The sequence below is a fragment of the Sorex fumeus genome, unplaced genomic scaffold (assembly GCF_029834395.1).
Source record: "Sorex fumeus unplaced genomic scaffold, SorFum_2.1 ptg000006l, whole genome shotgun sequence".
NCBI lineage: Eukaryota > Metazoa > Chordata > Mammalia > Eulipotyphla > Soricidae > Sorex > Sorex fumeus.
Genome location: NW_026606063.1, coordinates 12289831 through 12360849, shown reverse-complemented (window position 1 = coordinate 12360849; position 71019 = coordinate 12289831). Strand labels below are relative to the sequence as shown.

Here is a 71019-nt window from a genome sequence, read left to right as displayed (position 1 = left end):
AGAACACTCTATGCAGCTAGATTATCATTCATATTTGAAGACTAGACAGAGCTTCATGGAACAGGCAACAGCTTAGGAAATTCACAGCCTTGAAACCATTTTTGTAAGAAGTGTTAAAAGAACTTCTCTAACAGACAGGACAAACTTCCCAACATGTGGCACTGAATATGTCACTCATTAATGGCACATATGATTGTCCTCTACTAGTTTAAGTATCCTAGCTTGCTAAAGAATTGTATGCATTTTCAATAATGAATTAACGCCTCACATTGGTTAAAATCACTTAGCAATCAATGTTCACAAATTGACTTTATTTAATTATTTTCTGATAATTCCTTTAAGTTTTGTAGGAGCAAAATCAATGAAATCAATTTGCTATATGCCTGCCACAGAAGGGAACCTGGGGACATTGGTGGACAGAAAGGGTCACTGGTAACGAGACTGGTATTGGCACATTCAATGCCTGAACCAACTCTACTATGAAAAACTTTATAAACCACAGTGTCTTAATAAAATTTTAATTAAAAAAATAAAGATAAAATAAGCCACAGCCATGAATGAATAGAAAGAGCCCATTGGATGGGGTATACACCAAGAACAGGGCCCTTGGGGATAGCTGCCTTCTTCCCCCTGTTGGCATCTGGGGTCACACAGAGCCAGGGGTACCTGGCAAGGGGGGCTGGCAGAAGAGCAAAGTCGAGGCACTCTCCAGCTAGGTGCAGAGAGTCAGAGAGAAAGAGGGAAGGGCCGATGGAGCTCCCCGATGCCACCAGGCCATGTGGGTGCCAAACAAGGTCTGGGGAACCTTGCTGAGTGTCACAATTAAAAAGGCATAGAAATGCACAGTCTGGAGAAAGAAGAGGTTTCCAGAACTCCAGAAACGTGACCATCACGCATGTCTGGCCTATGAAAGCATGAGGAGAGACCAGAGACCACACCCACCCCACACGGTCTACACCCTTGTGCTTGCTGAACCTTTCAATCCATCTAGTTTGTGTTCCCAGGATCCCCTGCTCACCCTGGGAAACGGCTGCAAACCCTGAGGAGGAACTTCCTACAGACTCTCCTGCATCATCATGGCTTCCTCCTCGGGGATCCTCAGAACTTCCGGGGGTAGGGAGTGTGGGGGGAAGCACAGAAGGGAGGAGTCCCTCCTCCCCCAGACTCTGAGGTCCTACTCAGGACAGTAGGGTCACTTCCAGTCATGAGCTTCAACTCAACCCTTCAGGACTTACTCCTGAATTGCTAATTCCCCACCCCACCCCAGTTTGGGGTTTCTGAGCCAGGAATGTTAGCACTGCAGTAATGGGGGTACCCATTAATTAAAAGGAGCACCCTGCCTATGAGCTCCGGGAAGGTGCATCTCATCCACTCAATCTCGGCCCCAGGTTGGGGGATGAATGAATGAATGAGCCAAAGCCCAGCAAACCCAGACTTGCTGGATCAGTGGATTTCCACCTTTCACACCTGCACACTGGCACCTGGTCACAGGCCAAACCCCACTTCCAGTCATGAGTTCCAACTCCACCCTTCAGGACTTACTCCTGAGTTGCTAATCCCCCCCCCCACTAGTTTGGGGTTCTGAGCTGGGAATGTTAGCACTGCATACTCCATAAAAGTAGGAGCCATGACTTGCTGTAGAAAGCTGTTACTAGCACAATGGAAGAGACACACTGCACTAGGTCTGGAGAAAGGCCAATCAAGACACCAATCCCCTCCATCTCCGCCTGGTCACCTGCCCGGAAGCTTCCCAGAGCACTTCCTGTTGGGCTTGGATGGAGGCTTCCAGGCCCAGGTGTGGCTGATGGAATCACTGGGTCCTCTTCCTAGGCCTGGGGCCTATTTTCCTCTGTCCACTGATTCTCTGCCCTTTATCTTCTGATCCTTGTGTCACAATGCCTCCATGCCCTCCCTCCCTGAATGGGTTCCTAGACTCACAGGGTCACACCCATGGAGACAGTGAAGAACTGTTCATGCAGGTTTGTGCAATCTTCATTCAACCTGGTTACCTGGTTTTCAATTCAGATTTTGACGTCCAGGGTGTGGGTTCCATACCCCTGCTCTAGAACCCCTCCATCTGGATTATGCATCTAAGAGAACCTCGTCTCTCATCCAATTTCTCTCCTCCCCTTTCACCTGCCACCAGATCTGTCCAAAGAGCCAGCCAGGAAGACACAACTGCTCCAGATCTTCAGACAAAACCTGGCACAGCATCCAGCAGTCTCAGCCTCTGCCTTCCCGCTTGGCTTTGTGAAATGTAGGAATTGGGAACCACGGGGTACAGCCACATGGGCAAAGGGAGAAACTCAGCGTCATGCCCTGTGATGACCGGAAGCCAGGCCACCACACCTGCAGTGTCTCATCATTCAGTGCCAGCCCCTGCCAAGATTGGCCTCTCTGTATGGTATGAGAAGCTATTTTAAGAGGATGTTGATTTCAATTTCCAACTGTTGGTAGCACTGTAGCACTGTCTTCCCGTTGTTCATTGATTTGTTCAAGCAGGCCCAGTAACGTCTCCATTCTGAGACTTGTTGCTACTGTGTTTGGCATATCGAATACGTCATGGGTAACTTGCCAGGCTTTGCCATGCGGGCAAGATACTCTTGGTAGCTTGACGGGCTCTTCGAGAGGGGTGGAGGAATCGAACTTGGGTCAGCCATGTCAGCCACGAGCAAGGCAAATGCCCTACCCGCTGTGCTATCGCTCCAGTTGGTAATTTATAAAAAATTTTAAATCATGCAAATTGCAACTACCTCTAGTGACTTTTTTGTGGGTTCCTTAGATTTTTTTTACATAAATGATACTATGAGAATAAAGAGTTTTGTTCTCCATATTTATATGATATTTTTCTTGCTTTATTGCATATGTTAGGACTTCAAGTACTAAGGTGAAAGAATTGATGATAATGGACAAGACCAACCACATAATACAGTGGCCTAGGACAAAGTGAAAATGAAGGCCCCCTTATTCAAAAAGCTCTCCCCAGTATGATGGGAATTTTTATTTACTATTTAGCACTGCTCTAATAAAAGTTAAGCCTTTAAGTTACAACATGAACTTTTACCATCTATCCTTACATAAAATTGTGTTATATCAGCTTTAAAGTACATTAGCATTTAATTTACATGTAGAACACTTAAAATGAAATAATTAGCATTTCATGTCTCATATGTATATAGTCTGTTTATATATTTGACTCTTAGCCAAACAACAGGAATGAGTAACTGACTCAGCTGTTTATTCCACTTCTGAAGTCTGCACTCTCTACCTCAGCTTTCTAACACTGGAAAGAAAAGGTACTGTGGTTCCTCCAACATTTCCCTTTGCCTCTAGGTCACTGACATCGGAATTAATTCAACCAATAAGGGAAAATGACATGAGTGAGACATGATGGAGTTCCTTGGGTGCTCACATTTTGCCATTACCTTCATTTGGCATTGAGGCAAGTTCCAGTTTGCGCAGAAAGCATGGCCTCTTGGGGCTGAGAGGACTTTCCCTTGAGTCAGAGGTGCAACATATTTATTTTGTAACTGCTTTGCGTCTCACCAAATGTTCAGGCATCATGGGTTTTTCAGAATTTTGTGCTGAAGACAGAGGGGGTGGGGGGAACTGCAATACTACATGTATGGAAAATGGTGTAATCAAGAAAGGCAGGCTCCTTTACTGCTGGTGGGAATGCCGACTGGTTCAGCCCTTTTGGAATACAGTATGGACGATTCTCAAAAAATTAGAAATTGAGCTCCCATTTGACCCAGCAATACCACTCCTGGGAATATATCCCAGAGAGGCAAAAAAGCATAGTCGAAGTGACATCTGCACTTGTTTGTTCATTGCAGCACTCTTTACAATAGCCAGAATCTGGAAAAAACCTGAATGCCCGAGAGCAGATGACTGGTTAAAGAAACTTTGGTACATTTACACAATGGAGTACTAAGTAGCTGTTAGAAAAGATGAAGTCATGAAATTTACATGCAAGTGGTACTACATGGAAAGTATCATGTTAAGCGAAATGACTCAGAAAGAAAGGGATAGACATAGAAAGATTGCATTCATCTGGGGAACATAAAGTAACAAAATAGGAGACTAACACCCAAGAATGGCCGAGATTAGTACCAGGAATTTTACTCCATGGCTTGGAGGCCAGTCACACATGCTAGGGGAAAAGGGAGCTCAGATAGAGAAGGGAGCACCAAATAAAGGGTGTTGGGAGGATCCTCCCAGGATGGGAGAAGCATGCTGAAAGTAGACCATAAACCAAACCTGATTGTCACCCATTGCCTCTTTTGCAAACCACAACACCCAATAAGAGAGAGAGAACAAAAGGGAATGCCCTACCACAGAGGCATGGTGGAATGGGGGGGATGGGGGGTGGGAGGGATACTGGGATCCGTGGTGGTGGGAAATGGGCACTGGTGGAGGGATGGGTATTTGATCACTGTATAATTGAAACCCAAGCACAAAAATTTGTAAGTCTACAACTGTACCTCATGGTGTCTCACTAATAAAAAAAAAAAAGATGGGCAGGCAGGTGTCTTTACATATTTCCTCTGCACATGTGTACTCTACTGTCCCAGCAGACTTCAATTCTATATAACACAAGGTCCACAAGTCTAAACTATGTAGAATATCAAGTTGACACAAGTACCCCCAAAGCTAATCCTACTGGGGAAAATATTCTGATTTTCACCATTAAATAGCACTGTATAGCACTGTCCTCCTGCTGTTCATCAATTTGCTCAAGCGGGCCCAGTAACGTCTCCATCGTGAAACTTGTTACTGTTTTTGGCATATTGAATATGTCACAGTTAGCTTGCCAGGCTTTACCGTGCAGGCGCGATACTCTCAGTAGCTTGTCAGCTCTCCAAGAGGGGTGGAGGAATCAAACCGTGATCGACCTGGGTCAGCTGCGTGCAAGGCAAGCGCCCTACCCACTGTGCTATTGCTCTAGCCCTTCACCATTAAATACGAGTTTTCATTGACTCCCATATTTCCCATATTTGAGAGTGAAATACCAAGTTTCTATTCCCATTTTGCTGGGATTTTATCATAAACAAACACTGATTTTGTCAAATCCCTTTTCCTGCATTTGATCATTTATTGAAATGATATTATGGGTTTTCCTTTTTAATCTACTAATGAGCTGAATTACAATGAGTCTGACAACCCTGCAAAAATGTCTACCTAGCCATTTTTGTATTATTCTTTTTATATACTGCTGAGTATTACTTGCTAATATTTGTGCAGAAGAGATTTGCATATATAATGGGAATATTTGTTTGTAGTTTTTATGTATTTTTCTAGTTTTAATATTATGGCAATGCTGGTGTTATAAAATGATGTGGGAAAATATTCCCTCTACTATTTTTGAGCAATTTGTGTAGAATTTATATTATTTCATTCTTAAATATTTAGTGGAAATCAGCATTGAAGTCACTGGGTCTGCAGTTTTCTTTGGGGAAGTTTTTAAACTGCAGATTCAACTCCAGATTCATTTCTCAAATAATATGGCCAATTTACTCTTCACAACATTGTCTTATTCTGTTAATGTTGATACTCTTGCTTCCATTTTCATTCCTGGTATTTGTAATTTGAATCATCTCTCAAATTCCTCCCATCTACCTAGAGGTCTGTTAATTTTTTTGAGGTCTATATTTTAATAACCTTTTTCAAAGAAACAGTTTTGGATTTACAGATTTTGTTTTTTGGTCTATTATTTTTTCTTTTTTTTTTTAAATCATTTTCTACTCCTAGATTAAATTTTTCTAGTTAAGGTAGAAAAACAGATCACTGATTTTCAGACCTTTCTTCTTTTTCTTTGGTTTTTGGCCCACACTGACTCAATGGTGCTGAGTTTATTCCTGACTCTGTATTCAAGGTTTATTCCTAGTGGGGTTCAGGAATTATATTGGGTGCCCTGGATCAAACCTGGGCAGCCACCCACTTGCAAAGCAAGCACCCTACCTGCCGTACTAACACTCCAGGCCCTATCATTTCCCATCTTAATGCCACCTTATCTGTGCCCCACAAATATCACTACGCTGTATTTTCATTTAACCTGGCACATTGTCTAATGCCGCTGGTCATTTCTGTCTTGACACTGGGTGATCGCGGCACATATTTATTTTGTTCTTCCCACCCCTGAATATTTGGTGACTTTAAGATACGTGTATCTTGGGGCTGGAGCGATAGCACAGTGGGTAGGGCGTTTGCCATGCATGCAGCCGTGCCCAGGTTCGATTTCCAGCATCCCATATGGTCCCCCGAGCACTGCCAGGAGTAACTCCTGAGTGAAGAGCCAGGAGTAGCCCCTGTGCATCACCTGGTTTAACCCAAAAAGCAAAAAAAAAAAAAGATACATATATCTCTATTTTAATCTGTCAACTTTGTCAGAGAAAAATATGCTTTTTATGATTTTAATCCCTCATCATGCACTGACTCTTATATTAGGGTCCAGCAGACCGTCTTCATGAGAGTTTCAGGGCACTTGACGCAAAGAACACGGCTCGACAGGGATCAGCTCTGCAGCATCACTGTCCCGCTGCTGGGTTCTCTGGGTTCACACTAGCATGTGCTTCCTCATCTCCCCAATAACTGAGGAGGGAGTGTTCCAGTCTGCAAATACACGTGCCCGGAGGCTCGGGGCTCTATTTTTTTAATTCTGTTTTGCTTCAAATGCTTTGAAACGCCGTTACTAGGTGCATATGTATTCAGGATTATGATTTCTTTGACAATAGGCCCTCTGAGTCCTATCAGAAGTGATCCACGAGCACAGAGCCAGGAGTCAATCCTGAGCACCTCTGAGCATGGCCCAAACCCTCCCCACTAAAAGTCCGTATGGCACCTTTGCTCTTCAAGGGTGTTTTTGTTGGGTGTAGAATTCCAGGATGGGTCATGAAAAAATTGCTTTTGTTGTTTGTTTGTTTGGGGGCCACACCCAAAAATGCTCAGGGGTTACTCCTGGCTCTACACTCAGGAATTACTCCTGGTGATGCTCAGGACCATATGGGATGCCGGGGATCAAACTCTCAAGTCGGCTACATGCAAGGCAAGCACCTTCCCCGCTGGGCTATTGCTATGGCCCCCCAAAATTACATATTTCATTTCTCTTCTCCTTTGCCTTGAATAATTTCCAGTCCCTTGTACTGTCTTCCTTTGATCATCTCTGTGTGATGTGATGTGTCCAACTCTTCTTCTCGTTGTCTCTCTCCCACCTTCCCACCCGTCCCTCCTCTCATCGCTTTCATTAGTTTCTCTTTACTGCCAGTACTAAGCATCTTCATTGTGGTGTCCTGGGTATGGTTCTCTATATTTATTATTGACACCGGGGCCCTCCACTGCGGTGCTCGGGGGGCGATGCAGGGCCAGGATGTCTGCAGGGTCCTGTGCCCACAGTCCTCGAACTGTCTCCCCCACCACAGGCTCTTCATCTTTTTTTTTTTTGGCCTTTTGGGTCACACCCAGCAATGCACAGGGGTTACTCCTGGCTTTGCACTCAGGAATTACTTCTGATGGTGCTCAGGGAACCATGTGGCATGCTGGGAATCGAACTCGGGTTGGCCGCGTGCAAGGCAAACGCCCTACTCGCTGTGCTCTCGTTCCAGCCCCACTCTTCATCTTCTTATCCCAGTTACGTGAAGCTTCCGAAACTGCGGGCTTCAGGCTCTCATCCAATCTAACCCATCTTTCTAGCATCTTCTTTCTGTTTTTCTGGGACTCCACAGCATGCGACCAAAGCCATTTGTATAGCTCTCGGCCCTTCACTCACCTTCCCATCTTCTAGCTCAAAAGCCAATTCTCTGGGACTCCTCTCGCCACCCCCTCAGCAGCCAGTGCCCCAGACCTGCCCTAACCCAGAGCTGGAATCCCGTTTCTCTTCATGCCCAGCTCAGACGGCTCTGCCATGAGCCTGTCCTCCCGGAGCGGAGGGGTTGTTCTCTCTGTGCTCCCAAGAGTCTTGTTATCACAGAGGGTCCTTGAGACTCTGGGGTCAAGCTCAAAACATCTTGGTACATACCCCAGGATCAAAGCCCAGAAGAGGGAAGGAACTGGACTCCTTGATCTCTGCGAGGGAGGGAGAGGCTGATGACACAGCTTTAGCCCAAGTCAGCCTGTACTGGAGAGAAGTGAGCATGCGGTGTCTGAGGGGGTCAGGCAGGAGTCCCTTCTGCCACACAGCAGATTCAGTCGACGGATGCGGCCAGAGGAAATACTCCGGGAGGACCCACTTCACGCACGCCACTTCTTCAAGATGCTTCTTATGCGTTCTGGGGAAATCTTCCAGCCTTAAACTTCCCTTTTCATACTTAAGATTTTAGGCCACACTTGGTGGTGCTCAGGAGCTACTGACTTCATGTTCGGGGGGGTGGGGGGCACCCCGTGGTGCTCAAGGGACCAAGTGGTGTTGGGGATGAAACCTGGGCTCCCTCGTGCCACGCCCGCACACAGGCCCTGAGCTAGTTCCGTGTTACACGACCCAGGTCTTCCCATGGAGGAAACCCAGCTCAGGGGGAGCAACGGTTACCCCGACCCCGCACCCATCAGGGAGCACCTTCTGACCCAGCTCGGTGCCCTGGTCAGAGGACAGAGAGACAGGCAGAGAGGAGAGGGGCAGCCCCATGGAGGCGCAGGCGGGGGCAGGAGGGCGCCCTAGTTTCCCGCCCCGTCTCCTCTGCAGCTGCTCCAGCCCCTTATGCCCTTCTTGTTTGTCTCCTGGGCCTCACCCAGCAGAGCTGGGGACACCTCCTGACTCTGTTCTCAGGGGTCACGTGGGGGGGGGGGTCATGCCATGCTGGTAGCACATGCACTCAGCCATATCCTCCTGTCCCCTGAGACGCTCTGCATCCCAGGGACACTCTAGTCTCAAGGACTCTGACAGCCTCACCTCGGCACCTCCAAAGAGTCCTTCCTTTTACCTCGAGAGGGTCTGGCAGAGGAGCTGCCCCCAGCCTGCGCTTCCTTGCAGAGTGAGGATGGAGGGGCTGAGGGCACCCACACTTGCCCAGGGCTGTGAGAAAGTCACTGGTTCTTGCTGATCTTGATAAATTTACAGAAACCATCACCCTACCTCAACGGTGCCTCTTCTCCCTTGCATATGCAAATCCAGAAAGTTCTGCTGGTGTTCCCACCAAGCGTCCATGGGAAGGGGAGGGAGAGAGGGTGCTTCGTTCACCCTCTTACCTGGGTCAGACTGTTCCTCACGCAGAGACGCATAGAATCAATCTTCGCATCTGTCTGTAGGAAGAGGCCTGGCTCCCAGGAGGCATGCGTGAGGGCAAAATCCCGGCAGTAATTGTCAGCTAATGACTATTTTCCAGGCTTTCCATAATGAACACGTTTGTTACTTTTCTATTAGACTGAACCCCATGGCATGAGGTGGTCTGGAGGCGGCGGGTGTTGGGCGAGGCTAGGTATTAGCAGTTTCGTGTCCTTCGACCTAATCAGTCAGCAACTGCATCAGTCAGCAACTGCATCACCTTCAACAAGAATGATGGGCCAGTCCTGCAGCCGGAGCACCAAGACAGCGGGAGGCCATTAGCCTTGCACGCAGCCAACCTGGGTTCGATCCCTGGCATCCCATTTGGTCCCTGAGCACTGCCAGCAGTGGAGACTACCGTGTCATCCACAACCAAGAAATCTCCAATCAGAGCCACAGCACTGCTGTCTGGGGTGAGCGGGGGGTGGGGGGGGGACTTGGTCCTGCAAGGGCTCTGGGGCAAGGAGCACTCCAGGACAGAGAATAAATCTGGTCACCTGAAGGCCCAGAAACCACATCCCCTGGGGATTTGAAGAAATAGGATTCTGGGGGGCAGGCGGCAAGAAGGCCAAGCACCGAAAATGGACAAGGCAAATAATGTGACCTCCAGATGAAACTAGGACCAGGACAGAAGCTCCCCAAGAACAGATAGTGTATACACCAATATGGAAGCCCCCCCCCCCAAGGTCCTCATTACCCCGATCCAGCCCAGCCCCTTGTAAAACAAGGGCCCATCTTCAGGCCAGCAGTGCCCCCCACCAACCCCCAAAATCACCTCTCCTGCCTGCTTGTTTCACCCAACAGGGCTTCCCGGTTGCAGGAGCCCCCCCCCCCAAAAAAAACCTACTCAAAGAGCAGCTGCTTATTCCTCTGAGATCAGGAAAGCCCAAAGAGACAGAACATGGGGAGTGAAAGTGCCAAGTAACTACTTGGGAATTATTTGATAAAAGCAAGTGGATAAAAATAAAGGGCTGCACTGGAGGTGGGCGGGACACGAGTGGGAATCTGACCCCTGTAGGTGAAGGGAGACACATCTGGGACCGATTCTCCCCCAAGCGTCCCTCCCTCCTTCCCTTCCCCGCATTGTTGTTAGTGAAGATTGCACCCCTGTGCTGAGGATCCCCAAAGGGGCTGCACAGGACAGGATCATATTCCCAGCCGGATACCCTCCCAGGAGGCCACAATCCAGGCCCCAAACGGTTTCTAAGTCTCCTCCTGATGAGGAGACTGAAATTGTGCTGCTGTCTCCCAGATACGGGAACCCGAGCGGGCACCCACAGCAAAGAGCTTTGCCTTGTTAAGAAGACAAGCAGAATGCTTCCGGTTAGACTAAAAGTGAACTCACGTACATCTTCAAGTCTCTGCACAGGTACCACTTTTACTGACTGAAAAGTCTGTAAAGGAGACAGCTCCACGCTGGAGCCCAGCACCACAGCGTCCCCCAGGCACTGTCGGGAGTGACCCTTGAGCCCTGAGCATTGAGTCAGAGCTCCAGGGCTCACCCTGAGAAGTCTACTGAGTTTTCATACAAGAAAAGCACCCATATAAAGTCGTATTGTGAAGTCTGACTGTCTTCTACAGACAGGCGACCATGCATACAGTCACAATCCAGAATATCCCCCTCACCTCAGAACGCGCCCTGGGCCTTGCCTGGGGACCCAGCTCTCTCCCCCGAACCCCCAAGACCCTGCACTGTGCTGGGCTTGGCTGCTGGTCACTCTCGCCACCCTGTCCGAACCTCTGTTCCCTTTTCAGGGGGCAGAGAACTCGCTCTTTCTCACGTGCTGTGTGGGGTCTGACACACCAGTGTCTCGGGGTGACAAGGCGCCTGCACCCAGTTCAGAGGCCACTCAGGGCAATGCACCCTGAAATACAGTTCCCTGTCCCAGTCCCACCCCTGCCACTGTCACTGCCCGCTCCTGTCCCTGTTTCTCCTCCACCTTCTCTTCAAGGACAGGCCAAGTCGAGAAAGGGCTCCCAGCACGGCTGAACAACTGCCCGCGGCTCCGAGGCACTGGACATGCGTGTGGTTGAGCATCTGGGGCTATTCTGAGGGCCCAGGGCTGCAGAGAGGAGGACAGGGTGGAGATGCGAAGGGAACCCCCACCCCAAGGTGTCTGCACGCTGGACGATGAGGCACATCCCCCACACCCATTCGCTGCCCCTCTAAGTCCAGCCCTAAGTCCTGAAGGTCACAGGCCCCGGAGAAGAGGAACGAGGGGAAGGGCAGAGGGAACACCCTACCCCGGGGTTACCCTTGACCCCATAACAGAAGTTCCCGGAAGACTAATTTGACATCCCTTGGGTCCAAATCATTCCACTCTCCACTGTGTCTCCATCCTTCCTGGCTCTCAGGCTACACCTCCTCCAAAAGGCAAAATAAAGTGACAGGGGCTGGAGCAATAGCACAGTGGGTAGGGCGTTTGCCTTACACCCGGATGACCCAGGTTCGATTCCCAGCATCCCATATGGTGCCCTGAGCACTGCCAGGGGTAATTCCTGAGTGCAGAACCAGGAGTAACCCCTATATATCGCCGGGTGTGACCCAAAAAGCAAAAAATAAAATAAAATAAAAATAAAGTCACAGTGTGAAGATCAACCCATGCCATGTACCACGCAAAGGCCTTATCCTCACGGGGCACCAGTCAGGAAGCACAGGTCCTATTTAAAAGTCACCCTAACAACTGGCTGTTGAATCCAACAGTAAAGATGATGGGGGGGTGGGGATGGGAATGAGCGACTAGTGTGCCCACCCAGCCTCTAGACACCAGGACACGGCAGACCCCTGTGCACACCGACAGTTGGTCCAAGTCACTCAGAACCCTGCATCAGAGTCAACAGGTTGGTGTGGGGTGCCCAGCACTGCTGTGGTGCTCGGTCCTGGCCACCAGGGAGGGCAAGGCCTCTGTGACTGGCCCCGGGGGTGCACAGGCAGGAAGCAGAGCTCAGATGGGACCATGTCACAAACAGGGCATCACGTGGCAGGGTCTGGCTGGACCAAGCCCCTTCTGAGTGAGCAACCTCACAGGCACCTTGGGGTTAGACTGCCCAGGCATGGTGGGACTGGGAAGGAGAGAATCTGCTCTCTCAAGGGCCACCGCACAGGACCCTCTGCTGAGACAGATGCCCCGGCCCGGGCTGGAGAAGAAGCATCGTCTCCCTCAGCTGGCTCCAGCCCCAGGAAGAGCCGCTGTGCACGTGCAGGGCAGCGAGCTGAGCCAGGGCGTCGGTGCCACCCTGCCACCTGGGTGCCGGCAAGGCAGTCTCCAGCTGAGAGGCCCACCCAGCCCTGGGAAAGCAGCCCGGGACTGGAGGGTCAGAAACCGGCTGACCTGGGGTCAGGTCCCAACGGGATCAGGCAAGGCCCATTCCCACCCCCAGCCCCGGGGAAGTACCGATTTGGCTTCTTAGGAATTTGCAGTTAATTGGTATCAAGTCACTGGGGAGGTGGGGGGTGAGGGCAGACGGGGCATAGGACACATATGCTGTCCCCTTCCCTGGTACCAAGGCTTCAGCATATTCAGCCTCTTTCTTTCTTTCTTCCTTCCTTTCTTTCTTTCTTTCTTTCTTTCTTTCTTTCTTTCTTTCTGTTTTTGCTTTTTGAGACATACCCAGCAGTGCTCAGGGGACCAAGCTCTGCACTCAAGAATCACTCCTGGCGGTGCTCTATCATGCCAGGGCTCGAACCTGGGTCGGCTGCGTACAAGGCAAGTGCCTTACCCGCTGTTCTACCACTCAGGCCCCTCAGGCTCTTTCTTAATCTTATTTATTTTTTAATTATGGTATACACGGGCTGCTCCTGGCTCTGTGCTCATGACTAGCATCAGGGATTGAACAAGGATCAGCGGCATGCAAGATAAGTACCTACCCAGTGTAGTGTCTCTTCAGCACTTAGTCTCATAATGCCCTTGGGTAAAGATCTCCCCCTTGCAGACACAGGCCACCACAGAGCTATCCCGGGCAGCTGCCCTCGCCTTCGGTCTCAGCGGGCACCAGGCCCCATGACACGTGACCAACGGACCCCAACCAAGGCAGCCCAGGGCGTTCTGGAGATGGGTGAAGGCAGGGCGGAATGAGTCATGCTCTGGTGCTCCTGAGGTGAGGCGAGGAGAGGCCTCATTACAACACAGGCAAACATCTTAGGAACCAAAGAAGGATCCTGCCGGAGGAACAGCTGAAAACGTGACGGGAGCAGGAGGCAGACCTGGCCGGGAGGGGTGATGAGAGGGAGGCGACCAGTGGGCTGGAGTGATGAATAAATGATAATAAGTAAATGAAGTAGAAGGATGAATTAATCACGAGGAACCACAAATGCCTGCAGGAAAGGTTCAGTTCAGCCTGGTACAGTTAGCCAAAAACATCTTACACAGCCATTAAAATTGATGAGCATGGGGACCGGAGAGATGGCACTGTGGGTGGAGCATTGCCCTGTACATGGTTAACCCAGCCACAATCCCCAGCACCCCCTATGGTCTCCTGCGCCCTGCCAGGAGTGATCCCTGAGTTCAGAATCAGGACTGAGCCCTGAGCACTGCTAGGAGTGGCCCAAAACTCCCCATCCACCCCAACACTCCCCCAGCCCCCGCAAAAAATGAGCACGAATATTATCTTAAAACAGAAGAAAGAGGTTTGAGAGATATGCTTTGCCTGTGGGAGTCCTGGGTTCAATTCCTGGCACCACATAAGAAAAAAAATAAAGATACCTAACTAGTTTCTGCATGCATTAGAACTTGCAAAGTGCTTCTGTATATATTATCCATGCTTCCCCAGCAGATGCAAAACACCACCCAGTTCCCAGGTAAAGAGGGAGCCTCCTGACCCAGTACGCAGACTGACTCACCCAGACCCTGAGCCTTTGCATAAGCTTCCCCATGAGTCAACCAATGCACCGCCATCAGACGGTGGCCGCCATCAGACAAGCTGCTTCCTGTTCCCATGTCCTTCTTCCACTTGGCAGTCTGCAGTGACCATCAGGGCCCTTGCAGGAAGCAGAGCAAGAGGGGAATGGGTGTTCTGCGCTGGGGGCCCCTCTCCAGGCTGCTCCCAAGTGTTGGGTCTAAAGCCCATCTCCCCTTCTTCTTCTTCACACTCTTGCAGACCACCTTATGTCTGCCCCATGGTGCCACTTCAATGCCACTGATGACAAGATGACAAAGTCCAGAGCGCGGGTCTAGATCTCCATCAGATATGGGACCTGGATACCAGCACCCAATGAACATCCACAGAATCATCTGAGAGTCCCACTGGGGGGAGCCCAGGGCTCCTCAAGCCTGCCCTGTGTCAATAACCTCCAGAGTCGTCTGGACCTCACTCATGTCCACCAGGACAATGCTGCTTAAACACTAATAGGACCTTTTTCTGTGTCCTGCTGAAATTCCTCCAACACGGAAGGAATAAAGCTCGAATTCCTTAACCTGCCCCCTGGCTTCTCACCTGCCTCTGCAGCTCCCACTCTGGTTCCCACCAACCCCAAGCAAGGAAGAACTTCCTATGACCCTGTGACTCTGAACAGAAAATCCATTCTCATGGGTCCACCTAGCAAACTCCTACCCATCCTTCAAAATCCAACGCAAACAACAACTCTGCCCCCCCCCCCTCTCTCTCTCTCTCTCTCCTTCTTTGCCTAGAACCCTGACAAAACGTTTGCTAGGTGATGAGGGGCACAAAGTTTCTCATTAGTCTGAAGGGGGTGGTAGGAAAAGCAAGTTCCTTATCTGCTCAGCATCATTCCATCATTCTGTGGGATCTTATGCAAATCATTTTTGCCCAAGGAGGAGATTAAAATCAAAACAACAGGATATCCATGACTCATTTTCTGCGCCCCAAAGAAATCTCCTTATCACTGATTTCACTCCTAGTCCAGAAAGAACTTTGGAAATGGTGGCAAAGTAGGAATGATCAGCAACCTGAGGAGTTATATAAATTTTGGTTTAAAAAGAAAATTCTCAAATCACTTGGCTTAACATCCGAACATTTACTCCATCCTAGATTTAGACCCGTCTCCCCCTCACCCCCAAAGGATTAAGCTTTCAGTGCGGGCCGGGGAGAAAGTACAGGGTTAGGTGCACTTGGCTGATTCTACTTCAACTCCAGAGGCCTCCCCCCACCCCCCCACCCCCCGCCCCAGGCATCGCCAGGCAGAGCCAGGAGTAAGTCCTGAACACAGCTAGGTGGGGCCCAACTACCCTCCCCCACAAAAAAAAACCCTTAATGCAAGGTGAGGCGGGAAATAAAGACTGCAAAGCAGCAGAGCATGTCAAACAACTCAGCATTGCAAGGATGCAAAGGAATTCTACTGTGGCTCTTAGCTCTCCTTGAGGCTAATGAAACAAGCTAAAAAAGACAAATTCAGCCAGGCTCTGGAGAACATGTGAGCAAACCCCTCTCCTGGGAATGAATACAAACCTCAGAGCCAGGCTGGTATGTGAAGAGGTGCAGAGAAGGGCCAGGATGAGTGCTGGGGTGGGGGTGAGGGGGTAGGAGGCAGAGGGGGCAGAGACCCCTGGACCAGTAGCCCGGAGAGTGGGTATACATGTCTGAATGGCTTAGAGAATGTGTCTTCTTGTGGCTCGACAGCCAGGCCAGGCAGAGTCTGTGCAGATGAACTATAAGCTGCCATAGCTCTGCAGTTAACCTTGCCCATGTATTGCAGTTTTGGGAATTTTAAGAAAGGGTGGTCTACAGCATCAGAGATTCCATCTGGGGTGGCCCCATACCGAGCTAACTTCGCCGGGCCATCCCAGATCGAACCCCAGCGTCCTAGAGCTTCCACAAGCAAGGCCCAGGTACGCGGGTACCAGAACCAAATCTCCAGGTCGCATGGCAGCAGAGGCGCTGGGCGGTCCCTCTCAGCTCTCTGTCCGCTCCATGGCCTAGCTGTCACGCCCATGAGCTTCCACCAGGCACCATCTTGGCACACCAATGTCCCTGGCCCAGAGACTCCCAATTGAACCCCAAAATAGACTAGAGACCTACAGAGATGTCTCTGGAACCCAACTATCTACAACTTAGGATCCCAGAAGTGCGCGGCCACAATGATATTCAAAATGAACAATGGAAAATAAAGTATCTAGCGTCTGCCCCTGGTAGGCAGGCTTGAATGGTGGTGGGAAAATTCGGGAAAAACATAATTCCCAAAAGCAAAGAGAGGGTATTGGGGAAATTGTCTGCCATCAAGGCAGAGTGAGGGGCTGGAGTGATAGCACAGCGGATAGGGCGTGTGCCTTGTACGCGCTGACCCGGGCTTGATTCCCAGCATCCCATATGGTCGCCCAAGCACCGCCAGGAGTAATTCCTGAGTGTAAAGCCAGGAGTAACCCTTGTGCATCCCTGGGTGCACAAAAAAAAGAGGCAGGGTGAGGACTAGGATGGGGTGGGGAGATACTGGGGACATAGGTGGCGGAAAATGTGCACTGGTGGAGGATGGGTATTTGATCACAGTGTGACTGAATCTCAAACATGAAAGCTTTGTAACTGTATCTCACGGTGATTCGATAAAATAATAGGAAGGAAGGAAGGAAGGAAGGAAGGAAGGAAGGAAGGAAGGAAGGAAGGGAGGGAGGGAGGGAGGGAGGGAGGGAGGGAGGGTGGTCTGGATGTCAGAACCAACACATAAGGAAGTGATACATCTGGCTCAGACTCCATGTCTGATGCATTTGCTTTGGGTCCCCGGCTGACTCCGGGTTCTGCACTCAGATAACTCCTGGAGAGCTCGGAGGACCATCTAGGTTTGCCGAGGATCAAACCCGGGATGACTGTGTGCAAGGCTGAACTATCTCCCTGGCCTCTCCATGTCAGATTTTTAAAGCATCCCACAGTCACAGAGCATTGGTCACTGTCCAGACTCAGGTCCTTCCCCCCCAAGCATCACTCTTAGCCCCAGTTTAGTGGGTAGCCTCAAAGGAGACTGTGCCCTTCCCGTCCCGCACACACATCAAGTCTGGGGTCTATTTCCCCTTATCTGGCACATGGGTTAGCCAAGGGAACAACCAAAATAAGCTATGCCTTTAAAAATGGATTAATTTTCCACTTGCCCCTGAACACTTTCATGCTTCTTCAAAGAAGCCCAAGTCAATCTGGTGGAAAAACACACACCCGCTCTGAGAAAGAGTCGCCTGGCTGAGACAAGGCCGCCCGCAGGACCACGCGGTGATAAACTCCAAGTGCTGAAGTTCCTGGCTTGTGAGTTTGCTCCCCAGCCCTGGGTAACTTACACCCATGGCAAAGGACTGCAGATATGGAAGTGAGCCAGCCCACATCAGCGAATTTCCAGCAAGCCGAAATACAATCCTTATTTGTCCAAATGTTTTCATCCACTCCGACTTTTTAGAAATGTTGTCATGTATTTATTTATTTTGGTTAATGGATCCCACCCGCAGAGCTCAGCACCCGGCTCGGAGCTCAGGATTTGCTTCTTAGGAGCATGCGGTGTCGGGGATCAAACTCGGGCCACCCACATACACAGAGCCTGCAGCACACGCCACACTTGACACGCCATCTGCTCCTGCTGAGCGGGTCCTCAGTTACGGACGGCCACGCCTCGACAGGAAAGGTGTGTGAAGGCTGCTGGTCTAACACACGAGAAGGAAAGGACCCCACTGGCCAGAGGACACTCTTGCTCTGCCACCGACTAGCTGCGTGGCCCTATGCAAATCGCTTCCACACGTCCGGGGTCACCATCTGTGAAATAAAAATGGCATCTGCCGGGCTGGAGCGATGGGACAGCAGGTAGCACACTTGCCTTGCAGGTGGCCCCCCCGGGTTCGATCCCAGCATCCCATATGGTCCCCCCAAGTGCCACCAGGAGTTAGTCCTGAGTGTAGAGCCAGGAGTGTCCCCTGAGCGTCACCAGGCGTGGTTCCCCAACCCCCCTCCCCCACACACACAAATGGTATCTGCCTCTCACTCAGCAGAACCATCCCCGGCTCGGCTGATGGAGGGGCCACATTCCACATTTCTCTACAAGCTGCAGCGTTTGGACACACACGTGTCAGTGGGTCAGGAGGGCACCCCAGGGCCGGTCTTCAAGCCTGTGTATGCCGGTGCAGGTGGGGTTCTGGATGTTCCCCAGGGCTGGGCCTTCACAGGGTTAGCTGCAGTTACACGGCCCCTGGAAGCCTCGCTAAGCCTCGCTCAGCCTGCAGGGAACCCCCTGGAGCCCCTCAGCAGACCACTCCCAGGTGGTGTGTGATGTGGGTGTGTACAGGTACATCGGGGAAACACAACACAGCAGCAGGCGACTGGGTCGGGCCCTGTGGCTCCCGAACCCACTGTTGGCCCAGCCACCAAAGCGGCCCTCTGGCAAGAGAAGGAGCCGCTGCAGAACTATGACCTCTGCAGCCGAGTGTCCTTGGAAGAATGTGGGTGAAAGGGGGAGACGCTCTGTTGGCGCAGAGACGAGCACCACAAGCGGGGAGGGGATGGGGCGACTTGCTGCCGCGCTCAGTGAGTGACTCCTCAGAGAGCTCTGACCCGTCCTGTGTGGTCTGCCCAGCGCCTCCCACAGGCCGCCCCAGGTGGGATCTGTCCCCTGCCGGCCTCACACACACACACACACACACACACACACACACACACACACACCACACACCACACACCACACACAGTATACTTACAACACACACAACATACACACAACACCACACACATACACACTATAGACACATACATACCACACACTACACACACACCACACACCTTACACACACCACACACAACACACATACAACACACAACACACACTAAACACACAACACCACACACATACACACCATAGACACATACAACACACACTCCATACACACAAAACTCACCACACCCAACATACACACAACACACACTATACACACAACACCACACACAAACACACCATAGACACACAACACACACTCCATACACAAAAAACACCCACAACACACACCATACACACAACACACCACACATACAATATATACACACCATACACAACACACACACACCATACACACACACACACACACACACACTCTGCTGCCGCTGTCTGCTGCACCCACCGTCTCAGCCAACACGTCCTGCCATGTTGCTAGGACGGCCACCTGCGCGACCGGGTTCCCCCCAGGAACTCCCGTCCAGAGTTCGGGTCCCGGAGAGAAACAGACGATCGTTCAGGTTCTCCTGTGTTCTCTGACAGCGCTCAGCACAGCTGGGGGCGGGGGTAAGGGAAGGAGGCCCGAGGCCCGGGTTCAAGGAAGAGGGGTCTTCAGAGACAGCTCCCGGCCGCATCCCGCTTCTCACTCCCAGGCCCTCCCCAAGACGCGACCCTCCTCTCCTCTCGCCTGCCCTGCGCCTCGCGCTCTCCGTCACCCGTCTACAAGGCCAGGACCCCCAGCTCGGCTGCACACGGGGCGTGCGGGAGCGGGAGGCTCTCCCGCGGTGAGAAACGCTCCTGCACAAGCACCGGGCTGGGCGCGAGGCTGAGCACAGTCGGACGGTGAACGGGGCCTGGCAGACTCCCGGCCGCTTCTCTGCTACCAGAAGGGCTGTAAGGGGCCTCGCCCCAAATCTGCCACGAGCGCCGGAGCACAGGGTCACCCCCCACCATCCCGGCCGTGGGCTCTGCGCCCCCCTCCCTCTGCTGCCACCCGGGAGAGCAGTTGGCTCCTGCCCTCGCCCCCTCCTGCTCTGGCACCTCACCCCAGCGCCAGAACCCAGCCAACATGGGCGACAGGGGCGGCGCGTTTTAGGAGTGCAACACCGGCGCCTCTGCGCCCTGCCTGCCCCCCCATGGCGGCAGGGCCTGTCAGGCCATTCCTTCCTCTGTGATGGGAAAAAGCCCAGAGCTCTCCCCTAGACCCTCCACCCCCACCCTGCCTGCTGGGGTCATCCCACAGGCCCCCCCAAGCCCACAGGCTGCCTTTCCTGCCTTCATTCCCCCTGGGTCTGGGTGAGGGTTAGGGGCACAGGGCGCAGAGGAGGGCGGCCCGAGGCGCATCTCCAGCGGGGTCAGAGCAGCTACAAAACTCCTCGCAGCCCCCCCACCCCCCAAGTCCTGCACGCATCTCCGGAGCTGCCCAGGAGGAAGCCCTGCTGACGGGGAAAGGCAGGGAAGGAGTAGCAGAAAGCGAAAAGGGGGTGCAGAGGGCCCGGCACCCTCCCCACACGCCCCCCCACTCCATCCCAGGGGCCAGGCCAGCGGGAGGTGACGGCTGGCACCCCACTCTGCCTCCTCCCTACCCCGTGTCCCCCACCCTGCACCCCCAACTGTGCCCACCCCACTCTGCATCCCCCACTCAGAGAGACCCGGGTGGGTGGGGGCTGCTGAAACTCCAGGAGTTTGGGGGGTGGGCCTGGGAACCAAGGCACCTTTGAAAAAGTCACAGTAGTCCCAAGCAAGTGACTCAGAAACTTCTGGAACACGGCCGACTGAAAGCTGGGGCCTCCTGCACTCTCCCAGGCTCCCAAACGGACTGCGGCCCTCCCCCTCACTCCCACAGGCACCTCCAGGCCCAGCTTCCAGGCCACGGAAGGCTCTCGGGATGGAATATTTTTATTTTTAATTTACTTCTTTTTCTTTTTTTTTTCTGCTTCCCAAGTTTGGGGGACTTAGCAAGTCTGGGTTAGCCTCTGGACTCTGGGTCGGAGTGGGGGAACATTTCTGTTTTACTCCCTAAACGGGCAGCAATGAATATGGTGAAATTCAAGAGGCCCCTGGGGTCCTGGCAGAGGGTCGAGCCGAGGGTGGGCTCAGGAGAAGATGGAGGTGCAGGCAGGGCTGGAGCTGCCCCCCAGGACCCATCCACCCAGGTGGGCTTCACTGAGTCTCTCCTCAGCGTTTCCCAACCTGGACCAGGAGCAAAGTAGAGTGGAGGGGGGCGGGGTGTGGGAAGAGGGAAGGGGGGCTTCCAGGGCGGGGCCTGGGGAGCAAGAGTTGCCCACCACCGCCAGCATTTAGAGAGGAGGATGGCTCAGCCTGGAAGATGCTCAGACAGGAACCAGCCGTGCTTTCTCCCCCCCAAGGGGTGGGGGATGTGTCAGGCCAGCCGCAGGGCTCTTGCATCAACCCCCAAGGGCACCGGGAGTCCCCCGAGAGTCAATCGGTCCCTCCCAGGAGGGCGTCAGGGTATGGGCGGGGACAGAGGCGGTGCTGGGGAGGAGCTGGAGGAGGAAGGGACTGGGAGGAGGACTCGGCTACCATGAGGGGCACCTGCGCTGGTTCCAAAGCAGGAGCGGCAGCCGGGAGGCCAACGGTGACTCTAAGGCTCTGCACCCCCCTGCGGTCCCCCAACAGGTTCCCCGGAAATGGGCTTGTAAGTCCCAGAATATGTGCCGGGCTCCTCAGCTCCCGGTAGGGGTCTCAGCACAGGAGAGAGCGAGGTCCACCCTTCGGTGCAAACACGCCCAGCACCCTGACCCTCATCACGCCCCACAGCATCACCTGACTGTCCCCCACCCCGCCCCCCCCACCCCTGCCAGGCACTATGCCAGCCACCCCACCCCTCTCTCCAGCCCAGCACAATCGCAGGGCGCAGCTTGCAAGGCCAGTCATGGGGGGACTGACAAAGAAGAGAGATGGGAGCCCTCTCCTTCTGCCCCCCACCAAGAGGTGATCCCCCAGACGGTCACTGCAGGGAACGGCCGGGACAAAGCCACCTCAAGACCAGGCCTGGAGGGGTCTTCCTGCCAGCCCTTCGGTAGGCCCAGAGGACACAGCCTGGCCTCCCACTGGCCTCCGGTCCCCAGGGCCCAGCACAGATGACGAGCGCAGAGCCTGGGACAGAGGGAAAAGCGCCTCTCCCCGCCCCCAGAGCTGAGAAGGGGTGCCCTGGGTCGGGGGGCTGCAGGCCGGACTCACCTCCCTCAGCAAGAGGGTCCCATTGAGCCTGTCCTGCTGCTGCTGGGCCACGGTGACCGCCAAGACGACTGTGTGCAGCACGCAGGACAGCACGGAGATGATGACGATGGGGCTGAGGCTGAGCGGCAGCGTGATGAAGTAGGAGAAGACGAAGAAGGCCTGCCAGCCCACCGTGTCGCTGAGCGCGTGCGCGCGGGCGAAGTTCAGGCCCAGATAGGAGAAGATCTCGGCCGTGATCAGCAGCCACAGCAGGTACGGCACCACCTTGCGGCTCACGCGGTCGGGGAGCAGCCCTTTCTTGCACAACACGAAGAGGATGATGTCCAGCACCAGCCCCACGGCGGCCACCAGCAGCGGCGCCAGCTTGTCGCCGGCGAAGACCACGGCGCACATGACCACCACGTAGCAGTCGAAAAGGGCGGCGAAGACCACCAGCACCAGCAGCGTCTCGTGGCGCTGCCGCTTGAAGTAGGTCTGGTAGAGGCTCTCCAGGGACTCGGGCACGAAGGTCAGCCGCATGAAGCGGGGCAGGCACAGGCACGACCCCGAGTTGCGCACGGAGATCTCATGGGTCCGGCCCGCCCCGCGGTCGGGGTCAGAGGGCAGGCTCACCGAGTACTCGGCAGAGTACTCCGCCGAGTACTCGGGGTCGGAGAAGCCCTGGTTCCGCGGCATCCTGGCGGGCGTCTGCTTCTACCTACCGGCCACTGACCACAGGCAGGAAGGGGTCACTTATCGGGGACCAGGGACACCCAGGGACAGCCGAGGGGCGGCCACCGCTCGCAGGCGTGCGGAAAGGATTTCCAGGTCACCGGGAGCACAGAGCATCTGCAACCAAACGGGTCAGTCAGTGGAGGCGGCTCTTTCTCCGCCCTGCACCCCCCACGGTCCACACTCACCCAAGGGCCACTGAGCAGGTGGAAGCAGGCACACACACGTGCACACACACATGCACCATCCTACATCCTACAGGTACATGGACATCCACACACGCACAGGCACACCCCCCGTCCTATATGTATATGGACACCTCACACAGGTGTGCATACACATGCACACGCACCATCCTACATGGACACGGATACCACACACTTGCACGCACACACATGTACCATCCAATGCAGACATGGATGCCCATATATGCATACACACACATTCACCACCCACACACACTCATGTACATACCATTCCATACAGACATGAACACGCATGCATATATACACACACCATCCTATCACACACAGACACCCACACACACATATGTACACGCACCATCCTATATGTACATGGACACCCACACACATCTACACACATACAAATATTCACACCATTCTATAGTACATGGACACACACACATATACATGTACTATCCTATACGTACACACATACACACACACACAAGCATCATCCTATAGATACACGGACACACACACACATATATACACGCATCATCCTATACAGACATGGACACCCAGACATAAATACACCATCCTATAAGGACAGGGACTCCCACACACATATTTTCACACACCACCCTATCTGAACAGGTACACACACACACACACACATATACCTGCACATCTCATATGTACATGGGCACACACACCTACACGCCTATCAACATGCATATACGCACCGTCCTGTAGGCACATGCCACACATACATACACACCGTTCTATTCACACACACACACACAGAGTCATGTGCACCGGGCATACAAACGTGCGCACCGAGTCCTATACACACACCCAGGCGCATACACAGCTTCACGCCGTCTCCGCGCGCTGTCACGCACGACACAGTCACGGGCGCACACAGCAGCCCTGCCCGCCCACACTCCCGCCGTCCCACCGACACCCCGCGTCCTCAGTCCGGCGGGCCGGCGGGGGCTCGCCGCCTCTGCGGCCCCGGGCCCCGGGCCCCGCGCCCGGCCGGGCCGCGTCCCGCCGTCCCCGCCGTCCCCGCCGGCCGCGCTTACCTGGCGCGCGGGGCTGCTCCGCGCCGGGCCCGGAGCGCGGCCGCCCCGCGTCAGGCCCGCGAGCGCGGCGGGCTGGGGTCGCGGCCGGGGCCGGCTCGGGGGGCAGCGCGCGCGAGGCCGGGGGCGCCCGCCAGCATCCTCCGGGCCGCGCGGCACACTGAGGCCCGCGGCGGCGGCGGCGGGCGGCGCCCCGGCTCCCTCCCGCCCGCCCTCCCGCAGTCGCCGCCCCTCGGCGGGCGCGTCCCGGTCGGGGGCGGGGGCCCGAGTCACCGCCCTCCCGCCGCCGGCCCCGCGCGCTCGGGACCGGACTGGGGACGCGTGTCCCCGCCGCGGCAGCCGCCGCACGTGCTCGGCGCCGACGACCCCGCACACGCGGCTCCGGGGAGTCCGAGGCCCAGACTCGCGGAGCGCGCAGCCCAGCCGGGGACTTGCGTCAAGGCCGAGGGAAAGGGGGTCGCGCGAACAAAGGCCCGGGGAGGGGCCGGGGCGCTGGAGAGGCCAGACGCCGGGACGGGGTGGGGTAACCTGAGAATAAGTGGGTGGGTAGCGCAGAATGGCCCTCCTGGCCTCAGACCGGGCCACTCACAGGCCAGCGTCCACCCCTAGCAGTCAGGACTGGGGTGGAGGGGGGTGGTCCCTGCTTAGGAGGAGGGAGACCTGAAAGCAGCCCTTTCCCCTTTCTGCTTTGTTTGGGGGTCCCAGCCGTGCCTGTGATTTGTAACACAGGAGGTGGGGGGAATGGGGGGAGATTTTGATGGTTCTCAAAGGGACAGTTTTGTTTTTTGTTTTTTGCTTTTTGGGTCATACCAAGCGATGCTCAAGGGTTATTCTTGGCTCTGCACTCAGGAATTACCCCTGGTGGCGCTCGGGGGGGGGGGGGGGGGGGGGGGGGACCACATGGGATGCCAGGGATAGAATCCAGGCCGGCTGTGTGCAAGACAAACGCCCTACCCACTGTGCTATCGCTCCGGCCCTCAAAGGGACAGTTTTGACAGAAGGACCAAAGTGAGGGTCTGGGAGACACTTCGCAGGGATGGCTGATGCCTAGCATGGACATAGCCCCGAGCACCGCTGGGTGGCCCTGGGGAACCCCAGCACCCCTGGGCCTGATGGTTTTGGAAAAACAAAGCAGGCTAGTATTGTTTGGGGGGGGCAACAGACCCTCCACCATGCCCCTAAGGCCCTCCCCTCTCCAGAGCCTGCCAAGCACTGGGTTCTCCTGTAAGGCCTGTGGGCTCCTGTGAGCCCCCAGGCCCTGCCAACCTCTCCTCCTGGCCCATCCACACAGAGCCTCCAGAACCTCCTCCCATCGCAGCCGCCTGTGCCGTGGGCACCTGTGGGGAGGTTGGGAGGGGCAGAAAGCAATCACGGGGAGCCCCAGAGAGAGCCTTTAGGGTCTGGAGGGGAGCCGCTGGCTGCAGGGAAGGGCTTCACCGTCCCTGTCCCCCCACCCCCACCCCAGGAACCATGGAGGCCCAGCCTTGGTGCTGTCTTGCTGCAGGCTGGCCCCTGGGGAGCCAGTGAGACTGGCCCTGGCTGGGCCTCCCTGGAAATCTCCGCAGCTGAGTGAGTATTGCAGAACTAGGAGAGCTGGTCAAGGTCCCTTCCCCAGAGATCCCGGACGCCCAGCCAGTGGGCATGCAGCAAGGCCACGGAACCTCCCCCATCTCACTGGGACGGCTTTGCCCGTACCATGGGCCTGATAGGCTCTTGGAACCATCCAGAACAAGTGAGGAGACTTCCAGAGAGAGTTCAGTGCTTTGCATGCAAGAGGCCCAGGTGTGATCCCCGGCACCAGGCAGAGAGCCAGGAGTCGCTGTCCCACCTACCTTCTGCCCCAGCACTGCCAGCTCGAGGCCAACCAGAGGACTGACAAGACAGGCCTCACTCACTCGGTGGAAAGTGTCCTGGCCCAGGGGAAACGAAACAGAAGCAACCCAGAGTGACAGACTGGGTGGCGGGACTCCAAGTTCCCTGCTTCCCGCAAAGGGTGGTCATCATGACTGACCAGTGTCACATTTCAAAGACCCTGCCGGGCTCCTTAGCACATGAGATGCCACGTAGCCATGGGTGGGGACTTGCCTCAGTGGAGTGAAGACAGAGTACAGGGGCTCAGGTAGGAGCCTGGAGGGCCCGGGACCCCCACCTTGCCTCCTGCCCCTTGGTAAGGGGCCTCTTTGCTGAAGAAGGCGCCTTTTCTTCCCTGAGCAGGGGTGGCTGAGAATTAATTGTTGTTGGATAAACAAGAGTGGCTGGCCGGCCCCTGGGACACGGGAGGCTCCTGAACCCAGCAAACAATAGAGCAGAGCGAGCCCTGAGGTCTGGGGGAGAGAGAAGTGGGTGGAGAGAAGTTCAGGGGCTCCCCGGAGGCTGGTGCCGAGGGAGCCTGTTTGGGGCCTCAGCTGACGGCAGAGCCTGGGCCGGGCCTGTGGTGGCCGTTTACCGAGGTAGCGGGGTTGCAGGGAAAGGAGGGTGGGCTGGCTGGTCGGGGTGCGCCCCTGCCCCTGGGGGGGCTCTGAGGAGCCACAGGGTACCTGGTGAGCGTGGCCCTTGGGTGTCGCCCCCTGCCCCCCGCTGTGTGTAAGGCACAGGGTGGCTTCCATACGGGCCTGCAGTCACCTGGGAGCAGACGGCTGGACTCCTGTTCGTCATCTGGAGGGATGCGTGGTCCTCCAGGTGATCAGGGAGTGGGACCTGGCACTGGTCTCCATGCACTGGGATTCCTCAGCCTACCCAGGTTTGGGGCCATAAGTACACTTCACCCCTCCTGGGGTCTGGGGGTAGGAGTTAAGGTGACAGAGAACCCAATGGCTGCAGGTGTCCCCCGGACACTCCAAACTTGGGTGCCAGCATGCATGCAGCCAGGCAGACAGATGTCGCCACCTGTGGCCTGCGGAGACATCCGGACTGGGCCCTTCCCTGTCTTGTTGCACACCAGCCCCTCCCCACCCTCCTCCCCTCTCTCTGCGTGATTCTGCCCCAGTGTGGAGGGGCTGCCCTCCCGACTTGGCTCTGGGCCAATCGGCAGACCCAGATGGGGGTATATATGGGAGGGGAGGGTGCATGTGTGAGTAGGTGTGTATGTGTGAATAGGTGTGTGGGAGTAGGTGCATGTGAGGTCTGTGTGCATAGGTGTGCATGTGAGAGGTGTGCCTGTGTGGAGGACACGTGTGAGTGGGTGCATGTGAGTAGGACTGAAAGTAGGTCTGCGTGTGAGGTGTGTGAGTCGGTGTGTACGTGTGAGTAGTGTGGGCCTCTCTGTGCTTTGCAGGCTCTGGAAACAGATGGCCCGGCTGCCCCCAGGACAAAGGCGTGAGTGAGCAAGGGGGCTCTGGTGGCCTCATCTCCCTCTGCCTTCCCAAGGGCGCTCTGCGGGCTCCGCCCCACAGTGATCGCCGGACTGTGTGCGACAGGGAGAGTGAACACGAGTGAGTGTGAGTCGGAGTGAGTTTGTGAGTGTGCAGGTGAGTAGGACTAAGCGGGTGCGAGTGTGACTGAGTGAGTGACTGTGTGAGAGTGAACGGGTGCGAGAATGTGGCTGTGACTGCGTCAGCGTATGGCTGTGCGTGTGTTCGTATGTATGAGTGTGCATGTGTACATATGCGTGAGTAGACGAGTGTGTGTGGATGTGTGAGTGTGGGTGATGTGTGTGGATGTGTGAGTGTGGCTGCGTGTGATTGTGTGCAAGAGCGTGTGGGAGTGCAGGTGAGTGTGTGAGTTCCCTGTGTGAGGGCCAGCACGCCAGTGTGAACGACTGAACATTACCCCAGTGGGAGTATTTGGGGGTGCTCCTCCTGTGGGCTGAGGGAAGGGGTGCCCCAGGCAGAGACTTGTGGGGAGACTTGGGGGCTGCCTGGGGTGCACAGTCCAGCTCCCCACGTGTTCTAGAGCTTAGCAGGGAGGTGCCGTTTCCCATTGTACAGTGAGGAAGCGGTGCCATGCCGAGAGAGGGTCGGTGGCTCCTGCCCCCACACCCGGGAAGGGGACGATGGCCTCCAGGAGACAGAGGGGAGGAATATTCTGGAAGCTGCTTCAGCCCTGGGATAGGTCCCGGAGCTCAGCCCAGCAGGCCAGCCCTGGTCTCTGGGCAGCCGCCCATGCAAGCGGCTGGGACAGTGGGGTCCCCACAGGTCGGCTCCGGGCAAGGCAGGTGCATCCGTGTGAAGCTACGTCGAATGCTGAGTAATCCCGGGGCCCCCACGGAAATGTCACGTTTCCCTGAGCGCGCTGGCCGGCCCCTCCGGGAGGGGCACCATAGAAATGTAAGCTAACAAGCCTTGCCCAGCCCGTTGGGGATACAAGGGCTTGGGAAAAGGTTTAAGAACAACAAGAGGCGGCTAAAAATGGCCCGGGCTGGGAGGGACATGCCTCCAGCTCACCTGCCCCTCAGGCCTGGAAACTCACCGACACCCAGAAGCGACAGTGCTGGGGAAAGTGGTGTAACTCTGGGGGCTGTGGAGGAGGAGAGAGTGTGTGTGGGCTGGGGGTGTGGGTGCGGGGTCAGAACGTCAGAGTGTGAGCCAGAGTCGGGATTCATCCCAACACTATCCCTGAGTGCTGCAAGGAAGGAGGGACGGAGGGAGGAAGGAGGGAGGAAGAAAGGTAGGAAGGACGAAAGGAACAGGAGGGAGGGAGGGAGGGGGGAGGGAGAAAGGAGGGAGGAAGGAAGGAACAAAGGAAGGGAGGGAAGGAGGAAGGAAGGAAGGAAGAAGGAAGGAAGGAAGGAAGGAAGGAAGGAAGGGGAGAGAGGAGGGAGGGAGAGGGAGGGAGGGAGGGAGGGAGGGAGGGAGGAAGGAAGGAAGGAAGGAAGGAAGGAAGGAAGGGAAGAAAGGGAGGGAGGGAAGGAAAAGGGAGGGAGGGAATGAGGGAGGGAAGGAGGGAGGGAGGGAGGGAGGGAGCGAGGGAGGCATCCCAGCAGCTGCATCCCTTCCCCTCCCCCTCCTCGGGTTCAGGAAGGACTCTTGCCCCTGCCCTTCCTCTCACTTCACCCTCGCCCCATCTCTGCACCCAGCCAGTCTTGATTGACTCCATGTCCAGCTCACATCTGTCCCCATCTTCTGAGAAACCCCAGTGTACTCAGGGCCACAGTGGTAGTACAGTAGGTAGGGCATTTGCCTTGCACATGACAGACCTGGATTCGATCCTCAGCATCCCATAGGGTCCCCCAGGCTCATCGGGAGTGACCCCTGAGTGCAGAGTCAGCCCTGAACACCACTGGGTGTGGCCCCAAAACCAAAAAGAGAGAGAAAAAAAGAAATCCTGGGGCTGGAGCGATAATACCAGCGGGTAGGCGTTTGCCTTGCACGCGGCCAACCCAAGTTCGATCCTCAGCATCCCATATGGTCCCCAAGCACTGCCAGGAGTAACTCCTGAGTGGAGAGCCAGGAGGAACCCCTGAGCATCGCCGGGTGTGACCACCACCCCCAAAAAAGAAAGAAATCCTAGTGTGCGGGCAGCACTGACCCACCACCCCACGTGCTCAGGGATCAGCTCGGAAGGGATCAGTAATATGCTCAGATGCCACCTTGCCTTCGAAGCTGTCCCTAAGAAATCTGAGTTTTTCCCTTCATGCGTAGGGGGTTGCATGGCGGGTCCCCCCAAAGGTCTGTCCATGGGTTCAAATCCCCAGAACCTGAGATTACAGCCTTTCTTGGAAAAAGATTTTGGTTTGCAGGATGACAGACCCGGCGGTACTGCTCCCAGCCCAGTGCATGGGGGCGCTCTTGTCAGTGCTCCGAGTACCATGGGCTGCCAGGGCTCATAGGGGCTCCCGTAGGCAGGGCACGTGCTCCAGCTCCCCCCCCCGTGCCCTCTCCCCAGTGCCCCCCTGCCCCCACACACAATGTTTATTTTTAATTTTGGGGTTTTGGGGGTCATACCTGGTGATGCTCAGGGATTATTGCCGGCTCTGTGCTCAGGAATCACTCTTGGCAGTGATCAGGGGACCACATGGGATGCTGGGAATCGAACTCTGGTCAGCCACGTGCAAGGCAAACACCCTACCCGCTGTGCTATCACTCCAGCCCCCATACACACAATGTTCGTGGCTCTTGAGCTCATCCTGCATGATCACAGTGGCCTTTAACCCACTGACAAACGTCCCTAGGACACACCCCGAGAAGGCTGCCAGGGGGCCTTGGGTCGGGGGACTCTGGAGAGCCCCTGGGTGGGAGGAGGCGAGGAGGGACCCCGATGTCCACGGTGGGTGTGATCCTGCCAGGTGGCTCCCTGGGTTCTAGGCTTCTGGACCCCGAGCATGGGAGCACCCCTGTTCATGCTGCTCTGAGCTAGTGGGGGGCGGGGGGGACTCAGGGGTAGGCTCTGCTGTGGCCGTGGGCTCTCACCTGTTGCTGGACCAAGGTCTCCTCACTGGAGACTGTTGTGTGTCCTTCTCCACCCTCTATTCAGACTCTCCAGATAGGGTACACAGAGCCCCTCAAGAGGGGCCCAGAATCCCCTGCAGGTAAGCCCAGAGGTCAATTTTACTTTCCGGTTTTCTTCCTATTGGAAGAAACTGAGCGATGATTGAATGGGGCCATTTTTACCAGTTCTTCTTGTGAAATCGTCGAAGATAGATTATGGGCGGGAAATACGAGGCAAGAGGGCACCGACGCCGGTTGAACCCCTCGCACTCTCCCGAACCCAGTTCAGCATCCGGTTCACCATCCTGCTCTGGATGACACGCGATTCAGCACGCCGAGCATGGAATTCCGTGTGGGATCCCTGCTGGAGCTCTGCGCACTGTAGGTCCTGCTGGACATCGCTGGTTGCTTTGCGGGATTGAGACAGTGGCGTCGGCGGGGTGAGGAGGCAGCATCACCACTTCCCCGGCTGGGCTGAGTCACAATACCACCGAGCATGGAACAGCAACAATAGCCCGTGAAATGATTTGTCCACTGCGGGACGCTGTCCGCCAACCACCGAGTGACTTGGGACTTGGCACAGGTGTTCGACCTGGCACAGATCCTATGTGATGAGATTTTGCTCTGCCAGCTGCTCGACAGCCTCCAGGTACACTCCATCCACCTCAAGGAGATCAACCTGAGGCCACAGATGCCCCAGGTGCTGCCCAGAGATGCGGGCTGGTGCGTGTTGTCAGTGTACAAATTGTTACAGCAGGCCGGTCACCAGGAGCTTACATTCGGTAGACTGGGAACACCTGCAGGGACGATTAGAGATCGCCCCAAAAGCCTCCATCTACCCCCCGGAAAGCCCAGCATGGCAGAGCCTGGCAAGCCACCCGCGACGTACCAAATATGCCAACAACAGTAGCTAAAATGGGTCTCATTTCCCTAACCCTGAAGGAGTCTCCAACTGAGTTGGGAAGAACAAGAGGGCTCGTACTAAGCAGACAGCGCACAAGTCAACAGGCGGGAAGGTGCCCCGAAAGCAGTTGGCCACCAAGGCGTCCCGCAAGAGCGCGCCAGCCACAGTTGGCATGAAGAAGCTGGGCCAGTAGCGGTGCTACCATGGCTGGCACTGTGTGAGATCCGTCGCTACTAGAAGTCCACTAAGCTGCTCATCCACCAGCTGCCATTCCAGCGGCTGGTGCGCGAGATCACGCAGGACTTCAAGACCCCCCTGCGCTCCCAGAGTTCAGCCATCATGGCGCTGCAGGAGGCATGCAAGGCCTACCTGGTGGGGCTCTTCGAGGACACCAACCTCTGTGCATTCCCCGCCAAGCGCGTCACCATCATGCCCAAGGACATCCAGCTGGTGTACTGCATCCGTGGAGAGAGAGCATCAAGTTTATGATACTAAAATCTCAGGGCTGGGACAAATGGAGACGCTACTGGTGCCTGTTCGAGCAATCGATGATTAATGGGATGACAGTGACAGTGACAGATTATGGGCCAGGATTTGCATGCTCGTGTCTCTCTCCACGGGTGTGAAAGAGAGCAGAGAGGGGGCACACTTGGGGTATCCTGCCCTCAGGTTTCCTGGCAAGTTTCTCTCCTCAGGAGTCCAGGCGTTTGCTGTCTGTCCAACGGCTGCTCCTTCAGCACTTAATTATACATTTCTCCTTTCCGCTCTGCTTATTTCTCACCGGCACCCCCAGAACTAAGCACCACACACCCCCCGCCCAGTCTAGAACCACTTTCCTCGCCTTTTCCAGCTTCTAGCAGCTACCCGTGGCTCCATGTCCTCTTCTCCATCCTCAAAGCCAGCTCCAAGTCCCCTCCGGAAGCCACGCCCACCCCCATCCCCGGGCCACGGGGCCAGACTGACCTCAGTAGACCCCCTCACACTCAAGATCCTCCACTTGGGCAAATCCCTTTGGCTGCGTTGGGAAGCTTCTGGAGATTAGACTGACGTGGTTGGGGGATCCTGCCCAGAGGTCAGAGCATTGACTGCTGTCCAGGAAGGGCTAGCTGGAGCAAGGGTTCCGCCAAGCCTCCCTGGCTGTTTCTACCCTGAATGGCACCAGCGCAGTCCATCCCAAGCTGCTCTCTGCAACAGGAAAGAGGCTCTTGAAATCTAATGCCAGATGCATGCTTAAAGTCGACTATAGACCAAACATGATTGCCACTCAATGCCTCTTTTACAAACCACAGCACCCAAAAGGAGAGAGAGAACAAAAGGGAGTGCCCTGCCACAGAGGCAGGGTGGGATGGGGGGGTGGGGGGGGTACTGGGATCAGTGGTGGTGTAGAATGGGCATTGGTGGAGGGATGGGTACTCGATCGTTGTATAACTGAAACCCAAGCACAAAAATTTGTAAGTCTGCAACTAATTAAAAAAAAAAGTCAAATAAAAATGGATCAAAGACCTCAAAAAAAAAATCTAATGCTGGAGAAAGTTCTAGAAGGTGCTCTCCACCTAGAGGTTCTCTGTCCCCAGCTCTGGGACACCTGCCCTGCAGCCCCAGGAAAATGCACTGTTCCCCGGGGCCTAAGTGGGAGCGAGAGACCAGGACACGGAGGTGCCAAGCGGTGGATGTGAGGGGGGGGGCAGGGCTCATTCCCGCCCTCTTCTCTGCCACTGGAACTGTCTCCTAGGAAGAGCAGAGCTGAGACGAAATGTTTCCATGAATTTCCTGCCGCCCACACACTCCATCCTAGGGCCCTCTGCTCTATGATGCTCCCCCAGTTGCCCCCCCGCCCACAGCCCGTTCTCTCACGTCACTGTCACAGTCTTTGGAAGGACCCACCACTGTTCTACCCATGGCAGCGATGAGGAAACTGAGGCAGGTCCTTCACCTGCCAAAGGTTCCGTCATAGTGGCAGTGTCTGTTGCACTTCTCTCTGCCCCGCTATGCCAAGACTGGAGGAACTGGAGCGCTGCCTCTTCTTGGCTAGTTCTGCAGTTAGATGGTCCAGAACATGGGCCGGGAGAAAGTAATACAGGAGGGGTGAGCCCCGAGTGAGAGTCAAGCACGTTTCTCAGAGTCTTCTGGGAGTCCCCCTCAGACTCCCCGTACTCTCCCCTCACATATGGGGGAGCCCAAGGGGTTGGGAGCCCCACCGGAAGGCTCCACCAACTGAATTTCCATACTGCTGACCCATTTTCCTGTCTTAAAATGAGACCAGAGGGACCAGAGAAATAATCTAAAAGTAAGGCACTTGCCTTGCATGTAGCCAACCCTAAGTGTGATCCCTGCACTGCATATGGTTCCCCTAAGCGTGGTCAGGAAGGACCCCTGAGCACAGAGCAAGGAGTAAACCCTGAGCACTGCAGGAAGAAGTGACAATGAAAAAACTCACGATAATAACACCCAGAGGAGAGCACCCTGCCCCCTCTAAGCCAGTGAGGTGCTCCAGGATTCCACCCCCGAGTTTCCGCATGCACCCAGGACGTGCTTGGATCTCCATTCAGATTCGACATCATCAGGGTTTTGGTTAAACACATTCATGTGTTGCTGCAGAGTAATTTTTCGAACTATTAAATAATTCATGCTGGCATTGTTTCTGCCTTCTTAAAAAAGATGCTAATTATTGCACAAGTGGTGGTGAAAATAAATGAGCTCCCGGCTCTACCATCCATCCCCTTCCTGATCTCACTGCGCCAAGTTTTTTTGGGGAGGGGCGGCGGTGACAGGCCTCTCTGAAAGCATCCCGTTCCATGGCAAACAGCATGACAGACAGCTCAGCCCTTGAAAAGCACCTCAGGTGGGGGAGCTAGCTCACGGGGCAGCCCACATGCCGGGCACGTGGAAGGCCCCGAGTTTGATCCCTGGCATCACATGCACACACACCCCCACCCCGCCTCAGCAGTGCCCAGTATGGCCCTTATATACATAATTACAGCTTCTATTTTCATGGCAAACATTTCTTTTTCAGGGGCCAGGGAGATGGCTCCAAGGGTCGGAGCACATGCTTTGCATGCTGAAGGTATAGACCAAATTCCTGCACGGCCTGGGACCCCGAGCACTCTAGGGAGCAACCTTGAGCACTGAACCAGGACTAGCCCAGAGCACATCATTCAAAAAGCCAAAACCAAAAAGAAAAAAATTCTTTTGCATGCTACTAAAACTCCACTGGGTGGGGGACTAGAGAGATAGTCCACCGGGCATGGCGCTTGCCTTGCTCACAGCCAACCTGGTGTTCAATTCCCAGCACCCCGTGTGATTCCCCCTAGCCCAGCCTGGAGTAATCTCTGAGCACAGAGGCTGGAGTAAGCCCTGAGCCCTGAGCTAGGCGTGGGTTTCCCCACTCCCCCAAAAAAAGTCACCCAAAAAACCCTCATCTGGGTGGAATACGTTGAGTTGTTCTGCTTCCTTGTTCTCTGCTCTCTTAGCCTTGATGCGCCCCCAGCCCCAGCCCACAGCCCAGGGGAAATCCCGGCAGCTGTCCTGAGTCTGAAGGAGACCCCAGGCCCCCAGAGGCAGGGCTATCTGGTCAGGTCGGCTCGGACCTCCGGGAGTTGGCGCAAAGGGTCGAGTACAGACTTGGCAGGCTGGAGCCCAGGTTCACTTGCTGACACCACATGGGTCCCCGGAGCACTGCATGAGCAAACCCCTCATCGCCCCTGGGTGTGACCCCCCACATAATAAATAAATGACTAAAATAAAATACTCTTGCTCTCTGGCAATTCCGTGTAGCCTCGGTAGCCTCAAAATCCCTCCCCAGAACAGGGGGCCGGCTTGGTGGGGCCCCCGTGGGCTTGCTGCTCTGAGAAAAGCCTGGCTCCCACATCCTGTGCTCTGTCAGAGCCGGATTCTCCCCCTGCCTTCTGCAGCAGTAGGTCCCAGGGTGGAAAGGCTCATCGGTTCAAGTCAGGCGACCCGGGTTCCCCTCTGCCTTGAGGTGAAAGCTAATTACACTGACATAACTTGCGGGGGAACTGGTGAAAAAGAACTTAGACCATGGCTGTAAATTGACTGGGGGGTGGGAATGGGTGGGGGGTCATTCTTGTCATCCCTAGGTACAGCCTAGTGACTGGTCCCGGCAGACACTGAGTAGACGCTGGAGTGAGACAGGGCGGCAGAGGTGACACGTGGCAGTGGACACACAGCCTCTAATGACCTTCAGATGGGGGAGAGCCGGCATGTGTCCAGGGCCGGGCAGAGATGTTTTCCACAGTCGGGTTTTTTTAAAATTTTTTAAATTAATTTATTTTTTATTAGTGAAACACCATGAGGTACAGTTGTAGACTTACAAATTTTTGTGCTGGGTCTCAGTTATACAATGATCAAGTACCCATCCCTTCACCAGTGCCCATTTTCCACCACCACAGTCGAGTTGTTTTAAAGCTATTGGGATTACAGCTGTTGGAAAAGCGCAACCCCAAATGATTTAAACAGGGCCAGGACGTAGCTCTGCAGGAAGGCTCTTGCCTTGCATGTGTGGGTGGGGTCCCGGATTCCGTCACCAGCACCGTGCAGGGGTGGAGCGGGGCAGGGGCTGGTGGGCTTCCACGGTGGAGAAGTTTCTCATCTCTGCAGTGGATCTTTGCCCTGAGTTTTCTCCCCTTCCTCTTGCCCAACATGGCGATGCCAGGGGCTGCTTCTACTTGGTGACGGGGTGTGCCAGAGACCCCTGTTTGCTGTGGCACCAGAGATCTCCTGGGCCGATGTAGGTGGATCACATCCCCATGACATCAGAGAGTCCTGCTCAGGGCCAAGTCTGAAGCTCTGCGGACTACGAGGGCACATAACCGGGTCCGGGTGCAGGAGACAGGGAGAACCGCAGGCCCACCAGGTGTGTTCTGAGACATGTTCTGAGCATGACGACGTAAGGCAGAAACCAGCCAGGCGGTGGGACCACGCCGGGCAGAGGGCGTGTCCTGCTGGGGACTCGAGGCCAGGCGCCAGCTGGAAGCCTGCTTCTGGACTGACTCCCTGCCACGGCAGCTGCCCACAAATGAGACGGCTTAGAAGAGCGGAACTTGCGCTTCCCTGGGGCCTGGCATCAAGCTGGGGATGGGGTCGGTTCCCCAGGGCTGCAGCTAGGAGGAGCCTTGGCAAACGCACTGGGCCCGGTCTCCACCCGGCGGACTCTCCGTCCCTGGGAAGGACCTGCCGCGGGACTTAGGATCATCTTCATCCAAAGGCAGGCAGCAAGGAGGCGCAGAGAGAAAGCCAGAGAAGGCCAGCCAGAGGCAAAGGCTGGAACTGAGCGCCCCATGGACCAAGATGCAAATCAGGCTTGCTTAAGGCCGCGGAGGCTCAGGGAGAGAAGGGCAGCCAGGGCCGGCTGCGTGTGGCGGGTCAGAGCTGACCCAGCACCTTCTTCAATAGGGACGGGGCATAAGGGGCACAGCTCTGCAGTAAAGCACGGGAGAGAACAGGCCTGTCCCGTGCAGGTCTCCGACAGCCCCCCCTGCAGGCTTGCTTGAGCGCAGATGGCCGAGGTCAGTGCTGTAGTAGACCAGGGGTCTGGGGTGGAAGTCAGTGCTGTAGACAATGGGTCTGGGGTCAGTGTTTCTCCCCCAGCGCCCAGGGGATGCTCAGGTTAAGGTGCCAACATCCAACTCTGGGAATCCTCCCTCTGCGCGTTTCCTCAGTTCCTGAAGCACCCCGGGTGCCTCGCACACAGTCAGTGCTCAATGAGTCCAAATTCCAGTGATTCAGGTTCAATTCAGAGTCTGGTCCCAGGACCACATTTTAAATCACACCATCTCCCACTCGTAAGTGACACCGTCCTTGTCTTCACCACGTTGCCCCAAAGGCCACATGTAGATGTGCATCTCTCGAAACAGCATGAGGTCCAGTTTTCCTCATCACTCACACAAGCTCAGATTCGGCGTGTGCACAGGAATGAGACTTTTCTGAGTCGTGCACGGGTGAGGAAATGAGTGTGCTCAAATGCAGACTGCCTTTCACTGCTCTGAGAGGGAGTAGTTTTCTGTGTCTGTTTTGAGCTCACACGCAGAAGGGCTTCCTGCTGGCTCTGTGCTTAGAATCTCTCCTGGTGGTGCTTGGGGTCCATATCACGGTGCCAGGGCTCCAGCGGGGGCGTGGTCACCTCCCAGCAAGCACCATCCCCCTTGCTGAACTGGCTCCCCCCTTCATGGTGTCTCCACTGCCTGGTGGTGGCCCTTTGAGACCGGCTTCTCACAGCCGCTCGCGAGAGGCACGCTAATGACCTTGGCTGATGACAGCCCCACAATATTGCTGCTGAAGACTCCGCACACCTCACTCTGGCTCTGCCATCAGAGAAAAGACGGTGACTCACACCTTTGCTTGTCCCTATGGACCAGAGGCAGCTCAGTGCCTCAAAGCCACTCAGACCCGCGCAGAGCGTGGCCACGACCGTATTCCTGGGAGCACTTAACACCTCAAGATTGGGAGTTTGACAAAAAAAAGTGTCTTGTGGCATGGATTTGGTGGAAATCAAACTGATTTGTCAGATTGAAATAAACAGGTGGGAAGGCTGGACTTATTCCATGGCAATGTTCCCCACTCCCTGTCCCCATCCATACCATCAGTTGGTATTAAGACTCTGAATTATACCTGAATCACTTAAGTGAAGACTCATTGAGCACCGTGTGCAAGGCACCCAGGGTGCTTCAGGTACTGAGGAAACGTGCAGTGAGGATTCCCAAAGTTGGGGCCAGAGCCCCAAGACAGTGGCATTCTAAGGGCACTTGCCTTGCACATGGCTGACCTGGGGCTGATCCCTGGCACCATATATGGTGGCCTGAGCCCTACTGGGAGTGATCTCTGAGCCAGGAATGAGCTAGGAGTCAGCCCTGAGCACCACGGGGTGTGGCCCCCCCCAAAACAAATAAAAAAAATAAAAATGTGATCCCGAGGCTGATGTGTAGACCAGGAGCCTGGGTTTGGAAGGAAGGCGGCAGCTTCCTGTGTGGCCACGGACAAGTCTCTCTGAGCCTGAGTTTCCGTAAGTATAAAGTGTGGGGGCGGTATTATGAATAAGTTCCTCAGAGACCTCTGTTTGTCTCTGGGAACTTCCCTGTAGCTGCCTTTGTAATACTGCCCAATAATCCAAATACCTACTGTGGCTCCTTTGGCCTTTGCAGGATGCCAGCGTCTCACCCCTCATATCAGTCTGTCTCCTTCCAAGAAATCTCACTCAATTCTGATGAAAAGCAGTTCCACTCTTGGCCTCTCTGCACACGAAGAACTTTCCCTTCCATCAAAGATTCATTAAGTGGTTTCATTCAGTGGACGCCCTGCCTAGCCTGGACATCACACGCAGGGCCTGGCAGAAGCTTATTCCTGACAGCAAGGGAGACCATTCAAATGGCTGGAGTGCACTCCTAGTATGCCCAAGACCCCGAGTCAAGCCTGCTGCTGGCACATACTAGGTGCTCAATGAAATACACGGTGATGAAATATTATTCAATAGTGCTGCCTAGAAACTGAAAGGGTACCTGCGAAGTCTTGGATCAATTAATTGAAATTGTCAGCATTTAACAGTGATCCTGTAACAAACTAAATGATTTCTTGGTTTATTACGGGTTATCACTCATTTATAAATATGGCCAGTTGGCTCCCACCCCAGGAGTGAATCGGAAGACATAGTCAGGAGTAAGCCCTGAACACTGTAGGATGTGAGCCCTCAAAGTAATAACAGCACTGTCCTGCTGTTGTTCATCGGTTTTGCTCAAGTGGGCACCAGTAATGTCTTCATTGTGAGACTGTTGTTACTGTTTTGGCATACTAAATACGTCACGGGTAGCTTGCCAGGCTTTGCCAAGCAGGCGAAATACTCTCGGTAGCTTGCCGGGCTCCCCGAGAGGGACAGAGGAATCAAACCTGGGTTGGCCACATGCCAGGCAAATGCCCTACCCGCTATGCTATTGCTCCAGCCCCCAAATAATAATAATAATAATAATAATAATAATAATGATAATTAATAATAATATTTTTAAAAATAAAATGAGAGCTCTTATTAGCACCTTCTGTGGGTTGGCCAACAGGCTTCCTCTTCCAGGTGCTCACAAAGGGTAATCTGGTCACTGACATACTCTTCTCATCTGGGGACAGACTTGTCTCAGTCAAGAGCTGCACTGTTAAAATGAGGTCACAGCTCTCCAGTCTGAATTAGAAAGGGAAACACATTTGTAAGAAATCCAAACCTGGGGATGTGGTTCAGTGGCGGAGTCCTGGCCTGGCACGTGTAGGGCTACAACGGCTTGAGGGGCGGCGAGTAGGGTGGCCCTACTTGGCCAGGCGGATCCAGCAGGGGCCTTCTTGGAGGCCTGAGCTGGTGCGTGACCACGGCTGTTACGACTCCCGGGTTCCCCACGGGAAAGACCATCATCTCCACAAAGAAGTGTGGCCCACAGGCCAGTGTTTGATATTCGGCTTTATTTTAGAAAAATATGCAACTTAAATACATATGACACTCTCTATACAAGACATAAACAACCGTTAGAGTTAACATTTTCTGTAAGCACTTAAGTACATTACCTCGTTAGAGCGAAGGGCTTCGTCAGAGACGCCACCGGCCAAGGGGGAGATGGCGCGTCCAGCGGGCAGGGAGCTGGCCCCCCACCGTGCAGCAAGCCGTGTCCCCGCCGGGCCCCTCTCGCACAGTTACTATTGCACCTCCCGTCAGACACGCTCAACCGCTCTGCACACACCCGAAGCTTTCCATTCCCCCTGCAACGCCTGTGGACCAGCCCCAGCAGCTGCATCTCACCACTGTGCTAAGCAGTACCCCGAGAAGCAAGAACCTCTCCTCCCTTTGAAAACCTCACAACGGATGCAGGAGCACTATTTGCAGCTCAATTTCCTTTTCCAAGTCTTCTGGAAAACGTTTGATGAGCTCAGAGTGAGCTCGATGGAGATGGTAGGAGGGAGAGAAACATTCCGGCACCCCCTCGAGGACTCCAGAGAGAGCCTCCTCGCCCTGCAGAGCCACCTGCGTTCCCCCTACCCAGGGTGGACCGAAACCCTTCCTGCCCCCGCCCCCCCCCCCCCCCCCCCACAGTGCTGCTGACACAGAGCCGGCCCTCCCTCTGGCCTCCTTCCAGAACCATCGCTGCCTTATCTATGGCTCATACAGTGAACAGTGAAGCGGGTCCTCATGGGTGGGCGTGAAGAAACAGTCACCAGGAGAGAATTCGATGCGGGGAGAACACACAACGGCAAGGCGGCGGAGGTAAATGCCAGCCAGAGGGAACAGTATGCAATCCACAGAAAGACCAGCTGCCGCTTAGCCTCACAGAGACGCCACCGGCCAAGGGGGAGAGGGCGCGCCCAGCGGGCAGGAGCTAGCCCGCCCCACCGTGCAGGGCGACACCCCCCAAGTCTGGACCCAAACCAAGGACACACTGATGTAGAGAAGTTAAGATGAAGCTGTTCAAGTAAAAGAAAACGTTGGCAGTAAGACACCGGTTCAAAGGGGCACAGATGAGAATGTTCAAGTCAAAGAAACATTGGCAATAAGACACCGGGTTCTAGGGGGTCCGGGGGAGCAGCGACAGGGAGAGGACCAGAGGAGGCTGTGTGCATTTTCAAGTGCTCAGGTAGGTTGGGTGCTGGATTCGAAATGCCTCCAGGGATTTCTAAAAGTTTTAAAAGTGTTGATTCTTGGTGACTCAGACATGGTAAAAATGGCTTTGATTTCATAATACCTGTTCAAGCTTTTATTCTTTTTTTTCGAAAAACAAGATTCTCTATGAAACTTTTTTTCGGCCATGGGAAACTCCTGCTAGTGGTTATTCTCAATGATGTCTTTTGCAATCTTACCTGGCTGAAGAATTTTTATGAAGTAGAAATTTTTATGAAGTAGAACTACAAAGCACATCTGCACCAAGATTGGATGGAAAGTAATGCACAGAGGTCTGTAAAGTTTTGTATGAAATCTGTACCCCACCCCCCAAAAAAACCTCATTGCAAATCATGCTTCCTTACCTCTTAATAATCTATTCAAGGCTTAAGGAATCAGAAAACTTTGAAGGTGCTGAAGCTAAACTTGCTTCTTTTCTTCCTTTTACTCACCGAAATAGTGCCGGTCATCATTCACGTTAGTAAGTGTAAGCGACAGAGCCCGCAAGAACCAGCAACAAGCAGTCTCCACAAGCAGAAGCTGGAATGCTCGAGGCCCCAAATGCTGGGACACTCAGGTCCTAACTGCTGGGACGCTCGCGGCCCTAGCTCCTCCTCTGCAGAGGCCTGTGTGAGGCAACCAGCAGTTCCGACGAGACCCTGGAGGGCTCCTGCAGGGCCCCAGCAGGGAGCAATCACGCCAACCTGGGCAGACACCACCATGCATGTCCCCAGGCTTCTGGGGCCTTCAGGTCTGAGAAAGGCCCTTTGTGAAACCTAGGTCAAAATGCACATCTACAGTCCGGGAAGCTACAACGCACAGGCCAGAGGAAACTGCCCCGGGAAGTTAGATCTCAACTCATTAAAAGAAAGAAGAGAAGCATTCCCATCCATCCGACTGTGAGGAGAAACGCAAACTAGGAAGTGAGGCTCCGGGATTCCCTGCAGGGGCCCCGGGAGGATGCTCGGGACCCAAGTGGGCCTAGTCCAGCTTCCCTGCGGGAGGGAGGGGCAGCCCAGTAGACGCCGACAGTATTGCCTGGGACAGCTCAGTCACGCGAAAACCATGAGTCCCAGGGACAGGAGACAGGGCGGCCAGGGCCGCGAGCTCTGAAGGCCGAACCCAACACCCGGTCCCCAGCTGCCCCAAGGGCCCGAGGAGGGGAGTATGACCAGAGGGCGGAGCTCGCTGGGGGAGATCAGCTACGAGAAGTGCAGTTGAAACGCTGCCTGTCGGGGCGGTGGAGGGCAAGCAACCAGGACACGCCCCCCCACGGGCCCCACCCGAAGGGTTCCCCCTGCTCCCGCCCCTGGTCGACCAGGCTCAGCCAAGGCAAAGGGAGGAGTGGAGGCAGCGGCTGGATGCCAGGAAGCAAGATAGAGATGATGGTGATGGCGAATATTTAAAAAGAAGAGGGGAAGAGGAGAGGGCTGGCGGAGGGAGGAAGCCGCATCTGGGTTACGGCGCTGGGGCAGCCAGAGGCAGGGCCTGCGATGAGCACTGTCTGGGGGTGCTGGGCCCGACTTCTGGAGCCCCCCGGCCCCCACTGGGCTCGTGCTGCCCCCCCACACCTGCCCGCACTCGGGACCCAGAGGGCTGGGGAGGCGCAGTGGCCTCGGCCTTCCCTCTGCCAGGCCTGTCGCTCCCCCTGGTGGCCAGAGGAGGGGAAGCAGGGACGGCCCCGTTTGAATCGGCTTTCACCCTTTCCAGAGGCTGCCACCAGGTCCCCAGTGTCAGGCCCGTGGCCAAAGTCCCCACCGAGCCGAGCCTCGGTTCCAGGTGTGTGTGCGTCCCCTTCTCAACGACTGACAAACAAGAATGAGAAAGGGGTGTCTGTCCCGTCCTCCCTCGCGCAGGCTCCTGGCATCCCCGAGGGGACCACGAACTGCCGAGGGACTCAGGGATCCTGCTCCAGGGCCCACAGGGATGGGGGGATGTTGACCACGGGGGGCAAGTTGGGGCAAGAGGCGCTCAGCTCTCGTCACAGCGTGTCCGAACGTCGCCTGACTCGAGCCTCCTGCGGCAGCGACAAAGGACAGAGTGCGACAAAGAACACAGCCCCACGGACGCGGGGCCGAGGGCGGGTGCGTGCCTGGCCCTCCTACTTGGTATTCTTCAGCAGGGCTGTCCGGGCGTTCACCACGGCCTTGAAGGCATCCTCGCTCCCGGGTGCCATGCACTTGTCGGGGTGCAGCAGCACTGCCAGCTTCCGGTACGCTTTGTTGACTTCCTCCCTGCGGGGAGAGGAGGGTCTTGGTGACACGTCGAGAGGAGGGTCTCGGTGACACGTCCCCTGTGGGGCTGGCGTGCAGCGCCTCCCACCCCACCAATGGCTGCCCTCCCCCAAGGCGAGCTCAAGGACGAGGAAACACAGCAGAAGTGACCGCAAGGTTATTTCAATTTTCCACCTAAAATTTTTTTTACTATTTTGAAAGTAACTAATGTCCCCAGAATTTCATATAGAAGAACACAATTCCCTGTTTTTATATCTGTTGTAAATAGACTTCATATGAAATGTTTGTATATTTCACCAATGGTTAAAGTGGATAATTGAAAAAACAAAAAAGAAATGACCATAAGCAAGAAGACACCAATGCCAGGCAACACACGGGCGCCGAGGCCTCCGGTTCAATGGGGGGGTTGGGGGAGGGGGGGAGCAGGAAGGCCTCGTGGAGGAGGGTTCCGAAAGGGGGGCTCAGAGACTAGCGCAGCGGTGGGGAGAGCAGAGGGCGGGGGTCAGAGCTGGGGGGGGCACGGCCAGAGACGCCAGGGGCCTGTGTGACAAAGTAGAACGACAGGCTGGGCAGGAAACCAAAGGCCTGAGAGGCAAAGCAAGCCCAAGAAGGCCCAACTGAGAGGCAGGAACAGGTGCCTCTGGCTGCAGCAGCTGGGAAGGCTCATCTCTGACGGGAGGGGACACGGAGGAGGCAGTTACCATGGGCCAAGCATGAGTCTGCGAGCTGGGCCCGCGTCTGCGGAAGCAGACCAAGGAACGCTGGAGACAAAGAGCCGAATGGGGTGCGGGCAGGCGGCGCTGCTGACCAGAGAGAGGCCCTGGGCAGTGGCACCGAGAGTCAGGGGAATCTCGGTCGCTGCTAACGACAATCTCTCTCCACAGGCCAGGAGAGAATGCGACGCCCCCACCAGCGGGAAGGCGGGAGGGCGGGAGGCCCGTGCGGCCTCTCCTGCCCTTCATCTCTGGGCGAGAGGCTCCTGGGAGGCCACTGGGCCAGAGGGTTCTGCCCAGATCCAGGGGAGGGGACCTGGTTTGCACACTCGGATTTGCGGGGCGCAGGCCGTGCCCTTTGTTCTGCTTCTGTGGGACGTCCGCTGTTTGGGGAAAGAGCGGCGTTAAGTAACCTATTTCCACACATCTCCGTCCCGGCCAGCAGGCCCCCGTGCTCCTACCTCGAGGCCCCGGGCTTGAGCCCCAGCATGTCCCAGCTGTCCTTGCTGCCCCGGATGCGGCGGATGGTGTCCGCCTGCTCTTTGGTGAAGCTCACGCTGCTGCTGGGCACGGGGCGTTTCCCGCCGTGTTCACAGAAATCGACGATGGCTAGATAGAAGGTCTGCGGAGAGAACAACCGAGCAGAAGCACGCGGCCCGCCTCAGCCGGAGCACAGACACTGCCGCCACGGAGTCATCTTAGGCCCCCAGGACAATGTCTTCTTGCTGTTGTTGTAATTTGGGGGAGGACCTGGTGGCGCTCAGGGAATACTCTTAGAGGTGCCGGGGTTCGAAGAGGCTACGTGCGAACAAGGCACTTTACTGAACTCTTGCACTCTCTCTCTGGCCCAGGAAACTCTTTCTGATCCTATTCAAGTTTTATATTCTGTGCACTGTTACTATTATTGAATACTATCCTTCACAATGCTGTAAATATACTATAGCGTTGACATTGAGACAGCCCTTCTCTCTGTTTCTTACTCTTTTTCAGATAATTTAATACTCCTAAATTATTTTATTATGGGCCTTTTGGGCCTTCCAGGCCCAGGGCCACGCCTAGTGATACTCTACTCTGTACCAACTAGGCCAGCTATTCAGTGCCAGGCTGAGAATGTGGTGGTGGTCAGGTTCTGCAGTGCTGGGGACCACCAGGTCACCCAGACAGTGCTCAGGGATCTCTAGGGCCAATTCTGGCAATGCTCATATAAGAATCAAACCCAGGTCAGTGCCTTACATGTGACCTAACCCCTACATCATCTCCCTGACCCCTAAACTGATTTTATTTTATTCATCATTTAGTTTTTGGTTTGGGGTGGGTCACACCCTGTGGTGGTGGGGTCTTCTCCAGGCTCAGTGTCCAGGGGACCATGTGGTGTGGAAGAATCAAACCGGGAACTAGCATGCACTCCAGCCCTTGATGCAATCTCCCCAATTCCTCAAAAAAGGATGTGTTTTTTTTTTCTTTTCAGTGTTTGGGTTACAAGGCAGTAGCTTACTCCTGGCTCTGTGCTCAGGGCTCTTCCTGGGGTTGCTCAGGGGACTATATGCAATGCCAGGTACAGAACCGGTGTGTGTTTAACGCCTGTACTCTCTCTGCCCTCACCCCAACTGTTACCTTTCACTTGCACCCTTCTTTCTTGTCCTCTATCGCAGCTAACTGACTTAATGACCTAAGCAAGAAAACTTGACGCGTGAGGAGCTGGTCAGAGGAAGAGTAACCTGATACCAAAGCACAAGAAATGTCAGGTTGGCTTTAGTCTATTCCAAAGTACAACCTGTCATCAGTGAAAATGACGAAACCGAAATCCCTGTGGACACAGGAAGCTATTGAGAATGCAGGAAATGGGCCCAGGGGTGGTGCTGCAGAAAAGCTGCCACCTGCAGGGATGAGACCTGGGTGTGATACCTGGCTGCCAGGGAAGAAAGGAAAACAGGAAACGAGGAAAATATGCACGCGAGAAGCCTGCTTCTTCGTGTCTCGTGACCAAACAGTTTTGCTACAGTCTTTGCTCATGTATGTATTAGTTCTACCCAGGATTTACCAAAAAAGACAAAGGCCAACTGAAAGGGCTCTCACTTCACAGGGACTTGCTTGCATGTGTCTGAGGACGGGGTTTGGGGGGAATCGGGGCTTGGGATACACAAGGTGTCAGGGCGAGCGGCTGTGGTGTGGGACGCACAACACTGCGTTCAAGTCGGAAGTCTGTCTAGGGGGGCTTCGGCATGGCTCAGTGTTGGTCGGTGCCCAGCACCCCCCCCATGCCCACCACAATTCAGGCAACACCATCATTTGGGACCCAGGCTGCCACAACAAGAGTAAAAATGTTCGGGTCTGTCGGGGTCAGAGAGGGAGCACAGCGCTCGGGGGCGCAGGCTGCATCTGTTCCGGGCCCCCAGCAGGACAAGGCACCCCCCCAGCAGCCCCTATTCCCACCCTCGCAGCCCTGAAGACCACCAAGCACTGCAGCATGGCACCCGCAGACCCCTGGTCCGCTTGGCCAGTCATGCTGGATGAGGGGCAGGACATACCCCCTGTCTGCCTAAATGAACTGAGCTAAAGGAAAAGTCTGATTGCCCTGTCTGAGGTCTCTGATGGGCTAATCAGGTGCGACTTGGCCAGGCCTCTTGCTCTAACTACTGCGGCCGTGAAGGAATATCTGAGCCGCTTATGCTCAGGTCACGGACAACAGCAAGGACGAGAGCCCACCTAAATATTCTGAGCCCTGGTAGTGCCAGGGATTGAGCCCAGGTCTCACACGTGCAGGGTCTGTGCAGAGAGCCACATCCCACGGCACCCTGATCTACCGGCGGGAGTGGGCTTCAGGTGATGCATCCGAGCAGATGGGACGGCAAGCCCACTGAGCGAAGCAGACCTAGGTGAGACCCGGAGGACACTGAAGTGGCAAGAATCTGAGGCCTTGGAGAGGAAAAGGCTGTGCCAAGCAGGGTCCCGGAAGACCAGGTAGGGGGTCCCCAGCAGTGTGCTGCTAAGGGCAGGCTAAGCACAGAGTGAGGTTAAGCAAAGCCCACCGGGCGCTCGCACTCCAACCCTGAGACGGGCACACTAGAGGGCTTAACCTCACCTTTCTCACCCCAATCTGGACCCCTGGAGTCTAGCTGGAATGCCCCCAAAAGGCTATGCTTTAAGCGTGAACTCATTCTAACAAAACCCCAAGCTAGGAGCTGAGAAGATCTGCAAGAAAGACACAACTTGGGGGCCAAGTCTGCCAAATCAGAAAAGGCTTGAGAAATATTTCAGGCTTACTTATGATTCTTGCTATTAAGGCAAAAAAAATCAAGCTTATACAAGTTCACAGTAATCTTCCCATAATTGAACTGCCTGCTGTAACAGGAATCAACATTCTTCTTAAGAAAATAAAAGAATCTGTAGCCGCTACAATTTTCCTCCTGGCTGTGTTCAATCAGAAATCACTACTCAGACAAAGAAACCAAAATCGTGATCCAGAGTTAGGGAAAAAGAGTAGTTGATCAAAAAAGCTGGGTGAAATACTGAACATTCTTGTTCTGCTTTGATTTGGAGGCACACAGGCTGTGCTCAGGGGCCTGGAGTGCTGCTCAGGAGACCAGATGCTGTGCTGGGACCGAACAAACAAGCAAATCGAGTCAGTCGCGTGCAAGGCAAGCGCCCTATACGCTGCATAATCTTTCTGGTCCCTCAGATACTGAACTTTAATGCAGCCATTATAAATATAAGGAAGCAAAAGAATTTTGGCTTCTTCTTAAGGAAAAATATGCTTTTCGTGAGTGAACTGATATAAAATATCAGAGGACAACTGGGACTGGGATCTACCAAACCAAGCCAAACCCAATCCAAATACCCATTTTATTTATTTATTTATTTATTTGCTTTTTTGGGTCACACCCGGCAATGCTCAGGGGTTACTCCTGGTTCTGCACTCAGGAATTATTCCTGGCGGTGCTCGGGGGACCATATGGGATGCTGGGAATTGTACCTGGGTTGGCCGTGTGCAAGGCAAATGCCCTACCCACTGTGCTATCTCTCCAGCCCCCAAATGCCCATTTTAGAACAGAAGAGAATGAAGTAAAAAATTTTACTTGGATGATTTAACAACAAAGATTGAATTTAATCAAGAGAAATGATGTAATCTAAAAAAAAGGGGGGGAGAAAATTAAAGAAAAATAATGCTTCAAGGGTTATGAGGGAGGAAATTATGCAATGTCCATGTAATTACAATCAAAGAAGGAAAAAAGTAGGGGAAAAAGATGAAGAATTGTGGTTTTAAAAAACAGTTTTCCAAATTGGATGAGAAAAATACCTGCCTACCAATCAAAATGACTATAAAGAAAGTTATATTTGATTTTGAAAAGCTAAAGGTAAAGAGAAATTCCGGAAAGCAGTTAGAGAGGAAAGACACACTACAAAGGAATCGGTGTGCCAACATCTCATGGACAGAGGGACACATCTATATCCGTCAAGTGCTAAAACAATCCATGTCGACCTGAGGCTGTTTACATCTGAGACAAATCAGCACTACTCTTAGACATCCTCATATCTAAAAGGAGAGAAATATCTGGCACACTTTTTAAGGAGCTCAAATGAGGTGAAACATGTAAACTTCTTGGAGTAAGGAAAGCCTCTTTAACAAATTGTGCTGGCATCACTGGACGGCTACATGCAAAAAAATGGGCTCAGAACTCTGCCTAACACCGTGTACAAAAGTAAGATCAAAATGGATTAAAGACCTCAACATCAGACCAGAAACCATAAGGTACATTGAAGACAAAGTCGGCAAAACCCTCCATGCCATTGAAGCTAATGGTATCTTCAAAGATGCCACGCCACTGGCTGAGCAAGTGAAAACAGAGATAGATAAATGGGACTATCTTAAACTAAGAAGCTTCTGCACCTCCAAAGAAACAGTGACTAAAATACAAAGACAGTCTACAGAATGGGAAAGGATATTCACCGAATACACATCTGACAAGGGGTTGATATCAAGGATATACAAAGTACTGGTTAAACTCCACAAGAAGAAAACATCCAACCCCATCCAAAAATGGGACAATGAAATGAACAGAAACTTTCTCAAAGAAGAAATCCGAATGGCAAAAAAGCACATGAGAAAATGCTCTACATCATTAATCATCAGGGAGATGCAGATCAAAACCACAATGAGATACCATCTCACACCTCAGAGACTGGCCCACATTCAAAAGAACAAAAGCAACCGATGCTGGCGCGGATGTGGCGAGAAAGGGACACTCCTTCACTGTTGGTGGGAATGCCGACTGGTTCAGCCCTTCTGGAAAACAGTATGGACGATTCTCAAAAAATTAGAAATTGAGCTCCCATTTGACCCAGCAATACCACTCCTGGGAATATATCCCAGAGAGGCAAAAAAGCATAGTCGAAGTGACATCTGCACTTGTTTGTTCATTGCAGCCCTCTTTACAATAGCCGAAAACTGGAAGAAACCTGAATGCCCAAGAACAGATGACTGGTTAAAGAAACTTTGGTACATCTACACAATGGAGTACTATGTAGCTGTTAGAAAAGACTAAGTCATAAAATTTACATACAAGTGGTACAACACGGAAAGTATCATGCTAAGCGAAATGAGTCAGAAAGAGAGGGATAGACATAGAAAGACTGCATTCATCTGAGGGATATAAAGTAACAAAATGTGAGATTAATACCCAAGAATAGCTGAGATCAGCACCAGGAGGATTACTCCATAACTAAGAGGCCAGCCGGGCATTCTATGGGAAAGGGCAGCTCAGATAGAGAAGGGAGCACCAAATAAAGGGTGTTTGGAGGATCCTCCCAGGAGGGGAGATGCATGTTGAAAGTAGACTATGGACTGAACATGTTTGCCACTCAATGCCTCTTTTGCAGACCACAACACCCAAAAGGAGAGAGAGAACAAAAGGGAATGCCCTGCCACAGAGGCAGGGTGGAATGGGGGGGGTGGGGTGGGAGGGATATTATCCATGGTGGTGGAAAGTGGGCACTGATGGAGGGATGGGTATTTGATCATTGTATAATCGAAACCCAAGCACAAATAATTGTAAATCTACAACTGTACTTCATGGTGTTTCACTAATAAAAAAAGATAAGTAAAAAAAAAAACACGTAAACTTCTTTCGATCTGTGACATCCTTTTCAAAGCATTGAGTATCATCACTGCATACTGACTTACAAAAGCATACAGGCCTATGTACCAAAAGGATCAAGAGCACGGCAAGTCAATGACAGCCTTATTTGGTCTTGAAATAAAAGATCCTGATGCCCCACATTCTGCCTGTCAGCCCAGGATAAAGGCTGTCTTCTAGCAGGAGAGAGGATGGCTCATGAGAAGGAAGTTCAGCAAAAAGATGAAATAAAAGCCCACTCAATCATTAAGAACAACTCTTTATAGTATAGCTACATTATTTAAAATGCTAAAAATTCCCCAAATATCAGATATATTCATAAGAAAAATACATTATTCATGCCACGACTTTTAAATGTATTTATAATTAAGAGTTGATTTTACAGGTTATTGTTTTAAATAGCTTCCTTCCCTTACAAGAATCGAGATTAGTAATGTTGAAAAGTTCTTATCTATTTAGGTTACAGTGTGAGTACACAGACTTTTACTGCCTACTTGATAGGTAAAAACTAATTTCTAGGACTGGAGAAATAGTACAGCATCGAGGGTGCTAGCCTTGCACACAGCTAATGACCTGGGCACTCCCTGGCGCCCCCTATGGGCCCATGAACCCTGCTGGGAGTGAATCCTGAAGGCAGAGCCAGGAATACAAGCCTGACACCACTGGGTCTGACCCTGAAACAAAACAAAAACTAATTTCTATGTGTGACTCATTGGATTCTGCAAAGATAAACTTCCTGTCCTATAACTGAACCCCAGAGGCCCAAGAGAGACCCCACTGTATTTGTTACGGCAGGCAATTCTGCTAAAGGAATTTTCCATCTTGTCATGTATACAAATGTAACACCATTCACCAAAGGAGTTTTGAAGAAGATTTTTCTCCCACTTAAGTTCATATATTAAAATCAATATCAGTAAGTTTGATCATAATCACCTGATGAGCTTCTTCAAAATACAGGTAAATAATTCACCATGACATTAAGTCTCCAGCAGCTACAATCTAAATTTTGGTTTTGTTTGTTGGTTTGGGGGCTGTGCTCAGGGTTTACGCCTGGCTTTGTGCTCCAAGATTTCTCCTGGCAGGGCTTAAAGGACCATAGGGGGTGCTGGGAATTGAATCTGCATCGCCATATGCAAGGCAAGTGCACTAACCACTGTACTATCATTTTACCCCAGAAATCTGCGTTTTGAACAATCTCTCTCTCTCTCTCTCTGACACACACACACACACACACACACACACACACACACACATATACACATTCTTATTCTTATTCTAACAAGAACTCCCTCTGACAGCCTCACAGAAAAAAATACCTGGAACATCTCATTGATTCCTTCTCCAGTCTGGGCCGAGGTCTCAAAGTACAGGAACCCTTTACTTTCAGCCCAAAGGCGTCCTTCACTTTCATCCACACAACGGTGCTTAGTAAGGTCAATCTGAAAAAAAAAATTTGAAGGGCTTGTAAATCAATGGTAATTGTTAAAAACTGGTCATTAAAAAGCCCAAACTATCAGATGGGAGGAGGGGTTGGGGAAGGGTGGGATCAGCAGAAAGAGAGTTCCAAGTTCAGCCCTGGAGGTCTGTGGCCACTTTGCTTTGGGGTCACACCCAGTGATGCTCAGGGCTTACTCCTGGCTCTGCACTCAGGGGTCACTCCTGGCAGGCTTGGGGGACCATATGGGATATCGGGGATCACACTCGTGTCAGCTGTGTGCAAGGCAACTACCCTACCTGCTCCGCTGTCTCTCCAGCCCAATCTCTGTCCACTCGTTACTGAGGCGACACTATCCTTCATGAATCCAGCACCACCTGAGAAACTCACTCAGAGCAGCAGGACAAAAGCATGGTCACTAAAGACTGGGTTTCTGTGGGGACCGTCTGGCTGGGGCGTGGCCCTTCCACAGCACACACAGGCCCTGGCTGTACTATGGACTGTGACGCGGGGAACACCTCTCCTGCACCACAGCCGGCTCCTTCCTGGGGCCCCAGAAGCCAAAGTGAATCCAAATCCTAATAGACCTGACTCTGTGTGTGTGTGTGTATGTGTGTGTGTGTGTGTGTGTGTGTGTGTGTGTGTGTGTGTGTTTAATGGTTTTGTTACTGGAACATACATTTTGAAAGTGTTGTTTTCTCTGTTAAGAATGAGAGATTTTCAAAAGTAGAGAGAAAGAAGGAAGGTGCCTGCCACAGAGGTGGGGGTGGCAGGAGGGATACTGGGAACATTGGTGGTGGACAATGCGCATTGGTGGAAGGATGGACGTTCGATCATTGTATGACTGAAGCTCAATCATGAAAGCTTTGTATCTGTATCTCCTGGTGATTTAATAAAAAAAAAAAAAAGAGGGCTGGAGCCATAGTACAGTGAGTAGGGTGTTTGCCTTACACGTGGTCAACCCAGGTTTGATCCCTAGCATTCATATGGTCCCCCGAGCATCACCAGGATTAATTCCTGAGTGCAGAGTCAGGAGTAACCCCCGTGCACCTCTGGGTGTGACTCAAAAAGTCAAAAAGATTTTTAAAAAGAAGATAATTATGAATCTGATAGAAGTGCTAATTACTGCTATACACTGGTAATTATATTATAATGGATAAATGTTTCATATCAGCATGTTGTATACCTTAAATTTATACTTTGTTTTATGTCAAATTTATTTCTGTGAAAGCAAACAAAAAAAATGAGGGATTTTTCTTTTTATTTGTCCCCCAAGACTCAGAGCTGCAAGAGCAATAAATCCAGAAGTTGAGCAAACCATTTCCCAAGCATTACCTTGTTGGCACACACTACAAATACAATATTTTCCATGTTTCCGTGTGGTCCAAGGTCTTGCTTCATCTCTGCCAGCCATGCATCAAGGGCATCAAAGGAGTCTTTCTGCCCCACATCATACACCAGTATCACGCCCTGTGTGTCCTTGTAAAACTCATTACGAACCTTCACATAAAAGAACAAATGCACAAATTGTAGGCTTTGTGATTTCAGAAAAACGCATCTCACAGCCATTACCTTAACCCCACTTTGGGGTTTTCGTAGTGTTTGCTTTACTATACTCGCAGTATCTTCTCATCCTTGGGGAATTTTTAACTAAAACCAAAGCAACTGACTTAGAAACAATAACCTCCCCTCTAAGGCACGCCTCAGGGGCGACCAGTCTTGGTCACGGGTAGACCCTAAAAGAACACACATGCGAGAGTGGGGTTCTTCTTCTGAAGTTTTGAGAGAGTGAGTGAACAACTACAAAGATCAAGCAACTACCAAAAAAAAAAAATAGACACAGGCATTGGCAACAGGTAGCCCTCGCGTGAACACACCCCAAAGCCGGCTCCTCGGGGCCACGAGGCAGAGCTTCCCCAGGATTCCTGGTTCCAACCCAGCTAGAGCCTCAGCGCTTGGTCACAGAGGAAAGTACAGGCTCTGGGGTCAGACACATGTGGCTCTCACTCACACCTCTCCGCATCTCCGTTTCCTCGTCTGTAAAATGGGAATAATGCTACTTACTTCGCAGGGTTATTAAGAGATAAAGAAGGAAGAGGACCAAACAGTGCCTGGCCAACCAGGTGCATCAGCTCCTTCAACCTCCCTCCCTTTTCTTCTTTCTGACAGTCCTCCTAGAAATGGTCACTTGCCTCAGGGACCTCCGTACCATTCCGGGAAGAGGTGGCATGAAATACAGACACTAAGTGGGGCATAGGCCTATGTCAAGTTGGTGGCTGAGAAGCAACAGTGATCAGGGATCCTGAGCCAAAATTCCAGTAAGAGCCTTGGCAGAAGCCAAGTACTCTCTATCATTTCCAGAAAATTCCAGCATGTACCCCGACAGAGCAGCTATGCATCAGAAATGAAGACTTCTTCCACACATCAGGCCTGAGGGCTTGGAATGAAGTGCTGACCTGGAATGAAGTGCTGGTCAGCCAACAGAGATCTGCTAGAGCCTTCCTGAAGACTATAAGCCACAGGTCAAAAAGAACTAAGTGATGAGGGGGCTGGGGCGATAGCACAGTGGGTAGGGCGTTTGACTTGCACGCGGCCGACCCAGGTTCGATTCCCAGCATCCCAAATGGTCCCCCAAGCATCACCAGGAGTAATTTCTGAGTGCATGAGCCAGGAGTAACCCTTGTGCATCCCTAGATATGACCCAAAAAGCAAAAAAAATAAATAAATAAATAAAAAAGAACTAAGTGATGAAGGCTAGGCTTCTCCCTTCAGTCCCCCTGAACGGGTTGAAATGAAATTCTTCCTTCCTCCCTAGAATTTATTTAGTTATTTACTCCTTTTATTTATTTGGTGGGGGCACATCCAGCTATGCTCAGGGCTTTAATCCTGGTTCTGTATTCAGAGACCACTCCTGGCAAGAACTGGGGGACCATACGAGGTGCTGTGGATTGAGCCCAGGCCAGCTGCAGGCAAGGCAAGCGCCCACCCCACTGTCCTCCAGCTCCCGCACCTCCTAAAACTCTTTTAAATAAACTGTCACAGCTTGACCCTGCTTTATAATATTAAAAATTTCAGGAACACAGCTTCATACCCCAATATGGTCACAGGCCTCATGGCACCCACTAGCAAAGTTGAGGTGCCGCCAGGCCGATGATCTGACTGATCCCTCGGGCCTCTCCTCCCTCCCCTGAGACTCCTCTCCTGAGACCATTTTCTTGAACTTCCCCGAATATCTTTTCTGTTTGTTTTTTGGTTTGGGGGATGTGGGGGCACACCAGCCTGGGCTCGGGGCTTTCTCCTGGGTTGTGCTCAGGGATCACTCCTGGTGGGGCTCCGGGTGCCATGTGTGGAGCTAGAGACAGTCCTGGGGGGCCACATATACGACCAAGCCTCAGCGCTGTCCTCTCTCCGGGTCCCTGGGCCTCTGGTCCCCTGGTTTCCAGGCTCTCATCTCCTTCTCCAACCCCTCTTCTCTCCATTGTTCCCTCTCCAGCCTGCTGCTATCATTTTCCAGATCCTGCCACGGGTCCTGGTCCTCTGTTGAAATCCTCCCTCCCGTCTCAGCTACCTCGCCACTTGCTGTGACGCCCTCCGACGGGAGCCCTTTCACCTGACAGACGTACAATCTCCCTGAGCTCTGGTCCTGACGGTTCCACAGAAAACCATCTAATTCCTTCCCAAGTTCTTCCTTCTCTCGGACTTCACCTGACAAACACTGAAGCCCACTGCTTTCATGACCTTCGCTGCCTTCCTCGCCCTAAGCTCCACAGGTTCAAACAGTCCCACAGAAGCCGCCGCTGCCACGTTCCTCACACTTGCCACTTCCTTTCCATCTGCATTGCCAACTTACCAGACTCTCTGGAATAACCTTCCCAGCAATATCACAGACAGGGAATTTTCGTATTTGCAAAAGGATGACACTGGCGCATACTACTGGTGGCCTACACTTGAAGGAAATTCAATAAACACCAAGTATAGCACTGGCATCAACCCGTTAAAGCCCTGACTGAAAAATCTTTCAGTGTTTTCCTACTGACAATGCCCCAAAGTTCAAAGTGGGTTTTTTTTGTGTTTGTTTTTGTTTTTTGGCTTTTTGGGTCACACCCAGGAATGCGCAGGGCTTACTTTTGGCTCTGCACTCAGGAATTACTTCTGGTGGTGTTCGGGGGACCATATGGGATGCCAGGGATCAAACTCAAGTTGGCTTTGTACAAGGAAAATGCCCTACCCACTGTACTATTGCTCCGACCCCTCAACGTCTTTTAATGTTAAAAGCTTCCAATCAGCTTGTCTTCTATCAAGCTCCCCATTCTATCTTCCTTGTATCTCAAAACTGAATTAGCCTCATGCCAGAGGCCTTTCTGGTATTTCCTGATTCTGCATGAACACAGACACCCTTGCTCTTCAGTCTCTCAAGATCTCACGAGGAAACACTGTAGCTAGCCACTCCACCCCATCCTTCCCATCACCGCCCAAAAGAATGTTCTCTGCAAAGAAAACGACAGCATTCTGTACTTCTCAAAATGCACATGCGTCCCGCCGTGTCTGGCTGCGTAGCTGGCGGCGCTCCCACTGTTCCTGACCAGACTTGATGCCGTGTGAGGGCCGGGATCTTGGTGCCACCCTCTGGGCCGGGCAGGCACAAGTACCTGAGATGCACTTAACTGAACGGCTGAGTGTGGTCGAGCAGAAAACAAAAATGGAGGTCAAAAATGGAAAAGAATTTTAAAACTCAGATCATGCTGTCTGGAGGGAAATTTGTGTATAAAAAGAAAGAAGCAAACTCAATGGATTTGTCCTTCAAGAGACACAATAGCCGGGGCGAGCAAATTGCTGCCTTTGTGAACATTTCGTTGGGGGAGTTGGGAGGGGGGCGAGGGTTCATTTGGGAGAACTGGGAGGCCTGATGCTGGGGAATGAACGAAGTTCCGTGCACAGCGGGGTGCGGCCCTTCACGCCGTCTCCCAGCCCAACCCATGGAATCTTACAGCATAATTTATTTATTTCTCTGCTGATCATTCCCTCAGGCCTTCGTGCCTCCTCTATAAAATGAGAAGTTCAAAGTAGGGACCTCACCGGTCCCCTAAAATGCTGCCACCCTTATCTCCCAAGCAGCTGTCCAATAAGAGCTTTGGCAGATTTGCTGCATCTGAAGTATGATTTAAATGGACGCTAAGGGGGTCAGGATTACTCCATCCCTAGAGCAGAGACACCAAGTCTGTAGCCTGTACAACAGAGAGAAAGCCCGAATAGCTTCGTACCTGCTGGGCCAGAGATGTTTCAACAGAAGCTCTAGCCTGATACGGCCTAGAGTACATTTGTGCATGTTGGCAAAGCAGGAGTTAGGGTGAGCCTGGGGTCCCCAACACTCTCCTCGGGGTGCATTCCCTGTGAAGCAGGCCCCGGGGAAGCCATCCAGAGTGTGGGGTCCCTAGGAAGCTCGGAGGAAGGAAGCTGGGGACCACGAGAAAGGCTGTGGGGGCTTTCCCAGGTGGACGCGGTCAGCTTCAGATACTTTGGAAAGATGATAGCGGCTCAGTTTTGTCAAAACAGAAGGTTGGAGCTACCTGCAGAAAATGTTTGACCAAAAAAGGAGCAATCCGGATTACTTAGGGAAAAGGACTTCAGAAGCAGCAGTTTCAGGGAGCTTCTATTAATTATACTTGTGTTTTTAAGAGCTGCTGGGAGATAAGTTATAGCAATTCTAGGTTGCATTGATAAGCATCTAGTGCCTGTGAAGAAAAACTAACAGAAACCTCCAATGTTTCTTAGAACAATATCTGCATCACTGAGTTTACTTCTCAGGTTCCCATCAGCTACCTAGAGATAATCCACACAGGAGGCGGAGATGTCTAACTGGCAGGAATAAAAACGGCTGTTACCTGAGAAGGAGCAGAGGAACGAACCTTAGCAAGACTCAAGCTAGTCGCACACGAGGCCAGGCCAGGACCAGTGGTGCGAGTCCAACGCAGCAGCATCTGTGAGGGAGAGCTGTCCGCTCAGAGTGTCTAACTGAGGAGCGAGCGAAGTGGCGAGATGACCTTCAGAGGTATTCCCTCTCCAGGCTCCCCCCAACCTCCCCAACTCTCACTCAGCCCTCCAGGGTCAGCCGAAACGCTGCTTCCTTCCAGGGACCTTCCTGTGCTGCCAGATATGGGAAGGCTGGGAGGAGGGGTCCCGAGCCCACTGTCACATTTGCCCCAGGAGAATGGGGTCTGCGGATGTCCAGTTCCCAGCCCGTGCAGGCACACTGGTAACTGGCGAATGATAAAAACCATCCATCAGAGGGGCTGGAGCAATAGCACAGCAGGTAGGGCGTTTGCCTTGCACGCGGCCGACCCGGGTTCGATTCCCAGCATCCCATATGGTCCCCTGAGCACTGCTAGGAGTAATTCCTGAGTGCATGAGCCAGGAGTAGCCCCTGTGCATCGCCGGGTGTGACCAAAAAAACAAACAAAAAAATTTTTTAAAAAAACCAAAAAAAACCCACCATCCATCAGAATGATCTAGAGAGCAATCCTACTATGGGCAGCAGTGTCCAGCACTAACTCCACACTCTGAAGCCTTCCATGTGAGTTGTAAGATTTACATCAGCACTGTGGGTAGGTAGAATCTATGCCAAACCTGGGGTCACCAAGAGCCTCCAGGCCTTTTTGGCAGACAATATTCTATATCTTTTCAGGTGACTTTCACATTTTTTTTGACAAAAGGACATAATTTTTATTCTCTTAAAATGACTTAAAAAAGACTCTGACTTACTTTATGTTAGGCATTCGTTATTGCCATAGCTCACATCAATTCCCTTCCTCATTTTTTTTAGGTATAATAAAATCATTGTAGTAGGTATTTGTATTGGGCTGCAACACTTCAAAATTGAGGAATAACTACTTTGTCACTGCATTAATTGGCCAGCATTGTTACTGCATAATTATGCGCATTTCTCTTTTTCCTGCAGCTGGCCAACTTTCACATTTAAAAGGAATTCGTTTCCCTAACAATTTTGAGTGTACTCACAAAACAGAAGCCAGCACAGCCATTAAAGTCGTGTCTTCTGGGAAGACAAGAGTGGATGCACTTTCCCCCTATCCCTCCTCCCATTTCTCCTCCAGTGAAAACCCTGGACATTCTCTAGATAACATACGGGGAAGGTGGATCGGAGGAGGCAGACACGCTGGGGGCCTCGAGACCCAAGGAATGACACCACAGGAAGCTACCTGGCTTCTGCCCTCATAACGACATCCCCGTGTTGAAGTAGAAGGTAACTTGAAAGTGCCAGTGGGAGCAACAAATGAATGCCCCCCGCAAAGGCTGCTCTCTTTAGCCAAGAACCAAGAGGGGCGCAGCCTCGAAGGATGACCGGAAGTGTGGGGGAATAGCGCAGTGCCTCTGAGTGACCGCCGCCCAAACATGACATCATGAGTGTGATCCCAGGTGCCCAACACCACTGTTCTGCTGGCTGTGCCATAGCTGGGTATGAGTGAGCACCACACAAAGGGCTGTGACCCCACGAGCGTCACTGAAGAACAGGAGAGCACCAGGGCCAGGAGGAGGTACTGCTGCACCCAGCAAACACTACCCTGGGCTGATGTGAGCTCCCCAGCGTGGGGGGGGGCTGGAAACAGCACACAGCAACTTGGTGGGACACACATGAGCCTGTCGTGAGGGGAATATAGCAGGAAAAGCACACAGAAGCAGAGAAAGCCTCCGCGTAGTGGTACACGCTCCCACCCTCAAGAACCTCGAACGAGAATGGCAAAGCAAACCCAAAGCGAGAAAGAATAAAGACAGAGATGTGAAATGGCCACACTAGAGAATACAGATCTCCCTAGGGAACATGGAGAACAGAACAGAAACAAAACCTGAAGGAAGATCAGGGAGACGCTTTCTGAGGCTGCTCAGAATTTAAAAGTAGGTGGAAGAAAACCAGGAGGGTCCTATGAGGGAGTGAGGGGAGGCTGGTGACGCAGGAAAGAGCCCAGAGCACCCTCAAGCGCCCCGGCAGGAGAGAATCAGATTCTCCAAGGCGCAAGTCCTAAGCGTGGATGCAATTATCCCTTCAGTTACTGGGCTGAGGTATAAAGTGGAAAACAAAGCTCTCTGTGTTAAAATGTCTTGTCTAAGTGAAACACAGCAATGATATTTCTTATCCATTTTTGAGGGGATAGAACCAAAGACCAGCAGGCACCCATAAAATAAAGATCAGAGATCAGAGGAGGAGTCACAAACAGGAACTAAGTTTACTTTCCTTATACGTGACTGGAATTAGTTTCTGGATCTTTTAGGATGTTTCCCTCAACCCACTGACAGCCCTGAACATGGGTTTTCCTCAGAAAGAGCCGTTCTTACCTCATAGAAGAAGGGATGTCCAGCCATATCGAAGATGTTCACTTTGATTTCTCTGTCTCTGACTTGTACCCTGAAACATCAAAATGGACAGAATCCCAAAGGTCATGGCATCCGCACTCCACAGTCCAAGGATGGGTGTGACTTGGAATCCACACTTCCTGTTACTTCTTGGTTCCCGATCATCTTTAACCCGGGAGCCAGCCACTCCAGATGACCCTGCCTTATTCTAAGAACCCTAAACCCATCTGGAAAAGTCCCCTTATTTATTGCCAACTGACCTCCAGACTCCAGTCCATACCTCTTTAACCTTCCAATCAGCAGCCACTGCTACAGTACTAAGAAAATTCATTTGGGACCAGTGAGAGTGAAATCGAAGGAAAAAGACATGTTTTATTTCACTAAGTAAGACATCTTAATTACTACTGGTTATGCTTGGCTACCATGTCTTACAATAACAAAGATGTTTATTATTAACAACATCTGTTTAATTTTTGTGTAATCTTCATTGGCACAAGATTAACCACTTGCTTCCAGAAATTTGAAAACAGAAAAGGACAAAATATAAATAACCATTCATATTAGAATGAAGTATGACGAATGCCCATGTATTTGCCTCTAGTTCTTTTTCTTTCTTTTTAAATATGGGCCTTGCCAGTGTCTTCAAGGCTCAGGGTCCCTCCCGATGCCCCTGGGACTCTGTCCTGTGTGAGATGAGTCTCCTTTTCAATACTCGGTGGGCAAGGTGGTACTGGGGCCCTAAGGGCCACTCTGGCGTTCTCAGGGGCCACCGAGACCATGCCCACAGTGCAAGGGAAGGGACACGTGGTGCTGGGGCGACCTCACTCCAGCTCCTTGCATTTCTTGCATTCTCTCCCTTCCAGCTCCCCATTTGAAAAAAAAAAACAACTTATTCTCAGAAAATGAAAGAATGGAACATGATTGAGATATTAAAGACAAACAGAAAGATGAAATTATACAATTTACCCAAATCCCATCACCCAGCTCTTTTCTAACTTCGTTAGTGTTGACAAAATCACCAGAGTCTTAAGCTCGGAGATTAGTGCTGACCCCCCTCTAGAAGCAAACTTGAGTGTGAGCCTAAGAGCTTTCTGGAAGTTGAGTGAAAGATGAAAAGGGGAGGAAAGAATGAGAGAAGGGGGCAGGGAGGCAAGGGGGGGGAGAGAATTGGGAAGAGGGAGGGAAAGGGAGACACAGAAAGAGAGCAAGAGCGAGTGGGGGGGAGAGAGAGAGAGAGAGAAAGAGAGAGAGAGAGAGAGACTTGACTGTATTCTATGTCTGTCCTTGTTTCCAGACATCTCTGAGATTCAACCTTATCCTTATACTTGAGTTTAAAAAAATAGATTAATAGATTACTGGAAAGATATTCTAAGCATTCCTTATATAGACGCTGACTCTGGTTTGATCCCCAGCACTACAGTTCTCCTGAGCACTGGCAAGGGTCATGCCTGAGTAAAGAGCCAGTAATAACCTGGGCATCACTAGATGTGACAAAAACATGTTCCCCCTGCCAAAAAATACATAGATATGCATATCTACATATATAGGTTGTATATTAGTTCCATTTTTATTTTTAAAATATGAGTTGGGAGCCAGGAAGCTTGCTCAAAGGGTTGGAGGACATGCTTTGAACGCAGAACCTCCAGGCTCGAACCCTAATACCAAATGTCCCCTGAGTGCTTCAGGAAGTATCCCCCCAAACACCAAACTAGGAATAGCCTAGAGGCCCTGCTGGCTGAAACCCCAAACCCCAAAATAATAAATGAAGAACCTGAGTTGGTTTAAGTTGGATTTCTGTCCATTTTATCTTCTTCCCTCACCATGGGACAGCTATGTTGTTTGCTAGAAACATCTGCTAATTATTAGTGAAATGAAAAAAACTACATTCTTAGATAAATTAGCTAATTACAAAGATGTGAAGCTAATAGTCTTCAACAAGAAATCCTATTATGTCAAGGATTTTTAGTGCTCTTTAGTGTACTTTCGATGGGGGGGGGCGGGGAGGTGGGTCACACCTAGTAGGTGCTCGGAAGACCATGTGGTGCCAGCGATCAAACCCAGGGATCCCGCCTGCAAAGCTGTGCTGTGCTCCCGTGGGCCCTACACCTATCACAGAGCCCGGTGAGTAGATGTAACAATCCACATCCACACGGGTCTGGTGATGTCTCGTCCTTAGTTTTCCCACTTTCTCTTCAGACTCTGTGTCAAGTTTTCAAGACCAGCACTCTGGAGCCTGAGCTGTAGGGAAGACAGGCCAGTTTGGAACAGTTCGTGGTTTCTAAGTGATGCTTAAGTCCAAAGAAACAATATACTCACTTTGTGACACCATAGTCAATTCCAATTGTTGCAAGATATTTAGACACGAATCTTTTCTCACAGTATCGTTTTATGATGCAGCTCTAAAAGGGCAAAAACAAAGCATACTGTTAGTAAATGCATTCTTCACAAAAGTGAGAATTTTAGAAGAAAAAGCAATTCTTATGTTCTCTCTGAACACTACACAACTTTGTGTACATTTCACAGTCACACCAAGACACCCCCGGACCAGACTTGCTGTCCAAAGGTTGGCTAGACCAGTTTCTACTGAGATGCGCTGTTTTCACTCAAATTTAACATGGCTCCAAGAGAACTCATCTTAAACTTCACAGCAGCCCACCCTGCTGACAGCTTGGTTTCATTCAAACACTATCCTTCCCATCACAGTGGATACAAATATTAAAGTCATGCTTGCTTCTGAGTCTTTCTCAATCTTTTGACTATTTCTTTCATCTTTCTTTTTTAAGTGCCATTTGAGATTACTTTGCGTTAGGTCCATTTTCTCTATTACCAGACAATTTAAGGCAATTTTTGCTTGCCTTTTCTTCCCAACTTCAATCAATAATGCACACCACTAATGCCATAAATTTCCATAATTCTCAAATTTTTTAGTGGTTTATCAGTTTCAGGATTTTCATTACAAATAGGTCAAAATGCAATTCTTTTGTTCTTGATGTAAAATCCTCCCTAATTGGTCCCCTAATTCATCTTCTCTGTCTAAACCCTCCCAACATAAACTCCCCACTTTTTTTCTTTGTTCTGTTGTTCCATTGGGGGAACGGGGACTCGGAATTTCTGGAGCTGCTTCCTGGTGCAGTGGCCTTGGTCCCCTTGAGGACACTGAAGTGTACGGCCTGACTGAGGATACGGCATTGCCCACTGGTCCATGTGGCTGAGCAGGGCGACAGACAGAGACACATGGACACATTCTTGTGACACTTCTCAACGTGCTTGTACTTCCGGACATAGTGGAGATGGTCCTGGTGGATGACAACCGTCCTCTGTATGCTCATCACGGTCACCACACAAGACAGGACCCTCTCTCAGGCAGAAGCATTACCCGAAAAGGGTCACTTCTTGTCAGTGTAGGTGCATCCAGGGCGCCTTTGGTTTCTTGAAGTTAAGCTCATGGGAGTTCTGAAAGATGGCCAGCTGCCTTGGTAGGCACTCTCGGTCTGCGTGTCCTTTCCATCTGAAAGGGGAAATCATGGTGGCCAGTTTCTCATACCATGGGCTGGAGAGGGAATAATGACCTAAACTCTCCATTTCTATAAAATACTAGAGTGCTTGACTTTTGTTCTTGCTTTTCTCTTTGTCTGCAATGAATGAACTTCTTACAGATCTTACTTTTCCATTTCAAACTTTGAGGACACTTTGCCAAACCTATGTTTGATCCCCAGGATCCTACAGGATCCCCGAGCACAGCCAAGAGAAATTCCTGAGTTCAGAGCCAGGAGTAATCCCTGAGCATCACTGGGTGGTTGACCCCCCCAAAAAACAAAACTAAACTAAACTGAAAAACAAATGTTGAGTTAGGTAGGAAGTAAACTTCTTGAAGGCAGGCACCAGCATTTTACGTTTTTATGTCTTTTGCAGCAATGAGCTCAGTGCCACAGGAAATCTGATTTAAGATGACTTACATATTAATAATAGCAATCCTTTTTGACATGTGGAACTTAAAATTTACTTGAAGTACTAATTTATTCTGTTCATCCTATGTGGTGAACCCCAACGCAAACCAAATAAGTCAGTTACTTTTAAAAGTAGATAACTTGGGCCTGGAAAGATAGCACACTTGCCTTGCATGCAGCCAGATAAGGTTCAATCCCTGACACTACATAAGTTTACCCAAGCCCTGCCAGTAGCTACTCCTGAGCACAGAGTCAGGAGGAAGTCCTGAACACTGCAGGTGACGGCCCCTCCTTGAAAAAGGATAGCATACAATTTAAAATAAACTGTGCACTATAAGACTACCTTAGGGGCCTGAGAGATGGCACAGGGATTAAGGCATCTGTTGGGCACTGCGGGGCCGAACAGTGCTGCATCCTGGCATGTGCCAGCCTAGTGGGCGGAGAACCACTAAGAGGATTCCCAGGCTTCCTGAGCACTTCCAGAGAGCACCCACCTCCTAAATTAAATACATTGTAAACTGAAAAAAAAAGTCCTAAAAGTGATTCCTGCTAAGAAACTACACGTTAAAAACCATCTTACATCTTGAAAGTACTTTCCAATGCTTTCTCTCAAAATATCCCAGGAAAATAAATATAGCCTTTTCCTAAATTATTCACAAGGTGAGAGGAACTGGAAGTCCTTTAGCTTCAGTATGCTATTTAAGCACTACCCTAAGTGTTTAAAAAGATACACATTTAATTAATAGTATTAATAATGATTCCCTATAACCACAGACATAAGGCTCCTACTTCTGAAGATCATATAAGCTTGAGTGAAGCAACAAATATAAAGAGAATTGTTTTGCTTTCTCTATTTTTAATAGATTTTTTGTATTCTTTTTAAAATTGAAATTCCAATTAAAATCTCAGTAGTTTTGAGGTTCTCCCCACTCCCATTTAACACTCTTTAGAACAACCACTAAAGTATAAAAAGAGGATGGGGCTGGAGCTATAGCACAGTGGGTAGGGCATTTGACTTGCGCGCAGCCGACCTGGGTTCAATTCCCAGCATCCCATATGGTCCCCTGAGCAATGCCAGGAGTAATTCCTGAGTATACGAGCCAGGAGTAACCCCTGTGCAACACCGGGTGTGACCCCCCCCAAAAAAAAGAGGAGCAGGGCAGGGTATAGAAGAAAATCTGATAGATAAAATTAAACTATAATTAAGACCATAATATTGACATCAAAATAGATAAGCAGGTTGGCAGAACAAAACAGAGAGCCCCTAAATAGGTGTCATCATATAAATACATGTTTAAAAGGATAAAGATGATAATTAAAACCAATGAGAAGCAGTTAAACCTAGACCCACTCAAGGCCAAACAGACCAGGGTAAATCAGAGGGGGGGTGGGTGCCCACCCAAGCAGAGTCTCCGGCAGCCACTTGCTTCCACAATCCAAAATCACAGCCATGTTCCCAGTCAGACTCCACTGTCTTGGGGAGACCTCACCGAGGTCTGCTAAAAATTCGGTTTATGCGGGTTTTGTGACTGAAATCTCCGGGCTTTTTCAGCATTGGGATGGGCTACCTCCCCCCATCTCCCTGTACTTCTGTAAGCCTTAGCAGTCACATCCACAAACCAAAGCTGTCAGCCAATTGCTACTCCAGCCTTACCTTCCCTATAAAAATACTGAACGCCCTGAACAAACACGGCCTCTTAGTACCTGTACTGCAAACCAGAATGCACAAAAAGAGAGAAAGAAGAAATGTGTCAGCCATAGAGTCAGGCTGGGGTAGGAGGGTGTTGGGGGATGGTGGGAAGCAAATAGGGAACATCGGTGGTGGGAAATGTTCACTGGTGGAGGGATGTTGGATCATTGTTTGACTGACACCCAACCATGAAGGAGTTTTGTAATGGTCTATCTCACAGATATTCAGCGGTAGGGCGTTCGCCTTACACGCGGCCAACATGACCGACCCGAGTTCGATTCCTCCGCCCCTCTCGGAGAGCCCGGCAAGCTACCGAGAGTATTCGATATGCCAGACACAGTAACAGCAAAGTCTCCAATGGAGACGTTACTGGGCCCGCTCGAGCAAATCGACGATCAACGGGAGGGCCTTTATTATTATTATTTTATTATTCAATTAAAAATTTTTTAAGGTTGCAATTAATAGCTTTTAGCACAATTCACACTCAAACTGTTTTTAAGTCATTATAAAACTTTTATAAAGAAGAGAGAGGGTTTCTTTCTCTCTCTCTCTTCAAGTCAATTAGATAATGAATTTTCCTTTGACTATAGACTTAATTTTCTCCTGAAGGTTTTGTATAACTTTTTGTTATACAAAAACTTTTCGTTATTTTCTATTACTTCCTTTTGTTTTGATTTGCCCTTTGATCCAAGGATTGTTTACTGGAGTATTTCCTAATTTTTATTTTTTTGATTTTGGGGACTCACTCATTGGAGCTCAGGGCATACTCCTGGTCTGTGCTCAGGGATCACTCCTGGTGGTTAACATTAGCAGATAAACCACAATTTTTCCTAATCTTGTCCAGTATTTTATTTCTCTTGTGTAATTGCATTGGTTAACAGATATAGAAACCGTGCTAAATAATGTATGGTAATACATTTCAGGCTAATTTCTAATATTAGACCATTAAACTGTAAAATGCTTACTGGGCTGATTCAGCACATAACTCCTAAGGCTTTTGTTTTTGTTTGTTTTCTGGGTCACACTAACCAGGGATTACTCCTCAAGGGATTCAGGGGATGCCAGAATCAAACCCAGGGGGCCCAAGTCAAAGGCAAGTGTCCTACCCACTGTACTATCAACTCTGAACCCAAGACTTTTTATTTTTAATGCCTAGCACATAGTTCGCATTCAGTTAATGCTAACAGTTGGAGTATGTTTGCACTTAAATTCATGCAAAGAGATACATAAGTAGTAAAGGATCATGCCAAGTGGAAAAAGACTTTCATTGAGCATCATCTATGTGCAGGGAACTGGCCTGATAAGACGCTCCCAAGGACAGGCTTGTAGATCCGACCTAAGAGTTCACCCCACGGGAAGAGCACTTGGATCGAAGTGTGCAGACCCAGTTCTAAGCCTGTCACGGACAGGTTAAGGCCCAGGGAAGTTCTTAACCAACTTCGTGGGAGTGACAACTTGAATACAGATGAGACAGTCTTAGAATTCCTCTGGGGAAGAGGCCCGGCTCACTCTTCCCCACCACCCAGCCTGCAACTGGGGAGAGCCGGAGTTGATCCCCAGTTTAGCTGCAGAGCTGGGGAGAGGCGGTGGGGCTAGGGTTGCATTGAGAGAAGGGAGTGACCTTTCCAGAGAGACAAGCGCGCCAGCCACGCAGTCTCCTTGATCTCCATCACACCTCCCTGGAAACTCAGTTCGCATGTTAAGGCTCTCGCGCGTGATGAAAATGCCTAATTCCGGGCCACGTGTCTGCAGAGCAACGTTTTTTTTTTTTTTATACATACGCCCCCCCCACACATCAGTGCACCCAAACACCCCCACTCCCCAGTGCGTTCCCTTCGCTTCCCAAACCCTCCTGGGGCTGACGATTCTTCTTGTCCCCCTCCAAGTCCTGCACGGTGACCTCGAAGGCGGACACAGACGTGACCCAAGCACCGAGGCCTCCTCGGGACGCTCCGGGCGACGCTCCGGGGCCAGAAGCCACCCCGCAGGACACTTTCTTGGGGAGAATGACGTCAGAGGAGGAGGAGGGGCGACCCAAAGGTCCCAGGGGTCCGGGGGTGGGGTGCGTCTTCCTCCCGGAGCCGCCGCGTCCCCCGGCGGAGCAGACCCCGGCCTGCTCGGGGGCGGGCGGGAGGCCGGGCCGCGAGCGGCGGAGTGGCGGCGCGCCCAGCCAATCGGCGCGCCGGCCCGCGCCCCCGGGCCCGCCCCCGCCGGCGCGGTACTCACTTTGCCCACTTCGGCGTTGCCCATGGAGATGACTTTGATGCGCAGGGACTTGCCGGGCTCCTTGCGCTTGGGCGCGTTGGCCTCCATCGCCCTCGCTCTCCCGGGGCCCCGCGGCTCGGCGTCTCCTTGTTCACGGGGCTGGCCCGTCCCTCAGGCCCCCTCGGCCAATGGCCGCAGCGCAGCCCGCGTCACCGCCCCGGCTCGGCGCCTGGCCATCCCCGCCGCTGCCTGGCAGCGGGCGCGGGCGGCGGGCGCGAGCGCGGGGAGCTGCGGGGAGGGGGGCGAGAGTCTCGCGATGCTACGGGGGGCGGCGTGACGTCACCGCCGGTCCCGGGAGCCGCGGCCGGCCGCCGCATCCCTGGCCTCCCGGGCACGCCCAGGAGCCGGGCAGGTGGCCGCGGGGTGCGGGCGGCTGGAGGCCTGGGGATGGGGAGGGGGGCCGGCCTGTGTCCGCCTTACGTAGCAGAGACGGAAATTAGCTGGGATTGTGGCTTCGTTGAAGGGCCGGCCCTTAGGTTCCTTGGGGGTGGGGGGGGGGTTGGTTTTATTTCTAGGTTCTTCGGGCTTAAGTCAGATCTGCCCCCCTACCCCCACCCCATTAGTGCACCCACTTGTTTGTACTCTTTTAAGATGAGGAATCGGGAACTGGGGAAGTAGGGAAGTTGGGTCCAGGTTTTGGAAGAGGTGCTTTATTTGGGCAAGACTAGAAAAGACGGATTGTGTTTTTGTGATGAAAAAGGAGGAATTCTGTCTGCTCTTCTAATGCTCCTTAGGAACAGAGTAAGAACATTTCCATCTGTGAAAGGCCTTTCCCAACCCCACGTGCTCAGTGAGATTCTCCTCTGCAGTAGACATCGTCTTTATCTGTGACTTTTTTTCTTTCCACCTTAAACTCTGTGCTTTGGGGGAATCCTCCCTTACTCCCTGTAAGGCTAAGGCGAGGCTTTCATCTTCATACTGGATTCTCTCTTAGCAACAGAATTCCATGAGTGCTTGTGAACCTGCTTATCAAAGTCCCTCCTCATACCCAACTCTGCTCCACCAGAAGAACTAAATACGCTGTTTCTTTTTAGATTAGAACTGTAAGATGCGTTCATAGAATTGCTGCCCCTCGGATCTCTTGGCCTGGCAGAGAAGTCTGAGAGACTGATAGGAAAGACTATGACATAAAGACCCGTTTATTCTAGTCCATTTCGCAGTGGACTGAACTATTTTGAGTGGGATTTCTACTGCTTGTGTATGAAAGAATCCTAGCAAGCAAGACCCTCAGAGTCTTGCAGACCTTTTTCTTTATAGCATTTAGTCGATCGTATTCTGTATCATTTGATTATTTGTTTAATGACTTTCTCCATCAATAGATAATTTCTGTCCAAGTAAGGTACATACCTATTGAAATGTACTCCTGTTTGACCAATACCTGTGCTTTCCTGCAATGTAGTAAGGATGGTATCAATAAATATAGATGAAGTGGATGTGAATAAACAGAAAAAAAAAGAAAAGGAAGGAAGGAAGGAGAGGTAGGAAAGAAAAGGAGAGAAAAAGGAAAGAAGTAAGGAAGGGAGGAAAAGAAAAGAAAGAGAAAAGGAAAAAGCGAGTATCCCACTAGGACTGGAGAACTAATATGAAAGGCCGGAGTGGACCCCCTGCATCTGTGGTCCCCTAAGCTGCCTGTGTGAGTGCCTCCCCCAACTTCCACCCCTCCCCCACCACAAAATAACCTGCGTGGATTCACTATGGTTTCCTTTTTTCTTTGCTCTTCAGCCCCAGAGGTCTAATCTGGAGGTGGTAAAATCAAGCTAGATGTTCCATAAGCCCTTCTGTCTCTGGACAAGGTGTGTGGGGGAGTTGCAAGCACTTTCCTTTTGCTCCTCTCCCTGGAGCCCTCACTTAAACATACCCTCTCCCCCCCACGCACACCCCCCTTCTGTTCTCACTTCCCCCCTCAGCTGAGGTGGAGTAATGAAATCTAAGAGAACCACTTTTCTTATGCCAGGGCGTGAGAAAAGCATCTACTTGAATAAAAATCACTCAGAGCGGGCAGTAATTTTTTTGAGTCAATATCTTCAGTCACTGACGATAAATAGAACTTGACAAATGATTCTTTAGTGCCCTGAAAAAGATTGCTTGCCAATTTCCCAGTAAATCAGAAGTTAAAGGTAGCCTTCTGGACACCGGAGCTTTCAGTGTTTCAGAAGAAAAGCTCTGTGGGCCAGGATGAAGCTGCTAGAGCACGCGCTTTTGCTTGCCGGTGACCCTGAGTTTGATTCCCTGAACCCCCGCTCCAGTGCCTCGTGGAAGACCGAATAAAGGCTCAAAATAGCATAGTTCCTTAAGTCAGATTTTATAGATATTTTAATTTTAAAATGTTAAATTTGGGGGTCATACCTGATGGTGCTCAGGGAGCTAGCTCTGTGCTCGGGGACCATATGCTGCCCCAGGAATGGAACCCAGGCCTCCTGCATGCAAAGTGTTACACTGAATGCTTAGCCCACTGAACTATCTCCCTGGTCCATAAAAGCAGGAAAACTTGGGGCCCAGGGGGCAGCTCAGTGGCTAAAGTGCCTTCCCAGAAGCCTGCGGTGGAGGAGATAGGTGCTGCAATCCCAGGGGACCACAGTTACATATCCCAGTGAGATCCCACAGATCTATAGTTTGGGATTCCCCAGGCACAATAAAATGTGGTATCTCAGTACCAAATTTTGTGCCAGAGAGCACCACAGCTAAGTGTACCCCTCCCCTGCACCCCAACATGTTTTTCAGGAGTGATTTCTCTATCTGTGCTCAGGAGTGAGCTCTGGCCAGGTCCAGAGAACCATAGGGCATCAGAACCAAGGTTAAAACTTCTGTTACCACTTACATATCTGACTCTCTAGCCTCAAATAAGATTTTTTTTTCTTTTTGGGTCAAACCCAGCGATGCTCAGAGGTTACTCCTGGCTCTGCACTCAGAAATTACTCCTGGCAGTGCTCAGGGGACCATATGGGATGCCAGGGATTGAACTCAGGTCAGCCTCATGGAAGACAAACTCCCTACCCCACTGTACTATCACTCAGGCCCCAAATACATTTTTTTAAAAGAGAAAGAGTAAGATCTTGTTCTGGACTATGTTCACAATGAACAAGTAATATAAAAGTTAAGTGAAGTTGTTAAATTTTTTACATGTACGAAATATAAATTCTGGTTAGAACTTTAAAACTTTATTAGATTTATACTAATTCTCCTGAATCTTTCTCTCTCCCTCTCTTCTTCTCTCCCTCCCTCTCTCTCTCAATAAAATAAGCCAAATGAATAAGCGTTTGCTTCTTCAATAGTT

General features: G+C 52.0%; 2 protein-coding genes and 1 pseudogene across 2 annotated transcripts in view; 1 reads left to right on the top strand and 2 right to left on the bottom strand.

Annotated features, from left to right (window-relative positions):
- Nucleotides 1-22895, bottom strand: part of ADCY3 (adenylate cyclase 3) — a 68749-nt gene extending 45854 nt beyond the window's left edge. The window contains exon 1 of the mRNA XM_056122567.1: nt 22083-22895. Within this exon, the coding sequence (XP_055978542.1) occupies nt 22083-22757 (675 nt within the window). The 5' untranslated portion in view covers nt 22758-22895. The remainder of the gene's footprint in view (nt 1-22082) is intronic.
- A 7357-nt stretch (nt 22896-30252) lies between these two features.
- Nucleotides 30253-31815, top strand: LOC130034451 (histone H3.1-like; annotated as a pseudogene).
- Nucleotides 31816-43048: 11233 nt separating this feature from the next.
- Nucleotides 43049-67973, bottom strand: DNAJC27 (DnaJ heat shock protein family (Hsp40) member C27). Its single transcript, XM_056126440.1, has 7 exons — nt 67707-67973; nt 62160-62242; nt 59826-59895; nt 52815-52979; nt 51361-51483; nt 44372-44532; nt 43049-43197 (listed from the first exon to the last, which is right to left on the bottom strand). The coding sequence occupies exons 1-7, from the start codon at nt 67791-67793 to the stop codon at nt 43065-43067; spliced, it is 822 nt and encodes a 273-aa protein (XP_055982415.1). The 5' UTR covers nt 67794-67973; the 3' UTR covers nt 43049-43064.
- Between the last annotated feature and the right edge of the window lie 3046 nt (nt 67974-71019).

Coding starts and splice junctions, on each gene's coding strand:
- DNAJC27 (XM_056126440.1), bottom strand. CDS start 67,793: ATGGAGGCCAACGCGCCCAAGCGCAAGGAGCCCGGCAAGTCCCTGCGC. Junction 52,980..59,825: donor GACATCCCTTCTTCTATGAG/GTAAGAACGGCT, acceptor TTTTATGTGAAG/GTTCGTAATGAGTTTTACAA. Junction 51,484..52,814: donor TTGTAGTGTGTGCCAACAAG/GTAATGCTTGGG, acceptor TTTTTTTTTCAG/ATTGACCTTACTAAGCACCG.